Source organism: Acomys minous, assembly GCF_964271855.1.
Source record: "Acomys minous genome assembly, chromosome: 13".
In the NCBI taxonomy this organism is placed as follows: Eukaryota; Metazoa; Chordata; class Mammalia; order Rodentia; family Muridae; genus Acomys; species Acomys minous.
In genome coordinates, this window is record NC_140495.1 from 37,274,398 (window position 1) to 37,346,486 (window position 72,089).

A 72,089-nucleotide genomic window follows, 5' to 3' on the forward strand; every position below is an offset into this window, starting at 1 on the left:
TTGAAAATGAAATATATTGATCCCGGGAAGAAGGGTGGAGGAAGAGGAGACCCGAGGACAGGGTCCCGGGAGGAGGGAAAAGAAGGTTGCCATGGGTTAGATAGAAGGGAAACACATGGCCGGCATGGATAGAAGAGTCAGCCCAGATGAAAAACGTTAACATGGGATTATGGATGGGAGGTGGCTTGATAGAAAATATTAGAAGCAGGTGGCATGGGACTGAGGCAGGTACCCCATACCTGCCCCACCATGGGAAGTAGTTTAGGGGATTGATATCTGCTCTGCCCCAGGTTAACTAAAGCTGTTTTAAAATATATTTTTAAAAAAAGAAAATGAATTATATCATTCATATCAGCAATCACTCCTAGGTTTTGGAAGGAAACCTCACAGAGAGCAACCAAAATGTCAGCATCTTGTATTTGCAAACTACTGTGTGGTGATCAGTGTGCATTATCATAAATACTTTCTTGGATCCTAATACTAGTTTACAAAGTAGGCAATATAAATTTCTCTCTCTCTTTTTTTTTTCTCAGATAGGAGGCTGTAGAGGGATTTTAATTTAGTAACAGGGCTAGTCTGGCTAGGAAACAGACGAGTCTTTAATCCCAGGAGACAGAGGCAAGCAGATCTCTGAGTTCAAGGCCAGCCTGGGATAGAGCAAGTTTCAGGTAAAGAAAAGCTTAGGTCTAGGAGTGGTGCTACCTGCCTTTAATCCCAGCACTCAGGAGACACAGGGATGCAGATCACTGAGACCTAGTCAGTTCTGTTCAGGCCATCTGGCTGTGTCAGTGAGTTGAGAGGCATGCAGTGGAGGTGAGTCCCTGGCAGTTCAGTTAGTGGAATTCAGAGGCAATTTTACCGGGAGAGTTTTACAGAGACACATTGAAGAGGCAAGAAGCTAGACACAGTGAGCCAGAGAATGAGAAGGGCCCAGAAGATCAGAACAGTTTCCTAGAGGTAGTTTGAGGCCAAGCAGAGTGATTCAGTGAGAAGCCGAGAAGCCAGCTTGAATCAGTCAGCTAGGAGAGGAGTTTGAGGCAGAACAGCTGAGTTGAACCAGCCAGGCGGAGCTCAGAGAGAATTAGAAAGGGTGAGCTTAGTCAGCAGTACACTCTAGACCTAAATTAGATTGTTCAGAAGCTAAAAGCTTCCAGGACTAGGCCTATGTTAGCAGATGGAAGCAGTAAGCCTCCGAGATGACAGTTACATCAGGAGAAAAAAAAAAAGATACCTTTTACAGAAGATTGAAATCTAGACCAGTTTAAAGACTAACCCAGGAATATCCCTCCAAGAAAAACTCAAATGGACATCTGTTTCTCAGTCCATTTTTGTTTGTTTGTTTCTGGTACAAATAGTAGGCAAAACACGCAAACTTACTTTTGTTGGAGTGATGTATTTTATGGTGGTCCTTGTTGTTGATCTATGTGCAAATAAGTAAAACTTATTTTTTTATTTCATTTTATTTTATTTTATTTTATTAAGATTTATTTATCACTTATATAATATTCTGCCCAAATGTGTGCCTGCACACCAGAACTCATTATAGATGGTTATTAGCCATCATGTGGTTGCTGGGAAGTAAAACTTATATATTTCTTCATTCGTGCTGGGCATGATGGTGCATGTTTCAGCACTAGTGAGATAACGTGTGACAGCCTCATAGGCAACTGATCCACTTTCCTGTGGATCTCCAGGACGCCTCCTCCTGCTGCAGTTCAGTTGGCACGCGCTACTTTTTAAGGACATCACTTCTACATACTCCACCCTTTGACCCAGTTTCTACCAAAAGTTGGCACCACGAGCGTCACATTGCACACACTGCAGAAGCCTTGCACTTGTTTACAATCTGCCTCAGCAACTTTCAGAGTACTTAATTTACCCTGGAAAGAGCTGGGGTGCGAAGCATGCTTGCAAGGACACTATGAGGTTCATTGTCTTCCCCACTTATTGGTCAGGTTTCTTCTTTTCCACCCAGGGTAGGTAGATTCACACAGATCTTCAAAGGCCATAGAGATGTTACCTGTCACAGCACTCCACAAGGCACCTCTGAGGCTGCAGGTCTGAGGGCATTCCATGAAGAAGAGTCTGTTTAGCTGAGAACTTTCTGGTAACTGTGGGTCCACATTGTGCTTGGAAAAGATAGACCTCTGTCACTTGTGAGGTCCACAAGAAGACTACAAAAAGAACCCCAAATTCCACTTGTTGAAATATTTAAATGTCAGAGTAAATAGCCATAACATAAAATATGCCCTTTCCTCTTACTGAAACCAAACTGTTAAATAATAGTCAAATTAAAGTATATGTGTAAAATTATGATTTTTATGTTCTGGTATTTGGCAAGTTATACAACACATTCAAATGTTATTATTTCTTTACACTTTGGATGTTTTGTTAACGAGCCAGTAATGTTTGCAATATCAATGACCTGAAAGTATACAGTTTATGAGCATATTTAAAAACTGAGTTTCTTCATAAATTTGTTCTTATTTTCATCAGAAAATTATCACTTATTACGTTGCTACAGGTAAGATTCTCAGTGGTCTGGTGGTTCAGCTTGTGGTACCAGTACTTGCGAGGGTGACAAAGCAGGATTGCTCTGAGTTTGAGGCCATCTTAAGTTCCATGATGACTCAGATGCTTGCTACAAAGTGAGACCTTATCTAAAAACAAAACAAAATAAAACAAAAGTGAATGCAAATTCAAATAGAGTTTTCACATAATTTGTGACTATCAACACAAATAAATATACTCTAAATATGTCTTCAGAAAAATTAAATGTAAGTAAAATTATTTTACACTCATCTTCTAGAAAAGTAACTTTTCTTTAAAGTGAAGAATCACACTCAAATTAATGCACATGGAAACTATAAGCTAAATTATCTAGAGTTAAATTTCTAACTCACTGTTCAAAATATCTAAATCTGGCCAGGCGTGGTGGCACATACCTGTAATCCCAGCACTCGGGAGGTAGAGGCAGGCAGATCACTGAGTTCAAGGCCAGCCTGGTCTACAAAGCGAGTCCAGGACAGCCAAGATAGCACAGGGAAATGCTGTCTTGAAAACCTAAACAAAAAACCAAATATCTAAATCTTTAGATTATATTTTCCAGATCCCCTTTAGATCACTTTATCATATGTGTGCACTGGTGTTGTCTAATAATAGTGTAAACTGTATGCCCAATTTTTCATATTTATATTTAAACTTTACCTATATTTAGAAATGCAAAAGCATAGTGCAGTAACTGGAAAAATAGCAATTTCAATGTTTTATTTATTCCTGTATGGCTAAAATATTATTTCAACATATAATCAATATAAGACAATAAAGTCTCTGTATACACCCCTAAGACAGGGTTTTTTGTTGTTGTTGTTGTTGGTTTGTTTTGTTTTGTTTTGTTTTGTTTTGTTTGTAGCCTTGGCTATCCTGGACTCACTTTATAGACCAGGCTCACCTTTAACTCACAGAGATCCACCTGCCTGTGCCTCCCCGAGTGCTGGGAATTCAGGCTTTTGTCCCTCCCCCCACCCCCCTACACCAGGCAACAAGAGTCTTTTGTAATCTTTTTCATACAAAGTCCTCAAGAAAAATTTCTAGAGCCCTGGTAAGTGCAGTTTACACTAATTATGTTCTCAGCTGAGTGAGTTACATTTCAGATGTCCAACAACCAGTTTCTTAACATGGCAGGTATCCCTTGGCTGCCTGTGTGCAGTCATTGCCAATATTGCATTCGTCAGAGAAGCTTCCAGATCCGTGAACTGATGCGAGAAGAAGCAGGCAGATGAGTTCGCACCACTGGGAATGACTGTGAGGAGAACTCCACGCGTTATTTTCTTTGTCTTTCCTCTTACACAGGCCCCTTTACCACCCAAGTTCTCTGGGCAGTGTCTGCTGTCCATGCAGACAGCGTCAGGATCCCCAGGCTTTCATGGATGTGGGTGTTTTTGTTTAAAAAGACACAGGGCAGGACTTTTCAAAAAGTATTTCGTGGGGCCTAAGTGCAATTAGCCATGAAAGTTTATATTTACTTTAGGCCTCAGCGTGCATAACTGAGCACCAGCTAATGGATAGTGGAGATCAGAGTGTATACTAATTTATGGGTTGGCACGCTTGTTTGTGTAAGTGGGGCCCTGGGTTGCACTTTCATAGGTATGAGGGAAGATCTGGATCAGGCCAGCCCTAAGACCAGCCAGATGTTCTAGGAGCACATTAGGATAGGAAATGGCTAAGATAAGCCAGGCCTCTCAGGACTGTGCTAGAGGAAGAAAGAGGAGCTAGACTTTGAATCTCCACAGCAGTATTGGAAGAATGAAATGAATGGCAGAGCAAGGCAGAAGAGCCTGACCACTTTGGCGTGGCTGGCAAACTGATGACGTGGAATGTGCAAGAGCCATTAGCTACTGTTGACCTACTTTTTCACAGTAGTCAAATGTCTAAATAAAGATACAAATTATCCCAGTAGCCTCATCCATGTGTGAACTTACCCCATCAGTCTATTTCTTTATTCAACATTTGTCATCTGTATTGAACACTTACTTGTTGGAAGATGGGTCTTGGGACTATAGCACAAAGATGCCTAGGATGCCAGTGCTGCCCACCAATAATAGCTCTTGCCATTATAGAGGAATCAACCTCATGTGGCCTTCTTTCTTTCCTTTGCTAGTAATTTCCTCTGAAATGTGAACACCTGGTTGTACTGTCAACCTCATCAATCCTGGTGCAAACCAAGGCTGATGTGGGAGGTGTTCTCCAATATAACTTTTCTTTCTTTCTTTCTTTTCTTTTCTTTTCTTTTCTTTTATTTTTTTTTGCAGGGAGAGACTGAAAATTGCCATGTAGCGTTTCATGGGGGGTCTCCTTTTAAGGGCACTCATCGAAGGAATTAAAAGGTCTCTATGAAATGTCTGAGCAGAGCCAGACGTGGTGGCCCAAGCTTGTAATCCCAGCACTTGGAAGGCAAAGGCAGGTGGATCTCTGTGAGTTCGAGGCCAGCTTGGTCTACAAAGTGAGTCCAGGACAGCCATGGATGTTACACAGAGAAACCTTGTCTTGAAAAACAAAAACAAAAAAAAAAAAACAAAAAAGAAATGTCTGAGTAGAATACATGGCACAGGAAAGGGAGGAGAAGCACTTGTCAGATAACTGTGAACTATATGAAATCGAAAATGAAGAGAAAATAATACTAACCCTACGTCCAATGAAAGATGTTCTTTAAAGAAATGATAAAATTTCTTGATGAAAATGATAAAAGGCAACAAACAATTTAAGTTACCCATTATATTTGTAGTGGCCAAGTCTGTACAATTATTTTATATCACTGGAGGTGGGGCTTCAACACAAAAATACATTGTAGAATGTTTAGATGATTGTGACTTTTCCTCCTGAAAAGAGTTTTCAATGGCTTTTTTGGTGTGTGTTTGTGTACATTTGAAGCACATTTTAGAGCATTATATGTGGTTATTTAAGTCAATTACTAACGAAGAGATATGATTGTATTTTAAAATATTTTTAATTTCGATGTAACCTATGGTGAACTATTTCAGTAGTAAACATACCATTCTTAAATAAACTTCAATTTACATAAACTTAAATCTCCATCCCACACAACTGTGCAAAGTAGATAAAGAGGGCATTATCTTCATTTATCAGATTGAGAGGCTAAGCCTAGTGATTTGCCTGTGCCCACACATACTAGGGCCAGAGATAAAGAGGACCAAGGTGTCTCCCAACTGCTGGTAAAAGACAAGTTCCACCAGGACACAGTACTGTCCTACTTGCTGCTCATAAAATCTGTTATCTTTGCACATAATGCTTGAAATAGAATTCCAGTGTTTAAAATAAACATCCTTCTAGCTAGGACCCAATAACCTGAGCTCAAACTGTATGGTTTTCCCCTTTTTTATTATAAGTGAGAAAGGAGTAAGTATACTACTGGAAGCTTGCTGAGAGTATACAATTTTTGTGATCTAACATTAATTCATGTATTATTTTTTATTGGGAAATGGTTTAGATTATTCTTTACAAAAATAATTCTAACAGTATAGGGAACGTGGCTGAATCTAATTTGCTTCTCGACCAAATTTTGTGACTGTGTTGGTGAGTTGCCGGCTCTGCCAGACAAACGGGACTACAAAAGTATTCTTTCAGTAGATAATGAAAACAATATTTCTTCCACCTTCTTCAAATTCATAACTAGAAAAAAAGCTCACGAGCATGTATGTACGATGTCATTGTTAAATCACTGGAACTTAATTCTATGAATCTTATTGTAAGGACAACACAAGTTATAAAAATTTGCTTTTCTTTCTCCAAAGAATATCTACTGGTCCCCAATAGGCAATTGGATGATATCAATGATTTCATAGAAAAGAAAAAAAAAGTTGTACAAGGCAGTCATGTGGCAGAGGTGGTGTTTGGAAAGCAGTTTGTAGCATTTAGTATAGGATTGGCTTGAACTGGTTGCCTTGGCATAGAGAACAGAGATTCATCTTAGGAAGCCAAGCAGATGGGGATGGGTTTTTACAAAGTGGTGGAATATAGAGAGACGTAATATATACCAGAGGTTTAGTTACACTGAGTGAAGAGTCAGGACTGAAAGGGCATCGGGGAGCAGCCTTTCACTTACTCATGGATGCCAACTGTGAACATCTTCCAGCTCTACATCCACTAATGAAATATTTCTGGTCTTGTTGCAAAGAGAGTGTTTAGTCATAGAAACCGGAAAATGCTGTAATGAAGCCTCTGAGACCTCTTGTCCCAGGCCCAGATAACTATTTATCAGTACATCTATGGCAGCTTGTGTGTGTGTGTGTGTGTGTGTGTGTGTGTGTGTGTGTGTGTGTGTGTGTGTGTAGTTTTGGATATGGTTTGAGTACACTGAGTTCTCCTATGTCTCATGCTGAGTTCTTAAAATTTTTTTCCCTAAAATTCCTGTCAAACCATTTTCTTCAACATCTACTGACCCTGTTTGCAGCTTGATGATCTCCTTCTGATATAACTCCAAAGGCTGCTGGTTTCTCTGTTGAGACTGTTCACCCCTGAAGTGCATCTTTTCAGCCAAATCAATAATTGTTTTCTAAAATATATACTGAGCACTCTCACATTTATTATCTTTTATACCAAATGTATATAGAAAAGGCCCACTCTCCTTAGCATGATTTCCCGAGGTCTTTATTCTCTATTCTAACACCTGATACTCCTGCCTTGGTCTTAATACCTGGCAATCTTTCAGCGTTGTTCAGTGTTGTCAAGACAAGCACAAATTATATTTGTCACTTTTGAGCTCGTTTTACGGTTGTTGTTTAGAATACCTTGTGTTTATTAATTGATAACTTTATACACATTGGCAGTGTGCCATGTCTTGATCATATCTAACTTCTACTTTCTCTTCCCAGAGATCAGCTGATAATGTCTCCATCATGCGAGGTGTCACCCTGCATCGTGACGATTAGTTCCAATTCTTAAGTTGACTCACTCTTGCCTCTCTTGGGAAGAGAGTCTCAACGAAGGTCTGGTTGAAGTTGGCCTGTGAACATGTCTGTGTGGGTTTTCTCAGTGACGTTAATCGATGTGGGAAAAAGACTCTGCCCACTGTGGGCACTGCCGTTCTTTGAGTTTGGGCTCTGTCTGTGTAGTCTATAGAGAGAGTAAACACAAGTAGGCATGTGGAAATTTATTTCTCTCTGCTCTTGACTGTGGGTGCTTCAAGTTCCTGTCCCGGCTCCCCTGCAGGGATGAGCTGTAAACCTGAGCTGTAATTTGAGTAAACCCTTTCTCTCTCAGACTTGCTTGTGTTGGGGTACTAATCATAGCAACAGAAATGAGATCCGGATACATCCCATACTGATCACACGGATCATTGTTTGGGATCATACAGGGTTCTTCCATTCCCACAATGGCTACCTTGTGAGTTCTATCCTCTGCACACTTGGCCATTAATTATACTTACTTCATTACATTGAAATGTTACCTAGAGTTTCCTCTAAGGATCCTCAAGAGAAGGACGGCCTGGCATGCACTCCGAACAACATACACAGAAACTCAGTGGGTGTTTACTTAATAACCAACTAGTTAATGTTTATTCATGGCATACATGTTAGTCACTACATCTTCCAGTAAACCAGGAACAACTGCCACCAAAATTGGGAGATTTTTTGTTTGTTTGTTTCATTCCATCATTTCTCTGGCCTCATCTCATCCATACTGTCGTAGAAGCTAATGTTGTCAATACCATCATTTTTTGTTACATTTATTCAATGTTACAGGCCTAGGAACTAGGATTGACTATTTTTAGGAAGTCAAATAGCAAACTAAGGGCTACTTATCAATTTCTTGCTCTTTATGATAGTTATTCTTTTGATTATCTCAACAAGACTGTCAGTCCTTTGAGGACTGTGCCTTATTCAGAGCCAGTTTTGAATAAAAAATATTAACAGTTATAATATAAACAAAATGTAAGCAGCAAAATTTGTTGAGAATGCATATTACTTCTTTAATTATTATTTTATTTTATTTACATTGGTGTTCTGCCTCCATGTATATTATATCTGTGTGAGGATGTTAGATCCCCTGAAACTGGAATTACAGACAGTTGTGAACTGCTATCCCAGGGTGTTGGGATTTGAACCTGTTTCTTTTGGAAGAGCAGCCAGTGCTCTTAACCACTTAGCCATCTCTCTAGCCCCAACAATTACTGGTTTTTGTTTGCTTGTTTGTTTTTTAATTTGAAGTTACAGATGGTTGTGAGCCACTGTGTTTGTGTGTGTGTGTGTGCGTGTGCGTGTGTGTGTGTGTGTGTGTGTGTGTGCTGGGAATTGAACCTGGGTCTTCTGGGAGAGTAGCCAGTGCTCTTAACCGCTGAGCCAACTCTCCAGACCCTGCATACTACTTTTGTTTGTTTTGTTTTTTGAGACAGGAATTCTCTGTGTAGCATTGGCTGTCCTTGACTCACTTTGTAGACCAGGATGGCCTCAAACTCACAGAGATCTGCCTGGGTCTGCCTGTTGGGATTACAGGCTTAGGCTACAGTGCCTAGCTCTGTATACTACATTTTAGGGCTGACTTCACCTAAACATCTCAGTGTGTTTGTTAATCCTATAGGTAATAGTATCAAACTTACATTAAGATGTATAACAGTTGTTTCTTCAGAATAAATTACCAGAGTCAAAGTAACTCTAAAATGTCTTGTTTTTCACCTTTTATTTACTATTTTAAAATATTTACCAGCTAGAAGAGTTTTAAGAATTTTGTAGAAGTTGTAAAGGTAAAATAAAATGTCCAAAAATCCTATCTTCAGTTTCCTTATTATTAAGTATGCCAACTTTATCACAATTGCTGAAAAGACATAAAGCCTATGCTTTATGATTTACTTGATTTTAAGTAATGACCAGTCACAGTTTGCTTCTCTTTTGCTGTCCTAAAACACTGACTAAACACAAGTTGGAAAGGAAAATGGTTGATTTCGTCATCCTATCCAGGTCACAATCCGTCACTGAAAGAAGTTGGGGCAGGAACTCAAGGCAGGAACCTGGAGGCAGGAACTGGAGGAGAGATCACAGAGAAATATTGCCTCCTGGCTTGTTTTCCATAGCTTGCTCAATTGGCTTTCTTCTACAACCCAGGGCCACTTGCCCAGGGGTGACACCACCTACAGTGGGCTGGGTCCTCCCACATCAATCAGTAATCAAGAAAATGTCCCACAGACATACCTGTGGGCCAATCTGATGAAGACAATTCCTCAACTTAGGTTCCTTCTCCCCAGGGGATTCTAGTTTGTGTCAAGTTGACAAAAAAACAAAACAAAACAAAACAAAACAAAAACAAAACAAAACAAAACAAAAACCTACTCAGAACTGACCCCTTGTCCATTCAAAACACAAACTCATCACTATTAAGACACAACTTGTTCTTTCTTGTTGGTCCTGTTAAGCATAGCATTGCTTTAAAAGACCCATAATCTTTAAAAAAAAATTTTTCAAATCTCTGTAAAATATCCAAAGCTACTAACTGTGAGTTCCTGTAAAAATAACCAGTTAAAAACAGGTTAAATACCCTTTAACTCCAAAAAGGAAGACATAGTGGGCACAGGAGGATCCTGCTTAAGCAAAGCCAATCTCTGGAAGCGTAGCTACAAATCTTGTGGCAGGGTAGAGTTCCTAGGAGTAAGTTCACCAGCCATTGGTGATGGTGCTACTTCAGCTGTCAGGGAAACCACGGTCTATTGGAGACATGAGGGCTCTGGGACAGCCACCAAAGACAATGGCAGCTGTAGAGTAGAGCCAGTCTGAGCCTAGGAATCAAGCTGTGTGTTACAGATGGAGGATAAATACTAGTTCCATGAGTTACAGAATAATCTGAAATTGGAACTCGTCTGCTATTTCCCACATGATTAGAATTTTGAGGAGTAAGGACCAACAGGCAAGCTCATTTACCACATTAGGGCAATGATTCATAACAAGATTCTTATCTGATTTTTATATTCATCCTTTTTAATCTATCTATTGATGCTATTCATTGTAAAGTTACCTTTTTCTTAATTCAGTTCTACACTGTTTGGGAAGAAGTTATTATGTGTACTTATGGAGTGGGTGTCATGACTCGAAGGTAGACTGCCTACAAAAATCATTTTGAATTTTTGCTGCAAAGGTAATTTTTTTTTTCAGTGTTAAGGATACAAGTCAGAGCATCAGGCATTCTAAGTTTGTATTCTGTATTCTACCCTTAACTAAATCCTTAGCTCCACATAACAAGTGCACCTATACACAATCATTAACCTCTACATTAATCCTTAGTATCTACATTATACTGTTGGGCCAAATTCTAATCTAGTGTCACATGATCATCTAGTCTCCTTCTTATGCTTATCTATAAATTTAATTCTTTCTTTAAGAAAATTGCCTTCCAGATGCAGAGACTCACAACCAAATGACAGGCAGAGCTGGGGGAGTCTCATGAAAGAATGTCAGGAAGGACCGAGGGAGCTGGAGGGATCAAGGGCACCACAAGAAGACCCACAGAGTAAACTAACCTGGGCCCATGGGGGTTCCCTGAGACTGAACCACCAACCAAAGAGCTTACATGGATAGAACCTAGACTCCCGACGCATATGTAGCAGATGTGCAGCTTGGTCATAATGAGGGTTCTCTAACAACATGAGTAGGGGATGTCTCTGACTCTGTTGCCTGCCTTTGGATCCCTTTCCAGTAGCTGGGCTGCCTTGTCTGTCCCCAGTGGGAGAAGATGCACTTATTCCTGCTGTGACTTGAGGGGCCAGGGTGGATGGGTACCCCTTAGGGGCCTCCCCTTTTCTGAGAAGAAGGAGAGGATAGAATGACAGGAAGGGGCTTGAGGGAAGGACTGGGAGGAGAGGAGGGAGGGGGCTGAGAAAGTCATCAAATAAAGTAAAATTAAATTAAATTAAAAATTGGAAGAAAAAAAGAGGAACTTGCTTTCTACCATGTGACACCCATTTACTTTATCTTTGAGTTCTAGTGTAAATATATGGGTGTATTAGAACTACTGAGTCATTCCACTGTGGAAAACAGAAGGTACTCCCTATATGCAGTCAATTTGTGTTAGTATTTTGTAATCTTTTTGCTGTTTTTTTTTTTTTTTGAGAATTTCACAAGTATATTTTGATCATTTGATCTTTACCCTCTCCCAGCTTCTCCAGATCTTCCCCTATCTACCAAACTTAATGTTCATATCTCAACAAAACAAAACCACACACACACACACACACACACACACACACACACACACACACACTGTTGACCAATTACTCCTGAGAATGGAGTCTGCCCTGTGGTTGTGTCACTCCATTCAAGAAAACTGATTTTCCATTTCCCCAGAACTGTCATTGCAAATAGCTCCTTGGCGAGGGGTGGGACTTGGTGCCCACTTCCCCTCCTTCATTGTGGGGGATTTTATCTGGCTTGAACTTGTGTATGTCTTGTGGATGCAGTTATGGCCTCTGTGAGTTTGTATGTTCATCTGCCCTGTTGTGTCTGGAAAATACCATTTTCTTGAAGTTGCCCACCATCTCTGGCTCTTACAACCATTCTATTTTCCTGAGCCTTGAGGGGAGAGGGATGGTAGAGACATCCAACGTAGGGCAGAGTGCTCCAAGATCTCTCATTCTACACACATTGTCTATTCATAGGTCTCCACATTAATTACTATCTACTGGACAAAAAAGTGTTTCTGATGAGGGTTCAGCAGTGCACTTATCTATGGACATAGCAACACATCATTATTGGTGTGTTCATTTATTAGAAAAACTGCAGTAAGTATTCTCCTTAGAGCCCATGACCTATCTAGTCTTGGATTCCCAGCCTCATTAACATTGCCAAGTGTGAGTTCTATCTCATGGAGGGGTTTTACATCGAATAAAAAATTATTGGTTACTCCAACAACATTTGTGCCATTACTACGCCAGTGTGCATATCTTGTAAACAGGTTGCTATCATAGCTCACAGGGTTCATAGCTGAGTGAGACTGATGATTACTTTTCTACTCTTGGTGTCATGAATAGAATCTTCTAGCACTATGAATGCTAGCCAGTAGGGGTGGAGGTGAAGCTTGCAGCTGAATGACAGCTTGATTTTTCCATGTCCTATGAAATTAAGTATGTGCTGCCTTCATCAATAAGGTCTTATCATCGGCTTGTTCAGGCTAACAGGGCAATTCTATTTTGCCTTAGTCCTACTGATTATTCATACTGTGAGGGTTATCTGAGATAAGGAAGATGAGAATTGGTGTGAGATATCCAAGGAAGGCTGTATACTGACGATTATGCCTCTTAGTCAGATAAGAAATTAGATATGGGCCTAGTAGTGGTGGTACACGCCTTTAATCCCAGCACTTGGGAGGCAGAGGCAGGCAGATCTCTGAGTTCAAGGCCTGTATGGTTTACACAGAGAAACTTTGTCTTGAAAAAACAAATAAATACTAACTAACCAACCAACTAACTAACCAACTAAGCTAGATGTGAGGGAATGGAAGGAAATTCCCACTGGATCTAGACAGCTGCGTCTACTGACAGAATGCCCCATTCTGGCTAACTATCCTTGAGCCTGCAATTAGGTTCTTCTTCAAATGTTAACAATGAAGGCACTGGGGGGGACTTTCCAGTTTCACATACATGCACACTAATGAAGAATCTGCATCTCCCAAAGACCCTGACTGTACTACAATATTTACACTGTTGTTTCACCTCCCCACCTCATTGTGGCAGTTCAAGAGGCATATAAGAATGTGGTAATTCATAAGGATGTGATAATCCATCATGATTTGGGAGAAGAGGAAAGGGTCATCCTATTCTAGTATTTATGCTGCCCATTTCAGAATTGTTCTTAGAAAGCACTTCTTAAAATTTCATAATGCACTTGAGGGTAGCCTGCTGTCAGCTTTGTGTGGAGGGAGGGTACTATTCTCTTTGCCTTGCTCTGTTAAAATAATCTACTGCTGAAACTATCTGTATTTTCTCTGAATTCTTCCTTTTAAGAAGAACCAGGGGAAACCTTCACCTGACAGCAAATCTAAGTATTTTGGAACCTCAACTACAATCTTTTGAGGCAGTGCGTATTAATCTATTTACCTATTAAGCAGCATTTTGGCTGATGGCAGCATGCAGTGATTATAAGTAAAACTGCTACAGATCGTTGTGTAAATGACACATGCACACTTATTTAGCTAACTTCCCGTTGGTTTGGATATTTGAAGATATAGACTGTCACGCGCATTCTGGGTTTGATAGTCTTGGCAGAAATGATGTTTGTAATTTGATAGAATCATACCATTAATTCCATGGGAGTTAATCAATCATGAGAAAGTGTCGCGCCCTCCCGCCGGCAGGAACGACGCAGACACCAGGATTCTTCTCAATCGTGCTTTATTGGGAGCGCCCTTGAAGCTGAAGTGAAAGACCCCGAATGCCCACGAGCACGTCATTTAAATACTGTTTGTACGTGGCGTGTCAAAGTCTCATTGGTTGCATTTGGATGCCTCATTAGCATGCCTCATTAGCATGCCCGCAGTCGAGAGGGCCGTGTTGGAGTGCTTCATTTGCATATCCCTGTTCGGGAGGGGTGCATTGAGAGGGCTTATGTCTGCGCATGCGCGGGAGCGTTAATGGTCGCCGCCAAGTGGTAACGGTCCACCGCCATTATCAGGTGCGGCCGCGCCTTACAAGAAAGTTATTGTTCTCCAGATTGTTTTCCTTTTGTGTGGTTTGCTGCCCAGAGTCACCACGCTACTGTGTCATCCTTTGCTTTGAACACATAAATGTATCTTAATGTAACTTAAAATTTAAAAAAAAAGCTGTGTGCCTTTGTTGGTTCCAGAAAATTTACTTGTATCTGTCCAAAACCAAAACCAAAACAAACAGCCTTGAACCACAGACTCCCAGACAGACCTGGATTCCTTTTAAAGGTGCCAGTCTCGGACCCATGGGATTTGAGATGGAGTCATGTGCAGGTGTTGGGATGGATATATGTTTTTAAGTCAGGAGAGTGTCTAGGTTTCTAATATCTAACCAAAAACCAAATAAAAGCGACTTCCACCATCCTTTGATTTAAAAACGTCTTCTACCACACACATATTCTAGCCCATTCCTCCTAATCTGCCCCCGTTACATCTCTAGGCATGGGCACAAGTTAGCCAGTTTCACTTAACTTCGGTTTCCAGTGCTTTGCTCTTTATTTCCATCTGAGGTGTCATCAGAATGGCCTCCATTGTCTGTATTTCTATTGCTGGTGTAAGGATAAGATGTCATTCTGTCCCGAGTTCTCTCTTCTGCTCACAGCTGCTCTAACTGGTCCTGGGAAGTCTAGGTTTGTAGGTAATTCTTGAAGCTCTTCCAGTCTCTCTCCAAAGACACTTCCACATTCCCATGTAGCGGAGATAGCCGTAGCTCTACTTCTCATTGTTTTCTGTCTTAAGTCTGTTTCTTGTTGCCACAAAAGAATAACAAAGACTAAGTAATTTGTAGAGAACATAGACCTATTTCTTACAGTTCTAAAAACTAGGAAGCTTGTGATCAAGTGAGGGTTTTTGTTTGTTTGTTGGTTGCTGCATTATCCTACGGTACAAAGTAGACAGCTAAGGCCGCTAAGGCCAGACAGATGGATTGCTGGCTGTTTCTTCCAGAGGGTCCAGATTCAATTCCCAGCACCTACATGGCAGCTCACAACTGTCTATAACTGCAGATCTAGGTGATCCAGCACCCTCACACAGACATGTATGCAGGCAAAATATCAATACACATTAAATAAGAATAAATAAGTTTTTAAAAGGTAGACAACTAAGAAGTATTTATTCTGAGAGACCATACTCACAATCTAAAAATGCTTTGTAACTTACATTAATCTGTTTATAAAAGTGGAGCCCTCATGACCCACACAGTTCTCTGTAGGCCTCATCTCTCTCTATTGGAGATTAAGACCCAACACATGAACTTTGAGGGATCCATTCAAATCACAGCAGCAAGCTTCGGCTCGGTACAAACATTGGTACCTGTACACCACTTGGGAATTAAGGAGTGGACTGTAACCTTCATGCCAGGTAGTAGAGCTTTAGAGTGGACACACCCTAAGACTTTGCTTTTCTTGTGTGCTTGAACACAAGTTCATAAGTATAAATAAAAATGACTGTGCTCTCAGGTAAGGCAGACAAGGTGATAAAGGAGTGTTGCCGTTTCTAACATGACAACTGACCAGGCCTGTCTACGATTTCCTTATGTGACAAGCGCCCCCTAGTGAAAGAGGAACTTAAATTGGCTTCCACTGCAGAAGAGGGTCATCAATGAAACTTTTGAATAAAGCTGCTATAATATTTTCACATTATATAAGATAAGCAGAGACGGTGAGGTTTTATGAGGCAAAAGTAGGGATCTGTTCTCCTAAAAACATCCAAGACAATAGAGAAGTAGCAAGCAATACTGCAGGCAAAGGGAAAACCAACTCATACTTAGGTTACCAAAGGAAATGAGACTTAACTAGAATTCTTTACAGTTATTAGAATCATAACTAGAAACTGAGATGTAAGAAATCCTTCAACCTGAGAAACTTCAGTTTGGCAAGCAGATTTGGCAAATTAATAAATCATATACTTCTTGGTTGATTTCAGAATAAAGCACTTAACGAAGGCTATGGGTGGCCTGAGTTATACAACAAACTACCTACTTTTAATTAACTTCTCTCCTAGAAGCTCTTTTTACTTAAATAACTCTTATTATGCTCTGAAAGTGGTGTAAATTATAATTTTGTAACCATAAATATTTATGACTTGCTATTTGTAGCATTGAGTTAGGGCTCAGGTTAGTACCAGTGTTAACACTGGTGTGTTAGGCATTTGACTCAGCGACCTTTAAAATAAGCGTTCTAAATTAGCACGTGGAGAAAAGGTTTAAACACAAGGAGATAGCACATCTGAATAAAGAGTAGATGAAACTGTTATCGGTCCATTCACTAAAATTGTACTTTATGTCAGAAACTATCAAAATAATATAGTATAAATTTTTTTTTTCTTTTTGTTACTTTTCAGAGGGTGGTCTCTTCTTTCAAGTCAATTGCCCTTTGTCTCCTCAGCACCAGCCTTTTAGAGCGACCTGAACGTCTTCCTCATCTCTAAACTACCAGTATCCTAATTTGGCACAATTACATTGCTTTGATCGACCTATGTATGTTGAGTTCACTGTTCTAATATTTGTAAGGATATAACTATACGCTAATGTTATTTATGGGATGACCACAGTCTGCTCTCCTTTGCTGCTGCATAAAACAAATGGCATTCCTTTAGAGTGAAACCACCGGCATTTCCTTGTCTGAGTGACAAACACCTGCCAAAGATGAAGACAGCAAAAAGCACAAGTGAAATGGAAGTGAATGACAGGCACGGACCAGGAATGTCTCACCTACTTCATCTTTGCACACAGCCCCCCTCCCCCTTTCCCGTTCCTTTTCCCACGTTGCATCCGGTGGAGCAGAGGTAACCGTGGGCAGGCAGGCGGGCAGGGAAGGAGGACACAGGCGCAGGGAGGTGGAGTGGGTACGAGGTGTCCCCCTCCGGCGTTCCTGTGGGCCAGGTGACGGCCGGGGGCAGGCCTTAGCGCGCCTGCGCAGGCTGGCCACCACTCGCGACCGCAGCATCCCCGCGCCCCGGGCGAGAGGAGGCGCCGCCCCGCCCCGCGCGGCCACGTGATGCGGGCGAGGGGATTGGAGCTGCCGCAGCGCTCAGCCACAGAGAGGAGCAGCGCTGGGCGCTCGTGGCGGGTCCTCCTCCTCCTCCGCCCTCCGGCTTCTCTTCGCCGCTGCTCGCCGCTCCTCATCGCCCGCATCCCCAGCCGCGGCACCCGGAGGAGGAGGAGACGACGCTGCTAGCAGGGTCCTCGCCGCAGCCGCCCATCGTCCCTCGGGGCCTCTCATCTCGTAGCTTCTCGCACCTCTCCGCGCCACGATGGGGCTGCTGGAATCAGAGCCCGGCAGCGTCCTGAACGCGATGTCCACGGCGTTCAACGACACGGTGGAGTTCTACCGCTGGACCTGGACCATCGCAGGTACCGGCGAGGGGCCTCACCCATCTTGAATGGGTGCTCCCTGGGCTGCCCACGACGCAGACGCCAGTCCCCGGCCTCAGCGCCTGGCAAAGGCCCTGCGCCCCCTATCCGGCATCCTGAGGCTGTTGGGGGCGCCCCGGATCCCCGCAGATGCGGTGGCGCGGGCGCTGCGGTTGTGCACTGGTTAATCCGATGCGAACGTTAAGGCGTCCTCCTCCCTCACACCCCCCCCCCGCCCCCCCAGCTCTCCCATCTCATCAGCTTCGATGATGCAGGAGCTGACTTATCAGATGCTGCCAGTGCAGCTAAGGAACCACCCCGCCTGACGTCCTCAATTCTCGAGCTTACCTATTATTTCTCTTATGTACTGGTACTCCTTGTAGAGAGGGAGGGGGAGAGCTGGAGACAGAGGGCCACTCCAAATGAACTTGTCTCTCTGTTACTTCAGCTTCCTTGAAGACTTTGACAAAACACTCACATTGTAGTATATTTTCGACTGAAATGTAAAATAGCAGTATTTAGGTCCCCGAAGAACGTTAGTATTTTGCGGCTCCCCAGCAGCAATTCTATTAGGCAGCTGTCTGCGATGGCTTTGCGCAGTGCAGTGCCTTCAGGAAGGTAGTCTTTGGGAAGGGGGTCTCCGCAGCAGCACCTAGAGGTTGGCCAAGAAGCCTGCATAAGCACAGCATTGCTGAAACTAGCGAACTTTTCCTTTAGCTGTTGTGTGCGGAGCAGGGTTGTGACTTATGTAGTTTAACTAGCAGAAGTAATTGTAACGTAAGTGTTCACGTTTTGCCTTTTATTCATATGCTTTGTTGCTCTAAAAAGTTTTCGAAATCTTAAACATTACGTTTAAAAGGAGTCTAGGAATATATTTATTATTTAATTTTGTTGTTGTTATTGTCCGTTTGCAGTGCTGCCCTGTATTCTAGCAGAGGGGGTTAACAATCTAGGTTACCATAGTGGTCTTCTTTAGAAGTGTAAAGTTTCTTCTGTAGTCCTGCGTCTGTCGCTAGGGCAAACGAGACAGTGGGTTACAGCGCGGACACCGTACGGTTTGGGGGGTATGTTCTATGGACAGAATGCTTGCTGGGATTGTTTCTGTATGAGACTAATGATTTTTTTTTTGATCATATAGGCTTCATTGACTTATTTTTAAAAAGCGCGATATTTCTCAGGCGGTGACACACTTGACGCTAGGAGAGCCAATAGAAACATCGCAGCTGGGGATGGTTTAAAGGCAGTTGAATGGGAAGGTTCTTCCTTGAGTTTGACTTTAATGCCATCACGTTGATACCCGTAATACCTGGGGAAGAAGCCCCCTTCCCTTCATCTCTGTGGTGCCATTCTGAGCATTGATTGCATCAGAGCTTCTCCTTACACAGTTAAGCTTGCTGGCAGCTAGCAATGCGGTTGAGGTCCTCCAGCTGCCTTGCACCCAGAGCCACACCTAGGAGTTCTCAGTCCTGTCTCTCAGCTTCTTCCCGTCCAGGAAAAGTTCTCATCTTCCGAGCCTCAGAAAGAAAAGTTGAGAGCAGAGCTAGAACGTAGTTTCCTGGAGTGGCTCATCTGAAGAAGATCCCGAGTGGGGTTGGAAGTCTTGTGCTTTCACTCATGTGAAAGCTTGCTCCTACGCTTTGGGGACGGGGGGGGGGGGGCCGCGGGAGGAGGGGCGCTATAAAATAATACACGATCACGGGCCACGCTTGAGAAATGAGTAGACCCAGACACTCAAGTGACCTCTCACCAGTGGGCCAGCCGGAAGGTATTCATCCGTGCTCTTGACTATCCACTTACGAAACCTGAGACTGCCTTCTTGCCTCTGTGATGAGCTGCCTGGTGCCCGCAGAGCAGCTTCTTAAGCTACCCCAGGCTCAGTGGCAACAGTCTGTTTGGCCTTGCGCTGCGTAGGGGAGGACCACTGTTCTGGGGTTTGTTTCTTTGTTAATTTTTAACACATCTTGAGCTCCTGTGCTCATTCCCCTTCCTCTTGTGTGTGCTCCATGCTCCTTCTGGGAATCAGGTCACACGGCTCCCCTTCAAAGAACACGCACTTCTTCCACGGATCTTGAAGACCTGGCTAAGGGGCCTACAGAGTAGAAAGGGAGGCTCACGCAGTGATGTTGAAGAAAGTGAGTGAGTCAGAGTGTTTGGAAAGAGGGAAATAAAAAATGGGTGGGAGACAGAGGTGCTCTTGGGAAATGGTGCAGAGTGTGACGAAAGGATGAAATTATTCAGGAAGAGCAAGCTGAGTGAGCTAGGCGCCGTGCCCCGAGTGCCTCGCTGTAGGTATAAGCTGACTTCTCTTCCTTTTACTAGCTCCTCTGGTTTTTTTCTCCTTGACGTTCCTACCAGAGCACAAGCCAAGTAATTCTGGTTTACATTGCTTTGATAAGAAGGGCTGGAGGTTTGTACAGTATATTTGTATAGTTGACAGCCCAGCCTAGAGCTTTTTTTTTTTTTTGCCTTAGAATACTATAATTTTGAACTCTTCTATCAAATGGTGCTATTTAATAAAACATAGCCAAAGGGAGAGCTACAAATCAGACTTTCCAACAGCATATATATCTAGCAAATGACCAACATGTGCACTCACAGGAACAAGTCAATTTTCTTGTATCACTAACACTTTATATATAGAAATGTAAGATTTAAAAGACAATACTTTTAGGGGAAAAAAAGGAATTAAAAACAAAATTGGCTTTCCTAAACTAAGCATTTAGATGTTTGTAACAAGAAAGTCACTGTTGCTTATACTGGAAGAAAGCATAGACGGATGAGAGACTTCATTCCACGTGCCCATCTTGCATTTGTTTGTTTGTTTGGTTGGTTTTTGTTTTCTTTATGTTTTCTTCTCTGATTTTACTTTGCATGTGGGAAAATGACTAGCCTCAAAAAGCACATCTAGTTAAACTCGTATGTAAAAATTTCAACTGAAGCATTTAAGCAATCTCCCAGCTCTGTTAAGCGCTACATCATCCACGTTATCCATTACTGCCTGTTTTTCTTCTGGCTACTTGGTTTCTTCACAGACCATGGGTACGTGCTTGTGTGTCACCGAAGTTAGCACTTAAACAACAGACCGACCTGGCTGGGTTCTTGAATTTGCTTTGGAAGAGGAAGAAGGGAAAGGGGATGAGACGAGCAGTGTAGGAGGGAGGGTGTCTGCTGTAAGATGATGAAAGACTTCCCAAGCCAGGCTTGTATTGTATATGTGTATATGTGACTGTACTTAGGTCATATAATGTTCTTTAATCCAGCATGTACTTGTCATGTAAAATACAGGTCAGGGACAGAGACAGTAGGAAGTCGATAGGTCAAAGCTTATGAAGCCTACGGGAGTCATTGTCGTTTGGCCCACCTTGAAAGCCTGGTTTGAAGGCCCCAGAACAAGCAGAAAGAGTCCTCCTCTTCTGTTATCTCAGTGTCCCCACCCTATGTGTCAGTCCTGAGTATTGAAAGCAGCAGATTAGCTGGCTCCGTTTTCTGATCATTTTAGCAGTTACCCCACAGGGTCCTTACCCCAGCAGTGCTGTGAGCTGACGGGAACAGTCAGAGAACAGAACGTTTGAGTTGGTAGACGAGGGCAAAGGTGTCAAAGGCAAAGGGGGCAGGGGCTGAGCTGGGGACGGAACCAACGGGAACCAGGACCGTGAAAGGACCAGTGAGGGAGACATCTGGACCTGCTGTGGGCGGGGATGCTTGATTCAGCCTTAACCGCCTGGAGTTAGAAGAGGTTTACCCTGTACCTTCCCAGGCTGCACAGGAGAAACACGGGCTTGAAATGTTGTGCAACATGTTGATGTTCATTTTATTTGACATGGTTAATTGTGCAGTTCTCATCTGTGGTAGTTTCTAAAGTAGGTTTGATTTTGGATTAGATAGGAAATATGTCTATGTGAGAATGAGTTCTCTCCCTCTCTCCCTCTCTCCCTCTCTCCCTCCCTATCCATCTCTATCTCTCTCTCAGCAAGGGTTAAGGTTTCAGATAGGGTCTTGATTCATGAACCAGGCCAGCTCTGAGCTTGCCATGTAAGCCAAGGCCAGCCTCAAGATTTTTATGCTTGCATTTCCCAAGTACTGTGATTACAGGCACGCACACCAGCATGAAAACAAAAGTGTGGAATATGGCCAGCTTCTAGAATCTCTCTGGTCAGTGTTGTTACTGAAGTGTTTTGTCATACCCTCCCTGAAGATGCTGTGAGGTCCAGACTACTTTAGGGTTTTCGGTAGGTTGATCTATTTTCTTTAGCACAGTCTGACTTGAGATAGCACACACTTAAACTTAAATGGCTGGACTCGTGTGCCCTCTCCATCCACAGCATACTGCAAAAGACCTCTCCTGGGAAGATCCTAGGCAGGGCAATCAGCACAGTTCTGAGACTAGTGTCAGAACATTTTTCTATGATTACATTCTTTTGCTTAGGGAGATGGGTTTTAAGAATATAAAGGTCAGGGCAGGAGAGATGGCTCAGAGGATAAGAGCACTGTCTGTTCTTCCAAAGGTCCTGAGTTCAATTCCTTGCAACCACATGGTGGCTCACAACCATCTACAATGAGAGCTGGTGCTCTCTTCTGGCATGCAGGCATACATGTGGGCAGAGTGCTGTACAAATAAGAAGGAAAGAAGGAAATGAAAGAAGGAAGGAAGGAATAATATAAAAGTCTTGGACAATGGTTTTGTGATCTTGTACAAAGCACTTGGTTGTCTTTTTAAAAATTCAATGTTATATATTTCTTAAGTCATGCAATAATGTCACATGACAGTATTACATATGTCATATTACATACCTCACAGATAATATGAATGATTTAACCTAAGTAGGATTTTTCATCTGAGCCACTACTTCTGCGTGATGCATATGTTTCCATAAGAGAAGTTATTTAATGAAGTGTGCCTTTCCTCAATTTCTGTACCTGTGTTTTTCTTTTCAGATATTACAACATTTCATCTATAAAATAAACCAAGGTTTCTCCTGTTATCAGAGTCTGGTATTTAAAGAGCATGCAGGTCTTGACTCTTAGAGAAGGCAGGAAATACCTAGCTTCCAGAATCTCTTCTGGATTCACTTTCTTGTGTGCTCAAGCAGCATTTCTCTACCCGCAGGCCTGACTCTCTAGCCAGTTTGGCTAAGTCCCTGGTCCCTCAGTTAACAGAATGCCTGCCTACCTCTCTTTCTCCTTACGGCGTTCTCTTCTCATTTCCCTCTGTTTACCTCTCTAGTTACCATAAAGTTCCGCTTCCCAAACCATTGCCTACATGGTAGGCTGGACCAACTGCGGGTCCTCTCTGGCATGCAACCTTGTCTTTAGCAATTACCGGCCTGTTAGCTTGAGCCATTATGTTTTATGGCTCTAGTCCTGAATTATATAAACCATCATTATGAGCTGCCTCTTGATTTTATGGTTTTCCCCTCAACATGCCCAAGAGAATCTCTATCTGCCTCTTAAACAAGTGGCAAGAGATGATGCCCTTACCTAGCTTCGGGTTTTTGTTTTTTGAAAGAGGGTCTCAGTGATGTAGTTGAGTCCCTGAACTTGTGATTCTCCTGCTTCAGTTTCCTGAGTGCTGACACTACAGTCAGGTCCCACCACACCTGGCAATCTTGCATAGTTTTGATTAGTAATATCAAATGGTAATAAAATTTTAGATGACACCAAATTGCAGACAGGTGCCCCCGCTCCTTTGTGTGTGTGTTGGGGGGGGGCGGGGAATTGAACTTAGGCCTTTGCATTTGCTAAGCAAGCATTCTACCATTAACTTTCATCCCAAGCCCTGCAGAAAGCCTTTTAAAATTATATTAGTCATAATTTCAGTTGCTGCCCACTAAATTTAGTGAATCAACTGTCAGATCATTTAGTAGCACCCAACAGAGATTCATAGTCAGATAATCAACTCTTCTCTTCCCATCATGCATGCAGAACCATTGTGATGTAGGAATCGAGGGGAGCATGAATTGGTGAGCGCAAAGACTTAGGGTCTGAGAGTCAGGTGACCCAGCTTCTGTCATGAGGCTACTGTTATTGAGTGTGAGAGTTTGGACAAGTCCCTTTCCCCCACAGTCCTCAATATTTTTCACCTGTAAATCCAGAGGATTGAATTCGGTAATAATCTTTTAGGATCTTCCTGGATCCATAGTTCTATTGTATAGACCAGGCTGGCCTCGAACTCACAGAGATCCGCCCGCATCTGCCTCCCGAGTGCTGGGATTAAAGACATGCTACCACGTCCACCTGTGAGGCTTAAGATGAATTTGGATCAACAGTTCAACTTTAGATGTTAAGGAAATTTCTTCATAGAAATCATGGATCATTCTATATATAAAACATTGTGACAAAGGCCAGAGAAATAACACCAACAACAATAAATAATACAAGGTTTACTTCCAATACCTTGAAAGTGGCACTGCAGGCTATTTAGGATAATTAAGTAATACAAGCTAATTGTGAGTTGAGCAAATCATGGTCATGTTAATTACTAGTGTATTTTTTATCACAAGAATATATATCCTAGGTCTCACAGATAGATATGATTCTATACATATATAAGGTAAAATAGTTAAATAAGGTCTTCAAAAGCCTCAGAGACCAACAGAATGTCTCTTTCTTTAAGGATTTAATTTCTTTTAACTTGTGTACATATATCTCTGTGTGAGTGAGAGAGAGAGAGAGGGGGGAGGGGGAGAATCCTTGGAAGCCAGAAGGTGACACCAGAGCCCTGAACCTGGAGTGACAGATGGTTGTGAGCTTCCTATCCATCTAGGTGCTGGAAATCAACTATACAGGAGCAGCAGGTGTTCCTAGCCACTGCCATTTCTTCCTCCTCAGGTGTCTCATTGCTACCTGAATCATATGAAAATTGAACTATAGAGTACATGAAATCTACTGTCACATCCTCCATGTCATCTGCTTTTTTTAAATCAAATTTTCACATAACAATAACTTAAATATAAATTTAAACTAAATATTATTAGCTTTACTTTTTCTTTAGGAAAAAAACTCTTAATTTTCCATGTCAACACTAAGCTTTCCAAAGATAGATATTTTATATTTGATAATTTCCAAAAAAAAAACTAGAAACAGAGCTTAAAATATTTATAAAATTGCTAACATATATATGTCTCACAGGAAGGGAAGACCATACAAAAGGAACTAAATGATTTTGATATGTCTGTGCCTCAATGAATCACTATATTTGTTCAAAAATTCTTCAGTCATTTTCCCACAGAAGATGGCCATTGCTAATATCTTAGCAGACATCATTGTAGATACCTTAGTATGGTATTTTGTTTGTGATCATGTTTTATTTATATCTTGAGATTTATCAGGTGAAATCTATCAGCTCATGAAAGAGTCAGTTTCTGTGTGATAAAAATCGAACACACATTTGTGATTCTGAACCGGATCGTTTGAAGGAGCCAGCATTTCTGTTTTCATTTTCATTTATCAAATGTAAACTCAGGTATACATTTATGTATCCAGGCTTTTCACATCTTGGTCATTCATTGTTGATCCTTGCATCGCACCAGCTTTATAAGAGGTAGGAACAACTGAAATATGTTCACTGATGAATGAGCTGTGAACGCAGTATGGAATACGGAGATAAAAGAATATTTTTCTATTTGGAAGGAAAAAGTTTACATTATTTGTGGCTGAGTCCAAGAGTTATTGAACTCCAACACAACAAGACCAAGATGTGTCATCTCATTCACATGGGCTTTCTAAAGTAATTCATAGAAACAGAAATCAAAACAGTGTTTGCCAGGGGCTGGAAGGAGAAAGAACTGACTGGGGAATTGGTGACTAAGAAGTAAGAAGTTTCCATTTTGTAATGTGAAACTAGTTGTGAAGATTGGCTCTACGACACTACGAGTATGCTTGCTAACACTAGCACGTGTACTTAACACAATTACAAAGGTAAATTTCATTTTTCACAGTCAGGAAAATGCATTGGGACATCTTAACAATGAAACAGAACAGACAAGACGTCATGAAAGTGGATAGGGATCTGTGGGAGTGAGAGACTAGAAAGGCAATGGGGAGCGCTGTAAGGTATATCACATGCACGGATGAAAGAATCAAAATGAAAAGCCTTATTATGTATAATTAACATAGGCTAATAAACATAAGCAAGGATTCCACATCTGTAAAATTAATATAACGGCATTCCTAAACTTGACCTTTCTTCAGTACTGGTTGGTGAAACAAATGATTCTTTTATTTATCAGCTTAATGTGCAATAGCTTTGTAAACAGAATGCGGGGTGTTGACTGAGCTGAAGAAGTGCCTGTTTGCCTAGCAAGTAGCCAGCAAGGAAGCAGGAAGTTTTGGCTTTGCGTTTTGCCTCAGTTTTGCAGAAATCCTGTACGATAGGCCTGAAAGATTTTACAAGTCCCTGGGGCTCACAGAGATGAGAGAATGAGTTGTTCCATTATTCCTCGCCTGGTGCTCATGCCATCATCACACCAGTCAAGAAACAGGTCTTCTTGAGAAACATCACTGTGATTGTCATAAAGCTCTGAGATCAGCAGCAACTCTCCGGGTTGTGTTGACTTCTAGCCACCAGACTCATAGAAGGAGAGTTCATGGAACAGGGAGAGGTGGGAACCACTTGCCTGCCTTCTGGTCTTGATTTCTAAGATGCACAGCATCATTTCCGCCTTTCAGATCTCTCTGTTTTTGTTTTTGTTTTCGTTTTTGGAGACTAGGTCTCTCTGCGTGGCCTTGGCTGTCCTGGACTCACTCTGTAGACCAGGCTGGCCTCGAACTCACAGCGATCCACCAGCCTCTGCCTCCCAAGCACTGGGATTAAAGGCGTGTACCACCACGCTCGGCCCAGATCTCTCTGTAGATACAAATATTTTCCCCACTGCATGTTTCCCTTTCTCTTGAATTGGCTCTAATGGACATGCTAGTTTTTAAACTATGAGTCAGACATCCCCAGCGAAAGATAAAGCTCACTGCCGTAGAGTAGCTACTCTGGCTCCTCAGGACGCTGTGAGGCTGCAACAGTGTTTCTCAATCCCTGTGTATCCATTCTTCATAGCATCCCTTCAAGTTAGATACTGTTTAACTATCTAAAGATGAAGAGTGGCTTAGAACCACAGGACTAGAGTCACAGAGCTGGGACAGAGGGAACGTCTACTCTCTTATGGTGGTTTCATTTCTGCGATGCAGCATTGCCCACCTGTTCATTTATCACGACTATTGAATGGTTGGTTATTGGCTGCTTATTGAGTGTCAGGCACCGTAGCCAGTGCTTTGACCTCACCATCATCACATGTATTTAATTACTTCACGTTCTTTGAGCCGGATGCCATTATTACCCTCGTCATCTCAGGGAGCAAATTGACTTTGCCGGGAGCTTAATGCATCCAATACTTAACCCACCCAGTTAAAACTCAGTCTAAGCAGCCTTTAGTTTGTATCGCACGCTGATTCTCGTTTTATGCTTTGCAGCTTCCAAAGCTATCTTTTTTTCTGCATTCTGCAGGAAACTGCATGTTTCCTCCCTTAACTTTTACTATGATAGCTGTTTAGACTCACAACCCAAATACTTGTCTCTCCCCTTTTTAACTTTTTTTTTTTCTGCGTATTTTCCTCTCTCTTGGGTGACTGGAACACAACTGGGTTAGTAAGCCAGTCGGAAGTACTCTGAGGCCACCTGCTCCCTCCTGTCATCAGACATTATCCCTGCCCCTCTCCTGGTGGCAGAGGATCCCTCTCTCCCAGCCTGCCCATCACACTGACCTCCTGCTGTTTTCTGTGTCCCAGCCTAGGTCTGTGTCTACCACTTTGCTTTGAGTGTTTTGTGAAAACTGACATTCCCTCATTGTTCATCCAAAGGGTGTATTTCCTGTCCCCACTCCTGAGGGTATGAAAGTTAAAACAGAAGTCCCCCTCTATGGAAGAGAAGAGGTTCTGAGGATCCTCAACCCCCCCTCCCACCTCCAACCCCCTCAGCCCTGCCCTCCCCACCCCCCCAATGCGGAACCTGTTCTTGATTTCTTGAGTGCCTCTCAAGTACTTGTCCAATTCTATTCCAGTTTTGGAGCCCCTTCCTGGGTTCACCTCAGTGAGACAGGGTCTCTTATCTGGCTGACTTTTACATCGAGCCTCCTGTGTTAGGCCAGAGACTAGAAGAGGCCTTAAGGGAATACTTTGTCTACTCTCCATCACAGAGAGGAGATTATTCATTAAGAGGTTGAAGAAGACACAAGGCCTTCTTAAGGCTGGTTGACTTGCAGTCAGCCTTTTGGGGCTTTTGGGGAAGACTTCAACATGCCTATAATTGTATAATGAATATAGCCTTTGTTTTTGTGTAAGGAGAAATTGATAGTCAGCATTATCACTTAGAATATTATTGGAAACATTAAAAAAAAAAAAACCAAACACAAGCAAAGTAAGACAAAGCAAAAAGTCCAAACAAACAAAAACAACTAAGCAGCTCAGCCAGGGGTGGTGGCAAGCATCTTTAATTCCAGTGCTCAGCAGGCAGAGGCAGGCTGAGCTCTGGGAGGCTGAAGCCAGCCTGGTCCATACAGTGAGCTCATTTGCAGCTGTCGGTTTTAGTTCCTGAAGAAGGATGTAGTGTTTTTGAGAGTACCATTGAGGACATAGTTCTGTCATCTTGAAAAACCGGCCAAGGCTACTCTGGTTAGTGGCTACTAGACTTGTGTTTTTCTTTTGACTAATGACATCTTACTCTGGTTAGTGGCTACTAGACTTGTGTTTTTCTTTTGGTTAATGACATCTTAGATGGATGTAGATGCTGTTAGACGAAAAGAGAAATTGGCCAATTCCTCCAGGTAGACTCAAGGACCAAATCTGTCAAATCTGGGCATGTTTTGGTGGAATGAGGTTTCTGAGTTACTGCTCTGGGTTAAGGTATGAGATTCTCTTTTCTACCAGTCCCAGGTGATGACATTTCACTGGTAAACGGGCCACACTTTAATAATAGAAAAGGAATAGAGTTTTTGCTACTTTGCAGTCTCACACTGTTTAATACTGTAAAAAAAAAAGTAGAAGTATTAAATGAGCTTAAATTATTAATTTGGGAAACATATAATGGGCCAGGCATGGAGGTGCATGCCTGTAACCAAGGACCCCCTCCCCCAACACCTCTGAATCTCTCTTTGTTGCTTATGCTATCCAGGTTGGCAGGGAACGTGTAATTTTCTTACCTTAGCATCTTGATTAGCTGGGACTATGGGTGTGTACCATACCCCAGGATCCAGTTCTTCTGGATGTAAGTCTTACCTTTTGGCCAAATAACCATGAGCCTTCCCAAGGCATCACCCATGACCCTTTCCTCCCTGCAGCCCCGGTTCCATCAGCCCTGGGAACACAGATATTGTAAATAGGTTTACTTTTACTAATTTTTTTTTCCTGGGATGTGATAGTATAATTTTACTAGAAAGAAAATTCATGCTGGCTCATGGAAATCCTGTAGCTACAAGAAAACAAACAAACACAATCCAACAACTTTAGGTCAGCCTGTCAGAGAAAAAGCAGACCGTTAGGATTTCCCAGGGATTCATTGTGAGTACTTGTTTATAAGTGGAGATTACCCAGGCTACTTTAAAAAAACCACTGGATGACCAGGATTTTATTCTTAACATTTGTTGCCTTTTAAGAAAATTTTTTTGACAGTGACCTTTCAGTGTAATTTTAAAATTAAGCCGAGTGAGGACTGGCAGGATGGCTCGGCAGGCAAAGGGGCTTGCTGTGCAGGCCTGACAATCTGAGTTCAGCCCCCAGGTCCCATGCATAAAGGTAGAAGAAGAAAACTGACTTCAGAGAGGTTCATCCTCTGACCTCCACACACACGGCACGGCTTATGTGCGTGCACTGAAAAGGAAGGAGGGACTTTGTAGAATCCTTGTGGGCTGGGAACCCTTTAGTGCATTGCATCTTCCCACTGAGGTAGTAAGTTCCTCGAAGAAAGAAGGAAGAGGCAGAGGGAGGGAGGACACACTTGACTTTCACTGTCTGCGTATTTTCTATCCACCCACCTACCCACCCCCATGGCTGACTTGCCGCCATTTTGCCCTCCCTCCTTGTGCAACTCTGGGCATAGACCTTTTTGGTTCTTCTCCTCACTCTCTGTGCACTTGACTTGCCTGTGACCTTAGGCTCTGGTGTGATTTTCATGGTCAGTGGCTCCTCCTCCTATCTCCTGCCCTGGTAGTTCCCAGTTCTGCCACCGCAGAGCCTCCAGCAGCCCCACCTCATGACCACACACAGGGCTGGACCTCATACAGGGATGTTCAGCATTTCCCGCTCACTTCCTTTTGGGCCTCCCCTTCTTGCTGGTGCAGTCTACATTGTCCTGACCTTCACAGTTGCCACTTGGCCATACATATGGCAAAAAAAAATTTCCTGAGATTTGCTTCCCCCTTTCCCTCCCGAATCTATCGTTGTCTCCAAATACAAAGTACACTTGTGACTTTCCTGTTGTCCTGACCAGAGCAACACCTGGAGCCTCGGATTCCATCACTTCATGTGTGGGAGAGCTCTGTCAGAATCCATGGAAGCAGATTGTCACAGGTGGTCCCCAGATGCAGAGTTGTCAGTTCAGAGCATGGGGTGGGCCTGGGAATCATCAACACACTGAAGAGCACTTGCTCCTTGGGGCTCCAGGGCAGGTGGACCTGACATGGTTTCCACCCATCCTGACAACTCTCCTTCCCCAGCAGTCTATCCGTCATGGCTACGAAGGGAGCTCTGGGTTAGTCCCTCTGAAACAGGACCTCTCTGCCTACCTGTCTGCCTGGCATACTTTCGTTCATTGAGTAGAAGTTCAGCAGTTTGAGCCACGTGTTGCCCACTTTCCTGTCTCATTGCTCCACTTGGACTCTCATCCCTTTCTGGGACAGTGCTGTGTGATCATAACATACAGGTTTAGTTCGAACAAAAATGTGTCGGTGCTGTGTTCAAGAAAGCCCATTTGTTGGCTATGATGGGTCTATAACTCTAGCACTGGGGAGGTAGAGACAGGTAGATCTCTTTGAGTTCAGCACCATTCTGTTGTACACAGAGAGGCCCATACTAGCCAGGGATAGCCCAGGAGGCACAGTCTCAATTAAGTAAATACCCATTTCAGATGGACATACCTCCTCTTTTTTTATGTAGTTAACAACATTTTTAAAGTTTTGACAACATGGTTGAGTAACTATGAATTTTTAGTATAGGTAAAATTATGTGGTCATTGTCCAAACTGACCTGTAAACAGATCGGCTCAGCTGGCCATGAGCCTCACGAAACAGTAAACATGTTACGAATAGAAACCAAATGGAAGCCACTATCATTTTCACGAAGCAGGCATGATGATACATGCCTGTGATTTAAAATTCAAAAAAGTGAAGTGGGAGGCTCCTGAGTTTCAGGTCAGTGAGACCTTGTCTCAAAGGGGAGGGGTGGGGGAGCACCTCATACACTCTTTTGGAATAACACATAAGAATATGGAGATTCCCAGGCCTCCCAGAAAAATGCAGTGTCCCTGGAAGTGGCCTGCATCACGGACCAAAGTGTCAGTGTGCACGTCAACTACTCCCGGAGCTGGAGACTCATTCATCTAGTTCATCCTCTCTCCTCCCCTGCTAATAGATGAAGGAAACGAAGGGGAATTGCGCCATAGACTCTCATGCACCGTGACAGGGCCGGTGCTGGAGCTGTCACCATTGGCTGTGTCCTGCATGCTTGCTGCTATTTCCTGTTGTCCTCTGGCATTGTGGTTGTGTCCCAGCATTCCTCAGCGCTTGCCACTGTAGAACGTCTCACTGTGTCTTCCTCTGCCTGGCCTTGATAGTCCTCTCTAAGTGTCTGTGCTGAGTGAGATAATGAAACAGCGTACCAGAGCAGCAAGCTGGAGCTAGCGGGACATCCATAGTTCTAACTACTGCTTGGGAGGCCAAGGCAGGAGCGCCACTTGAACCCAAATGTTCAATTACAGAGTGAGATGTGCTTCCCGCCCCCTGCCTCCGCCCCCCCGCCCCCCCCCCCGCACCTCTGTCTCAAAAAGATTGAGGAAATACATTATTTACTTTTCATTTCTGGTTAATTTTGGAACCTGGTTTTCTTTTCCTATTCCCTTTCTTTTGTAAGTATCTGGGTGTATAAGCTAATGTGTGTATATGTATTCGTGTATGTGTGTGTTCGTGTGTGTGTGTGTGTGTGTGTGTGTGTGTGTGTGTGTGTGTGTGTGTGTGTGGGGCAGAAGTCAATGTTGGGTGTCTTCTTTAACTGCCCAGCACCTCATTTTCTAAGACAGGGTCCCTCACTAAACGTGGAGCTCACGGATGGAGTTAGCCTGGCTGTCCAGCAAGCTCCAGGGTCCTCCTATCTCTGCTTTCCCAGCACTTGGATTATAAGCAAATATTGCTACTCAACGTTTTACATGAATTCAAGGGATCAAATTCATACTTGTATGGCAAGTGCTTTATTGATTGAGCCTTGTTTGTCTCCAGGCCCTGAACCTGTTTTTCTATTTTTATTTTTTGTACTTTCTTTGAAGTCAGTAGGAATCCTCTGTGTGGTGAGATAAAAGGCTAGATTTAAGCCGGGGGGGGGGGGGGGGGGGAGTCTTAGACATTCATGGCTCTTTCCAGAAGGATTCATCTTCCTTTCTTTGCGGAGCTGAGTACCCCATTGGTGGTGCTTTGGCTGTTGATCTGCATCAGGGAGCTTAGGGTTTGCCTGAGTCCTTGCGGAGCTCAGGACCCTACTCTGCTATGACTTAGACAAGACTTTAGGCATCAGGAGCTTGTCTACGTCAGGGGAGACCTAAGTTGATGGGCTGGCTGTGTTTTCTATGGAGGCTTCTGATAGAAGTTGTGTTTACAGAGAGATAATTACCACTGAAGGGCAACCTGTCTTCTAAGCCACGAGCAGTCGTGGCAGTCACGTGGCCTTTGACAAATGTCACCACAAGCCAGTGTGGTTTAAGAGATTTATGTTTTAAGCCTGAATGTGTTTGCTTTGATCAATATAATCAGTTCCCATGAACAGTAGACATCCTTTGTAAAGTAGGAAATAAAATCCATTTGCACTTTTCCTTGTTCCCATGTATGTTTCTCTTAAATGAATGATCTCTCCTTCCCTTTAAAAAAATAAACGTTTTAATTTTGAGATTATATATAATTATACCCTTTCTCTCTTCCCCTTCCTGCCTTCAAACTCTCACATGTATTCTCCTCTCTCTAGCTTTCAAGTTCATGATTATCTCTTTTTCTTTAACTGTTGTTGTTGTTGTTGGTGGTGGTGTATATTCCTTGTATGTATATTTTTGGGGGCTGGCCATTTGGTACTGGATAGCCAATTAGCGTGCTCTCCCCTGGGGAAGGTTATTTTCCCCACTCTCAGCATCCCTTAGTTGTCTGTAGTTCTTTGTGTGGTGTTCAGGCCTCATGGGTTTCTCCCCCATCCATATTACCATGTCTCTTGGCATCACCCTTGTTCAGGTCATCCTTAGGCGGCCATATTGGTGAGACTTCACGGGTGAAGCTTCTGATATTTCTCTGCCTCTGAGCCACACCCCAGCCTCTTAGCATATTTTAAAACAGTATTCAAGTATTTAGTTACCCAATCCAGAACATTTTGCATAGATAATTTTAGTAGACAAGTCACTTTTAATAGAGGTTACTGTAATTAATAATACATTAAATTCACTTAGGCTGGATTCTAGAAACTGGCTAAAAGACTAGTTTTTCCTTTATTTTTAGAAATAAACTATTTATGCTGAAAATAGAATGTTAAATGTGTTTTGTTTTGTTTTTGAAGCATAGATACTTGATTATAAAAAATGAAATGGTGATTAATATTAGATAAAATATTTTTCTTGATCCATTACTTTATATAATTTCTTATTTAATCAATGTTCACATTTTGAAAATATTAAATTATAAAGTTAATTGATAGTTGCATATTTAAATATTGTGGGCAAGCAATTTACTTTAAATGAAATTACTTGTTCCACTATATATATTTCCACATTTATGAATTAAGTGAAGTTAAGCATAAAATTTCATAGGTAGTAAAATTGACACACACTATCTATCCATGGGAGAGTAGCAAAGAATCTTGGATATGGCTACTATTTAAGAGAAATTAAGATTGTAAAGAGATTACCTTAATTCCTCAAGTATGGCTGCATGGTTACTCCCATTTCTACAGCTCTTCTATCTCATGGCTTCTGTTGTTGCCCCAACCTCACCAGATCTGTGCTTGCTTTAGGAGTGGATGTAAAGAACAGCGCCACGCTGCCCGATCAATTTCACATGCTTAATGCAGAAAATTGGTGTTTCCTTGAAATGATTATTTTTTCAGCAATGAAGTCTTTATTTCGCTTTCAACTCAAACTTACCTTTTATATTTTTAGTGTATTTCTTGTCTTTGTTTCTTTGTCTATAAAACATGCCATGTAACCTAAGTAATGATTTTTCCAGTGATGATTGCAGGAGCCAGTTGTGTCTGTATTTGCCTTATATACTATGTATTTTCATGGAATATATGTATTTCATAGTGATCTGTGCCTACTCTAATAATAAAATTAGGACATTTTAATTCCCAAGAACATTTTGTTTTGTAAAACATTTATTGCTCGGTGAATTTCACGTTGTTTATCCTTTCCACAGATAAACGAGTAGAAGACTGGCCGCTGATGCAGTCCCCATGGCCGACGCTAAGCATAAGCACTCTCTATCTCCTGTTTGTGTGGCTGGGTCCAAAGTGGATGAAAGACCGGGAGCCGTTTCAAATGCGCTTAGTGCTCATAGTCTATAATTTTGGCATGGTTTTGCTTAACCTTTTCATCTTCAGAGAGGTAGGTTTATTAATGTGACTCTGAATGATTTAAAAGTGAATCCCTATGAAACTACTGTTGCAGCCTTGCACCTCAGCATGGCTATTAGCTACTCTGAGTATCTTTTTAACCTTAACGTTTCCAAGGTAACAGAAGTAGGAAGTAGGATGTAGGATAGCTGTTTATATGGGACTTTGAAGCAAGCATAGAGTGGATTCTGAGCATACTCTTAGTAACTGTTCTGGCATGGAGACATACCTGACAAGTAAGGAAGGCTATTGTTAGAGGTGAGACGGGTGAGTTTTGGGGGGTGTTTGGTACATATCTGGCACTTAGTAAGCCATAGGAGGCATCCAAAGTCCTTCATCAGTTTCAGGCCTTGTGTGAGTTTCATGTTAAGTCATCTTATGTAATTTGCTGTATTACGTGTTGGAGCCAAAAGGAGTTGGCTGACATGCAGGTGTGGGTACTAATCACCACACTTTTCTGGACATCAGCAAATTCTTCAGGATATTTTGAAAGAAAATCCTGAGGGCTGGAATTATTAGCACAGTCATTTTAAGTTGCTAACATCTAAGGAATTTGTTTCTAAGAGATTTACTAAAATTCTGTATAAGCAGATAACTTACCACAGGTCCTAAGAGAATTAATTAGCTCTCCCAACAATGTAACCTATTGAATCATTACCTAGTTTGCTGGGTACACGCCACTTTGCATAGAGATAAAAATCAGTTAAGGCAGGACAGCTTTGGCTCAGAATCCAAAGAGCTTATTTCATCTTACACTCTCAGGTAGGAATCCAGGCAAAGGAAAGTCAGAGCAGGAAGGAACTCAAGGCAGGAACCTGGAGGCAGGATCTGAAACAGTAGCCTCTGCGGAGCAATGCTGCTTATTGGCTTGCTCAGCCAGCTTGAAAAGAACAACAACAACAACAACAACAACAACAACAACAACAACAACAACAAAAACCAAACCTCTCAATACAAACTGCCCAGGAGCGACACCACCCACAGTGAGCTCCGGGCCAGGCCCTCAAAGGTCAACCATCAATCAAGAAAGTGCTCTGCGTGCTTGCCCACAGGGCAGTCTGATGGAGGCATTTCTGAACTGACATTCCCTCTTCCCAAATAACTCCAGCTTGCATCAAGTAGGCATAAAACTAGCAAGCATGGCAGCTTTTATAATTTCTATTTTACCGGGTTAGCATCGTGTAGGATTGGCATCCATATTGGTCTAGAAACACATTAAGTGTATTTTCCCAATTTCTATAGGAGTGATGCACTACCCTAAATATGTAAGCTCTTGCCTATGCAAGTTTAATTACAGGAACTAATAAACTATCCTCTAAATAATGAAAAATATTATGTATTTGAAGGAGTTGATGTGTTGGTGAGAAGGTTATGCTTGGTTTTTTATTTGGTCTTCAGTGTATTTTAAAGCATCGCATGTCGATTCAGGCCTGAGGATGAATTTGTCCAGTGTATGTGAGGCCCTGAGCTGGATCCCCAGGACCACAAAAGAACAAGAAAATAAATAGCTTTAAAGAGTTTAATGCACTTGAAATGTTTTTTTTTTAAGAAAATAACTGCTTCAAAATACTTTGTGTGTCAGATTTACTGTTTTCAGTGCTGTGTCTACTAAACGTTTACGTCAAATGTTAATCCTTCTGTCCCCAGCTACTCATGGGATCATACAATGCAGGATACAGCTATATTTGCCAGACAGTGGATTATTCTAATAACGTTAATGAAGTCAGGGTAAGTATACAAGTGAATATGGTTGATTGCTAAAGTTTAGCTTTATGGGCTCCCAGTCCATAATATATATATATGTATGTATGGTATTATATGGGAGTGAAATGTGTTGAGTCGGGAAGAGAAGGCTCTGCTTTCTTTTAAAACATATAATTAAAATGAATGATTTTATGCCCTCAGTAGTCTCTTTTATTTGATATTGTAGGAATGTGCATAGTTGAATTGCTAGCATGAAGTACTTTAAAAATAGTTTGTTACAGTGAAGTGATGGCATACGCCGCCTTTAATCCCAGTACTTGGGAGGCAGAGGCAGGCATATATCCGAGTTCAAGCCCAGCCTGGTCTACTTAGTGAGTTCCAGGACAGCCTGGGCTACACAGAAAATCCCTTTCTTGAAAATAATAATAATAATAATAATAATAATAATAATTATTATTATTATTATTATTGTTGTTGTTGTTATTATTATTTATGTAAAAAGTTATTTTATATTTTTGTCAGGAATTCCAGACACGATAATACACACCTTTAGTTTTAGCACTGGGTAAGGAGAGGCAGGCAGATCCCTGTGAGTTCAAGGCCAACCCAGTTCTATAACAAGTTGCAGGCCAGTCAGAGCTACATAGTGAGACTGTATCTCTAATTTTATTTTTAAACTTTTTGTGTCAAAAATAGAAACTCAGAAAGAAAGCTAACTTACTTGAGGAAAATGTTTTAATTATATAATATTTAGAAAGCCAAAAGGTAATCTGTATGGGTATGAAATTGGTCTTTATTAACAGTGTGTGTGTGTGTGTGTGTGTGTGTGTGTGTGTGTGTGTGTATCCACATTTTCCCCAGTCACCTACGTTAGTAAAATTACCACTTAAATTAAGTGGAAGAAATACAGGTTGTTAAGTATTTAGTGAACTCTTCAATCATAATTGAAGTATACACAACATAGCCAGTTTACATATGCATGCTTTATATATCATATATGTCTGTTTCATATATGTGTGTAATAATGGTATATTTATGTAATAATATCCATTGGAAAATAACTCTTAGCATGAACTTCAGGAAATATAAATATGGTCATTCACCAAGATCCATAATGAAACTGTTCTTACGTACTTCATATCTGTGTCATTAACCTACTAAAAGGCTTATAGACTGATGAAAAGTCGTGAGTTTGTTTGCCACACTGTTTTCCTTCACTCAGTGCATGTATTTTGAGTCTGCATTCTATGGATAGAGTGGCAGGGCCTGGACCACACAAGCAAGAAGATGGATTAAGTCTCTTCCTGCAAAAAAACAAAACAAAACAAAACAAAAAAAACCCTCACGTTCTGGTGAGGGCTGGGAGGCAGTAGTCAGCATGCCAAGAAACAGAATAAAAGCCTTGAAAAACCAAAAAAAAAAAAAAACCAAAAAAACAAAAAAAACAAAAAACCAAAAAAACAAAAAAACAAAAAACAAAAAACCACCCAGGGTGTGGCTGGGAACAAGGGACATGAGAAAAGATTTTTCTTCTGATAACTGTATTGCCAAAGACTCTCCTTAGTGGAGAGTTGACTTTCCCTTACAGATGGGAAAAGGAGAAAGGCTGGGCTTGCCTTCTCTCAGGAGCACACTTAGCAAGCCCCTTGGCTAAGGCAGTGTTTATATAATTAGGGTGAAGCTTCAACAGTATCAGCCTGCTGATGGTGAATCCACCCGACTGGCACACACAGTCTTCACCCGCTCCAGTGAGTGGATATCCCGCGCAGCCAAACTCAATAGCACCCTTTTAGTAAAAAACCAGCTATTGTGAAAACTCACCTAGGACCAAAAAAAAAAAAAAAAAAAAAAAAAAAAAAATCTAATAATTGAGCAAATTGCATTTGAAGTCTTCCCTCCACCCACATCTCCCATTTAAGAGTGAACATGGTAAAATGATCATTTTACTCAAAGACACTCTCTGTGTGCACACTGCATGTCCCACAAAGTGTCCCTCCTCATTTTGATGTGTCCCATTCACAGATAGCTAGTGCTGCTTACAGATGAAGCAGAAACATCATTCTGTGTGCCGGGGCTATCTTAGAGGCCCAAGTGGAGGAAAAAGAAGACTTTGTTTCTTTCCTCATCCAGATCTCTATGCTAAAATGGATAGTTCTGTCATCTTCCAGCAACAGAGCAATGGGCATTAAATACAGCATATAAACCATGTCAAGCAGAGTTTTGGCTAATTTTATGGTATACAACAGTATCGCTCAGACTGAGTAAATGCTTGTCAGCTGATAAACACAAGACACTTTATTTTGTCTCTGCCCTTTCTTATTTTCTTCCTCTATGGTAAAACGCAACGCTAGGGAATGCTTATTTTAAATGACACCTGGTTCTAGAATTGACAATAACCAGTTAAGAACTTCAGATTGCCATGAAGCCCTGGTTGTGATGCCAGCACTTAACAATTAATTTTGTTTTTCAAAAGCAAAAACCCAAAACACACAAACACAAGTCACTATATGCATTAGAATCAGGTATAAAATGAAGAAGGAGCCTTAGCTTTCTGCCATTGGAAGCTTTATAAATACACGTCAGTTGTGCACTGATTTATATATATATATTAAATTTTATCTGTGACAATTATAGAAAATGCTTACTATACAAAAGTTACATTTTCTTCATGGTTACACTCAGATCCTTGTAGAATGATTCAAAACATAGACAGAGGTCACCTCTTCCTGGATCCTTAATCCTCGAGCATGTCACATAATCTTTTGTACCATCTGGTGTCTTAATTAGAGCCCGAGAAAAGGCTTACTTGTGTAAACAGGATTATAATTGTGACCTAGGAAATATTTATTGGTTTTTTTTTTTAACTGATCATTTTAAAGACTTTCACTACCCCTGGATGCAGAGATTAGATACTCCCGTTGTATAAAGGAAAGGGAGGGGGGAGAAATGTTAAGACACTAGCTGTTACGTAAACTTAGGCTCTGTAAGAACCACTGAAACATCCAAAGATAACGTTGGTGTCTCTAAGACCTGTAAAGCATAGTGTGTGCCTGTGGCCAGGTCTGCGCTCAGCGCTTGGACACTGCTTGGCTCTGAGAAAGCATTGGGTGTGTTTCCTGTTGGGTACATAGTTAGGCAGGAGAATGGTTGCACACCTTGTACGTGTCGTGCGCTGTGTCCTGCAGTAGAAGCCCACTCAGCCGTGGGATTTAGTTTTACAATGTGCCTCTTCTTCCCTTTCGCAGATAGCTGCTGCTCTGTGGTGGTACTTTGTATCGAAAGGAGTTGAGTATTTGGACACAGTGTTTTTTATCCTGAGGAAGAAGAACAACCAGGTTTCTTTCCTCCATGTGTACCATCACTGTACCATGTTCACACTGTGGTGGATTGGAATCAAGTGGGTGGCAGGGGGCCAAGGTGAGGACCCCCACCTGCCTGTCTGAATCCCATGTCCACTGGGGAAAGTAGGTTCACCTGGTGTGCCAGTTAGCTTGCATTCATGGCTAGTCATTTCTGTCCGTCTTCCTTCCACTTCTTAATAACTTAGCCTTTCTGTCTGTGGTGAACTGACCTTTTTATCTGTGAAGACTTCCCCCCAAAGGTGAACATCAACCACTAAGCCCATATGGCAGAAAACAATACTTACTTGAGTGGGGAAAGGTACTGACAGGCAGTCCTGGTCTGAGACAGAAACTGAGACACAATGTCTCATTTTCAGTCCAGGCCTTCAGCTGACCCCTGCTCTGATGCAGACCCTGTATGACCTCATTGCTTCTTTTTAAAGTGAACTTTGATGTGGCCTCATTAGTACAAAGAGGATCAGAAGTCCCAGCTGGGCAGAGATTTGCCCTGGTCTAGTAAGGGTGCTGCACACCTGAGCTGCAATTGGCCCTTTCCTCTGGACACAGGGTAGTGTTATGTCTCTATTGGCAACCTACGCATCTCACACAGCAGCTCTGCTGGTAAAGTTAAAGTGAAACTGTGCATTTCAAAGAAAATCAGTAAATCTAAACTGACCCCTCAGCTCACATCTAAAGGAAATGCATTATTGTATACACACGTTAACATTCTAAAGAGAAAGAATGCTGTTGACTTTGAGTGGGACATCACAAAATCTGTATAAACTGAATGAATCAATCACTCAGTGTATGTAATGGTGTCATGTTTAAAACTATATAGACACCTAAGAAACAAGTATTACTTCGCCTCCTGGTGTACACTTTGGTGTCTCTAGAGACAATAATGTAATGTACATTACAAGTCTCCATAAACACTTATATGTACGACAGCCTCTTTCCAAGGAATTACTATTAGGTAAGATTAAACTAGAGGAAAGTAGGAAGCAACAGCCATTTTACATTGGTTCCTGAAGCTTGTTGGAGGCCCCAAGTGAAGAATTTGCCTCTTCAAAAGCCCTTTGCATTTTAGGACTAAACATTTTAATTTTTTTAAAGAAACTCTCAAGCCTAAATTGTAAAAAAAAAAAAAAAAAAAAAAAAGTCAAGCTTATTTTGAGAGGCTTTTCCCCTAGTTTTGCTTTGACTTCTATTTGAGATTAAAATAGAAATTTATGTAAAAAGTACTCTAATATGCTCTAATCATAGTGTACATATACTATTTAAAAATATGTATTTATTACATATACAGTGCATGTACATCTGCAGGCCAGAGGAGGGCATCAGATCACATTATAGATGGTTGTGAGCCACCATGTGGTTGCTGGGAATTGAACTCAGGACCTCTCAAAGAGCAGTCAGTGCTCTTAACCACTGAGCCATCTCTCCAGCACCAAGTGTACATATACTTTTTATTGGTGAGATCAATTTTTATCTCAGTGTCATCATTGCCCGATAACACTTCCCTTGCAATTGCCTCTTATTTCTCGACAGCGTTTTTCGGAGCGCAGTTAAATTCTTTCATCCATGTGATCATGTACTCTTACTACGGGCTGACTGCATTCGGCCCCTGGATCCAGAAATACCTGTGGTGGAAGCGATACCTGACCATGCTCCAACTGGTGAGTTAAAGGTTTTGAAAAGTTATCTCCATTTGTCACCAAAAATCAAAACACTTCAAATATTTGAAGATTGTGATTTGAAAAGTTGCTTTAGGTTGTTTTCCATCTCAAAATCTACTTTGTAAGCAAGGCGCAGCATCAAGACTGACTTGGTTCTACCTGATCACTCATGGGTGGACTGGCCGTAGCCACTTGGTTTATAATAACCTTAAAGAGTGATTTTTGAACCCGTCCCTCTGAGAAACAGTCTGGAAAACTGCCGGTGGGAAGGATGGTTAAAATGTAACTATGCTACAAAGTGCATAGATTCATGTAGAAATCCTTTCCATGGGTGACTGTCTTTTTCTAACTTACTATTTTATTCTATCTTCTTGTTCTTGCTTAAATTTCTAGTTTTCCCATGTTTTGGTTCTTGTTAACAGAACCCGGGACATGTAGCAAAGAAAGCAGGAAAGCAGGGAAGGGTAGGGGTGGGGGAAGGGTAGAAGTGGAGGAAAAGTAGGGGTGGGGGAAGGGGAGGGGAGGGGAAAGGGATCGAAGACAAGATGGAGAACTCTGTCTATTTCTGTAAAACTTGGTGCTTGAAGAGTGGAGCCGAGGATTTGAACTCCCAGTGTTCTGGGCAGATGGTTCCTGTGAGCTCCTTTATGTGAGGTTTCTCATTGCACCCCAGTGCATGGATCAAAGCACTCTTCAGAGCTTGGGTGTGGCCTCCAACCAAACTGAAAATGCAAATTCAAGGTGATACCTAATCTCCAAGCCTCAGAAAGTATTCTAATATGGTTTAATCATAGTTTGCACATAATTTTATCAGTGGGATCGCATTTAGAAATATCTCTGTCTTGAGTTGCTACATAGCCGCCTAACCAAACTGGAACCACAACCTTTGGGGAATGCTGGGTGTGAAGGATTCATTGGTAAAGAAATCTCTAAAGAACCTCCAGCGTTTGTGGACGCTCTTGATGTAGTTTGTAGAACTCATTCCTCTCGGCAAGAGCTAAGTGGTCCCAAGAAAATGAGGAGGTGACCCTAACCATGTAAGTTATTTAGTCTCTTTTGTCCCGGTTTGCCCCGGGCTGTCTTTGAGCTACATCATGCTCAATCACACCCTATACACACCCTTTCTAGGTGGTACAGGTTCTAAGAACCATTGTGAAATCAGAAGTTCTAAAAATTTGGATTTTTGCCATGGGAATTGTAAAAGTTAATATAAGCTGAACTGTGTGGAGCAAATTATCTTAATACTTAATAAAATAAATATCTGCTCTCTTTCTCAAAGAAATATGGTTGCCCATCACAGACAAGATGTTGAATTTGAATTTCTAAGTCAGACTTTCTCCAAACGCTTAAATTATATACAAGTCTTACAAAAAGTTAACCCTTGTTAATGCCACAGAGTTTGTAATTCTGTGCCTCAGACCATTTCTTGACCATTACAGTGTAATTTAAGTTTATTCCTTGGACATTTCCATGTTTTGAATTTTCTCTTCCAGAGAACTCACTAAATTGAAGTTTTTTGTTTTTGTTTTTTAAATTACTGACTTGAATTTTTAAAGAACAGTGTTCATTCAGTGAGGACTTGCTGCCCTCGTACCAGCAGGAGAAAGCTAGTGAGCTGTCTTGAGGAGCTTATGTTCACGTTTAAGGTGAATGTGCCTTATATGACGTGAGCAGGAAGAGAGAACCATTTAGGGCAGGGGGAGAAGGAGGCTGAGCTAGTCACAGTGACAAACAGGCACGAGGAGAGTATGTCAAAGGAGTCCTTTGTTTTGCTGAAAGATTTAATGGAAAGGACTATAATGATTGTATCTGCTTGTTGACAGCTTACGTTAAAAAAAAAAAGTCTAAACTGTAGGAGGAATAAAAGACCCTACGTTACTGCTTTACTCTTGCTGGCTGTTGAGTCTGTCTCCTTGGGTGCCCTTCAGTGAGTATTCAAATGTCCAAATTCTGTGCCAGGGACTCAGGAATGGCCAATAAGCAAGGCAGAGCCCTGCCTCCAGGACAGTAGAGAGGTCAACGGATAGAGGAGACAGCTTCAAAACAAAACACTAACGCTTTGTGATGGGTGACAGATCTAGGGAAATCACTAGAACACCCTCGCCAAGCAGGTAACATTTGAACATTGAACATTGAACTCCCAATCTCAGCGAGAGGGAGGCGTCCTGCTAACCTTGCAAACCGTATAAATACAATTTGGGCGGGTGCACGCCCTGTAGACGATGTGAGGCCTGGTGTTAGAAGTCCCTTTGCTCCTCTGATTAAATGTTCCCTACCCTGCTGCTTCCGTTTTTCAGGTTCAGTTCCATGTGACCATTGGACACACAGCGCTGTCCCTCTACACTGACTGCCCCTTCCCCAAGTGGATGCACTGGGCTCTCATAGCCTACGCCATCAGCTTCATCTTCCTCTTCCTCAACTTCTACACCCGGACATACAATGAGCCCAAGCAGTCCAAGACTGGAAAGAAAGCCATGAATGGTATCGCAGCAACAAATGGTGTGAACAAGTCAGAAAAGCAGCTAGTGTTAGAAAATGGGAAACCCCAGAAAAACGGAAAGCCAAAAGGAGAGTAAATGGAACTGGGCCTTAACCGGTTGACAGTGAGGAAACTCCTGTGTCATATAAAATTTCAGGGGGCAACACAAGCAGAGAGTCTGGGATGGGGAGAAAGGCAGATGTGGTCTATGCATCTTCAGACTGAGTAAACCTTTCAATATATGGTACCCAGATGTTTTATTTATGAAGTTTTTATTTTAAACTTTTTTTTTATTAGCCTTGACGTTGTCCAGACCAAAGCAATCCCAATGTGACCTTGGAGCTCCTCCTCCTGCTAACTTAACACTCACCTGCTCATTGGGTGAAAATGTCACCTCTCTTACACTCACTCCTTTTTCAGTCTGAATTTTAGATGATCACAGAAACAGTCTTAGGAAAAGAAAAAAATATTTTTTTTCGGCAAAATCACTAGTTTCCTACTCGTTGCAAATCAGTTTACCTGACGCTTTCTTGTCCAGGGACAGAACCGTGGATATATTTGACTTTCAACTCACTTATTGATCCCTGTGGTCAAATCTCTCCACCTCTACTCAGAATATTCCTTTTTGGCTGTAATTAAATTTGAAAACTCTGCTAAATCTCTGTAGAATCTTAGAGGCTTGATGATGATGGTGTTGGTGAAAAATAAGAAAGAATAACAGTAAAATCCTGTCTTGTTATCCAAAGGCCACCATGACTTAACGGCACAAATCACTGTGGGAAACATTTTTTTTTAAATGAGGAAGGTAGCTTTTGAATACTCCTATTATTAGCAGAAATGTATTATGAGAATAAAGATTATCATATGATTGAAACATGAAACAACTCATGTCTTGTAACATCTAATGTAGTCGCATTTACATGCAGTTAGAACTCTAAGGGAATATTGATTTTATCAGGCTTTCCTTGGTTTGATTTGTGGCTGTTGCTGATTTTTCCGATGTGGACATACACCTACCTCTTCTGTTGGAAAGAACATTTAAAATGAAATAAATTTACTTAAAAAAAAATCAAGGAGTCCTTTAATGTAAATTTTAACTTTCAAATTTACTGCTTTTGTTTATTTTATTTAGTTTACAAATAGCACACACCAAACATTTCTGTGATGTTATTCACCTCTTTCAATGTGTCTAATTTTAAGTGATGCTTACTTCCCTTGTGACTATGTTGCAAAAATCTTACTAAGTAGAAATGAAGTGTAAATGCATTTTGGTGCAATACCTTGACTCCTTGGTGCTAATGATGGCTAAATTCAGTGCTTGCTGTTACAAGGTCTTACTTATTAATGCAAGATGAGAAAAACTGAGACCAAGCCAGCTCTCTCAAGTCAAATTTGGTGTTTACGAAAGATGTATTTCATGTAATAGAAGTGAACGACTGGAAACCTGAAGAAGAGACTTTGTTCCACATTTTTTTTTACATAGATTAATTTGTTATGGGATGTCACAGAGGGATCATATGGAAAGAGAAAATGTGACAAAAATAGCATGAATATTTCTAAATCTTCCAACTTGTCAAAGCTGCATGTGTACGATGTCTGCTGTTTGTACAGACTTGAACAATATTTTGTAAATTTTAAAATATTTATTGTGCATTGAGATTACATTTTCCCCCCAAAGGCATGCAGTCATGAACATTACAGAAAATTAGCAGCACATACAGTAGTGCGGTCTAAGAGGATCAACACTTTGTTTTTTGCCAGTGTGTAATGACTAGAGATGTGTAAATCTTTGTGAACATTCTGTACTGGCTTCCGAGACCCCTTCATTCTCCGCTATCAGATTTCAGCACAATAAATATTCTACTGCTGTGGGAAAAGTGATTGTTTTTGTTAGTCAGTTTGTTTGCTTCTGTTCTAATTTATTTTCTGTTGCCAATTTGTTACACAGAAAAGCAATGAAACTAGATCTTAGGTCTCTTGAGTTTCTGGTTCAATGTTTATTTATTTTTTTTTAATGTATTCATTTGTTTATTTTTGAGACAGGGTCCTGTTACTAGTTTAGCCTGGCCATGAACTCACTGCCCACTGTCCTCTGCCTCCAGAGTGCTGGGATTACAGGAGCACGGTAGAACTGAAAGCTTGTTTTTATGGTAGCATTTAAAAATTATTGTTAATTAATTCAGTTTGCCTTTACACATGAAACATATTTTAAATAATTCTGAGGAGGCTTCAGAGTTTTATTTAAATCACTCAAATCCTCACTGTAAGTTTATGGAAGATGGCTTCAAATGCTGAAATGACGGCCTTTGGTAGTTTCTGTATCATCACAGAGCAGTCAGGTGCCTTGCTGCCGACACCCACTGAGCAAGGGTTGCCCCACCCCTTGTTCAAACTTCTCTCACGAAATTATCTTTTTAAGTAGAAAATAGAGAGTTTATTAAATATTTACACATTGAAATGTTTGACTATAAGCACTTACAACAGCCAGTTTTCCAGAGTAGTAAATGACTGTAGCCCCCCTCCCCCGACCCACCCAGTGCTCTTGTATCTGTTTCCTTAACAGACACTGGCTGCAGCATCACTAATCTGTTCACTCTTCCGTTCCACACTGTAGGCATCTGAATGGGGTTTAGAACAGATGATGCTGTTCGCATATTGAAACATGGACCATCCTAGTGTCACGGTTCTCATTAGTGGAATCTGTCATCTGTGGCTGTGGGCTGCCGGTTCAGGAGAGACAGGGAAACGTGTCTTCAGAAGGAGTCTAAAAGCCTGTTGCCAGTAGATATTCACGAGGGGGCTTTTAAGGCTTTCGATGATTTTCCAGTTCTGCCTCCCGAAGAGCAGGAAGAAAGAAGCCAGACATTATAACCAAATCACACACAGCTGTCCCTTGGGTGGCACTTGGTGGCAATGTTGCTTACTTGTGTCCCTGGGTTCACCAGCTTGAAATGAAAGCCACAGTGGTTAGCAGGACCATTGGCTTGCTTCTGTGGGCTTTAGCGGGCTACTTGCCAGGCTGATATCTGTCTGCCTTAGGTTCTCCCGTTTCTGAGGTGATTGTGTTAATGATCCCTAGACAGGAGAGATGATGCAGACGGTGACAGGCAAGGATGGCCTGTTATTTGTGAGACTGTATTTCTGTTTGACAGGGTAAAGGGACTCCCCCCCCCCCCAACAAATGCACCAGAATTTAGTGTCCTGGGGCTTAGCAATGTTGTTGGTTTCGTTTGGGTTCCTGTTTATTACACATATCTTGAACACAGCTAAGCTGCAGGCTTTCTAAAATACAAGATAAGATGAGCAACTTTAAAAAAGAAAATCTTACTTTATAGAGTTATTCCGTATGTGCCATGCCAGTACCCTATGCATCAGAGAGAGAGAGAGAGACATACACATACACATACACACACACACACACACACACACACACAGAGACATACACACACACACACACACACACACAGAGAGAGAGAGAGAGAGAGAGAGAGAGAGAGAGAGAGAGAGAGAGAGAGAGAACAAACAAACCTGGAAGTAGCAATTATCTTGTTGTGCCATCTAACTGATACCACACCAATTTGAGCACTATATATTGACTTCCGGGGACAGACAGACTAGTTCACACTCTCCATCTCATCCGGATGGGGCTCCTCACACACTGCTGTGCTCTCTAAGCTCCTTCCTCCTTAGGGTTTAACCTCAACACTGCATGCTCTCCCCCCCCCCCCACACACACACATCCTCCCCCTCTGCTGTCCTCCCTTCCTACTCACCATCCTCCCTTCCTGCTGTAGGGAAGCCAGCCCTTTGTTCCTTTCCTCGGTGCTGACTCTTCTCCTCCTTCCTGAAGGAGCGAGCGAAATCTCTTTGTCACCTGGGACACATTAGTCTTAGCTGAGGCTTCCCCTCCCTGTGAAGAAAGGATGCTATGAAGAAAGGATGCTATGAACCAGTCTTGCAAGAATAATGATTACCCGGCTATTTGGAAATGAGGGAGTGGGTAGATGATGCGTCTGACAGGATAGGAAAGCATTATGCTAACAAGCCGTGCCCCACCTTGTGGCTTACGTTATAATGTACTTAATCTGGGCACCCTGGACAACACATTCCACAGGCATATAGTTAAGAGTTTTATCTGTGCATACATAGCTCCATTTCATGTATATATGTGTATTTTTTTTTCTTCTCTCCCAGTGATGGGTATCAATCCGAGGCCTCATTCATAATAGGCAAGAGCTCTGCCCCTGGGCTCCGACCCTGGGTTTCACATGTAGACACGGATGGGAACAGTGAATCTGTTGCAATCGGTCTTCTCTGCTGTCTTCCATCACTGCAGAGACTGGAAACCTGACTTTACATTCCTTAGATTCCTTTTTTGAGCTGTGTCTCTCTGACAACTCTAACTTTTGTCAACACAAGGGAGTACTTGAAAGATTAAGAAGGCAAAGGTCACAGATACATCTCCTTGTAGTAGTCCAGTTAAAACAATGGGCTCTTCCGGTCTGTATGCTCCGCTTGCCTGTGTCAATCTGGTGGATGCAGACAGTTGTGGTAAATGCCACCATAGCAACACTACACATGACCAAGAAATAGCTCTGAAGATTATATGGAATTAGCTATCTGTCCTAGTTGGGTTTCTAGGGAGCAGGAACTTCATGTTCAGTGAGAAATGTGAGCCTATTTTTCTGAGGCGCATAGCTAAGTTATGAGCCATAGTCCTGTGGAATGGGATTGTAATTAAAGGCGAGGATTTAGCAAACTGGAAGGCTTCTGCGTTGTACCATTATGAGGCAAATGAGGAATGTAAAGATGAGTGACAAGGCTGCTCCTGGCTGTAAATACAGAGCGTACAGAAAGAAAATGAGCTCATGTTCTAAAGTCTTGGTTCAGAGTTGGACAGGGAGCATCTGTGACTACCACGAGAGGCTTTCTTATGCTTCCTGTAGCAGACCCGAAGCAAGATAACACAGTTTATTCCTGTGGATTTTAGAGGTAAAACTTAAGTCCACAACCTCAGCAGTTATCTTTGGGAACCTTCTAACATTGTTTATAAAAGAATAGAGATTCAAAGAACTGCACTGTGAGTTTTTGACAGTTGTAGAACCCAAGTGATAAATTAAATTCTGGCCTGAATCCATCCCCAGTGGGGCTCATTGATTCACACACACACACACACACACACACACACACACAAACACACACACACTCACCTCTTCCCAGTTACCACATGTACAGCTGCATTAAACACACCATCTTTCTTAGGTCCTACACTACTTCCCCTACTCATGAAATGAGGAAAGGAATGGCATGAAAGACCAAGCCAAAGAGCTAGGACATCTTCTCCCAATTGAAACAATAGTAATGAGCACCACATTACCCAGTGATGTCAGCTGTTCACGTTGCCCTCCAAAGTCAGACTCAAGGGCTAGAGACTCAATGGATAAAGAAACTTGTCGTGTTCCCATTTAACTCTTTCTGTTTGACCTGAACAGATCAATCAATAGTAGAGTCTTGGAGGTTGACACTTTATTTTTTTAAGTGATTTTTTTATTTAATTAATTTATTCAGATTACAACTCAATTGTTATCCCATCACTTGTATCCTCCTGTGCTTCCCTCCCTCCCTCTTTCACCCTATTCCCCTCCCCTAGGTCTATGACCGAGGGGGACCTCCTCCTCGACTATATGGTCATAGGCTATCAAGTCTCATCTTGGTAGCCTGCATATTCTTTCTTTGAGTGCCATCAGGCCTCCCCACCAAGGGGAGGTGGTCAGATATGGGGCACCAGTGTTCATGTCAGAGTCAGTCCCCATTCTGCACATAACTGTGGAGAATGTCCTGTCCATTGGCTAGATCAGAGTAGGGTTTTGATGTTTACTACTTGTATTGTCCTTGGTTAGTGCAATAGTTTGAGCAGACCCCCATGGGCCCTGATCCACCCATCACGATGTTCTTCTTGTAGGTTTCTAGGACCCTCTGGATCCTTCTATTTCCCCATCTCCTATATTTCTCTTACCTAGAGTCCCAGGGGGATGCCCTCACATCTATCCCAATCTCACTGATGAAGATGTGGAGAAAGAAGAACACTCCTGTTGGGAATGCAAACTTGTACAACCACTTTGGAAATCTATCTAGTGCTTTCTCAGAAAACTGGGAATAGGGCTTCCTCAGGACCCAGCTATTCCACTCCTTTGAATATACCCAGAAAATGCTCCAACACACAAAAAGGACATATGCTCAACCATGTTCATAGCAGCCTTATTCATAATAGCCAGAATCTGGAAAAAGCCTAAATGTCCCTCAGTTGAAGAATGGATAAAGAAACTGTGGTACATTTACACTATGGAATACTACTCAGCTATTAAAAACAAGGAAATCCCAAAAGTTGTGGACAAATGGATGGGACTAGAAATGATAATACTGAGTGAGTTAACCCAGAAGCAGAAAGACTCACATGGTATATACTCACTTATAATTGGGCACTAGCCCAAAAGGCATGTCTCATGAAAGTCTTCACTTACCAGGACACTTTATTTTTTAACTATCATGTAGCTCCAAGGTAAGCAGCTATTGAAGGTGTAGTCAGTTAATAAGCAAATCAACAGACCTTTGGGCACTGATAGCCATCAATACATTAGACACTTTCCTTCATTCTCAATATAGGCAAGTCATTTTTTTTTTTTTTTGGCTGTAACATAAGCTGTGTAGCTTGCCATCTCACCTAAGAACAATGCCAGCCATCCTTTTTCAGAAAGTCTACCAGAGCAGCCTCATTTGTCTCATCGTGACACATAACACTATGGCTCACTGTGTGGGTAGCATCACAGTGATGTGCCGTGAGGAGGAGACAGCAAACGCCAGGCTTCTTTGGCAAAGGAACATGTATGCCAGAAGTAGGAGGGAAAATAAATGGTGAATTCAAGGGTCATACTTGAGTAACACTTACAGCAGACCTATAGCAGGCTGAGACACTCCCTCCAGAGTAAGAAAATTGCTGCTGTCTGCCAGCCATCATCATTAAAGAAACACCAGATGGCTGACATCTTGTTGGCTTTTGTAGCAACACACATATTTGAAGGTGGTGCGATTCCCTCCCCCCACCCCCAATTTATCAGGTAGACTATTAGCCTGTCAGTTCTGAATGGGGTCAGAGTCAAGGAAAGGCTTCACAAGTACCATGAGTTGCAGTGCGAGCTGCTCTGCTATTTAAGATTGAGGAGCGGACAGATTAAATGGTGACTGAAGCCGATTGGGTTAAAACAGTTCTGGGGGAGGGGGGTGACATCAGGAACCCTCAATTTACAGCCAAGGTGCAGTCCTTTAGGATTTTAGGTAAAAGCCAGGACCTAGTCCCCACATGATTAAGACACAGATCCAAGATTCTGCCCGGCCTTTGCAATGCATTTGTGAATCTGCAGAGAACATGAAATGATTCCGCAAACTGAGCTGCTCACGTTGGGTGTTATCTGACCCAATCTCATAAGCTAGAGGTTACTGCAGGGTTCCCTCAAGTGGGAGGTGGTGAATGTGCAGTTACCTGGCCAGAGCTGCCCTCTGATTATCACTGTACCTGCCCTTGCTGCATGCCACATCTCCCTGACATCAAATGGTCCACCTCACAACACTTCCTTTCAGAACTTTATTCAAATGCTGGCTAGCAGGTTGCGCACTTCTGATGCATGTCCTGAGATACTGAACCACACAGAGCGCAGCATCTCAGCTCCTGCAGCATCAGGGTGTGGCCCGGCAAGTTCAACTGTTGGTTGAAGTGTAAGCCCTGAAGTCACATGTTAATGGTATTTGGAGGTGAGACCTTCGGGCAGAGGGGTTTGTCCCCCATGAATGAATGTAGTGGGGCACATGTGAAGATGCTTTGTTAGATATGGGAGCTCTCTGGCTAGATTACTCTGTTACATGATGTCTTGCATCACGGCGCAACCCTGAGGAAGACCCTCTCCAGATGCCAAGCAATCTCCCAGGACCATGATCTCATTAACCATCTACTTTTGGAAATACCCATGGTGCTCAATTTTGTAATAACCACAGAAAATGGAGAAAGACACTGAGCTCTCTGGCCAACTGGCCTCCAGCTGATCTTAGTCAATGGGTCATGAACAGATGACCTAAGGTTCCAGAGCGAGAAAGGTAGTCCTGTGCTCTCTCCCAGCTTTGGGTCGCTTCTCTAACCCAACCCCCTCCCTCAAAAAGCACAGCCTCCTGGTCCTTCCAATTCCCAGCGAGCGCAAGACTTCCCCTTCCTGTTGCCGCACGTCTGGGAGAACAGCGCCTGACTCTTGCCCGTTTCCCTGAACCTCTGTGTTCCTTTCTCCCGGTGCCCCACTTCTGCATACGAAAGCTTCAATGTACAAGCCATGTGGAGGTTTAGGTCTGATCTGTGCTGGCCCTCTTCTTGAGAAGATGAAGAGGGAAATAATTAAACTTGGCTTACAAATACTTTTATGGAAGATGCAAACACCAGTTGGAAATAGACTGTGGCAGCTTGGAAGTGACCCTAAAGAGGCCCTAAAGGTGAATCAGAGAGTATGAGGATATGGATTCAAACACCCCAAATCCGAGTAAAAAGCAAGGTATGGATATGCATGGCTGTAAAGCCAGCAATGGGGTATAGGGACAAGTACGTTCTAAAAGCTTGTTCGTCAGCCAGCCTAGCTCAAATGGCTAGACGCCTGTTCAGTGGCAGACTCAGTTTCAAGACAGTAAGATAGTAATAGAGGAAGGCGCTTAATGGCTTGCTCTTGTCTATACATGTGTGTGCAGGGATGTGAGTACCTGCATATTCATGTGTATGCAACACATACATGTAGCATGCACACACACACACACACACACACACACACACACACACACACACACACACACACAAGAAATGGCCCCAAAAGAAATGTAGAAAATTCCCTGTGAGATGATAGCAGTCCATAATCTGCTTGGTGAGTTTTCCTGGAGGAAAAAAAAAATGACCAGAAATATGAATTTGACAATGGTTTGGACAGATTGCGAATGGCTTAGAAAGACTAACATTGAAGACTGATGACAAGGAGTCCTGAGAATTCTGAACGTGGCACACCATGTGTTCCACGTGGGTGTTCGCTGTACAGGCTCAAAGGGATGAGGCGCGGGGATGCTGGTCCTCATCAGAAACCAGAAGAGGCCAGGAAAGGATTCCCTCTTAGAGCTTCAGGGGGTGTGGGGGGGGGGAGGGAAGGAGGGAGGGGGAGGAAAGGAAGGAGGGAGAATGTGAGAAAGAATAACTTAAAACTAGTGGTCTATTTGATGTATTTGAGTGGTTCTCAACCTTCCTAGTGCTGAGACCCTTTAACACCCTTCCTCATGTTGTGATGACCTCAACCATGAAATTATTTTCCTTACTACTTACTTCATAACCGTATTTTTGCTACTGTTAGGACTAATGTAAATGTCTGTGTTTTCTGATGGTCTTAGGCTACTGTGAAAGGGTCATTTGACCACAAAGGGGTCTTGACCCATAAGCTGAGGACCACTGAACTTACACATTAGTGTTTGGTTTATGGAAGTAGTTGTGATGCCCAAGGTGTTCATTAGGTGCTTGATTCTGACTTGGTTCTCAGTTTTCCTCTTGGAGACATCTGCTAACAAACAAGTGCTGTCAGAGAGTGGTGACATGAGTAACAGGAGATTGTGAGTGAGGGACATTTGTCTCAGGCAATACAGAAGCTATAAAATCTAATAAAAAGACACAACAAAATTTGTCTTTAAGTCAAATACCAACCACAACTGTATGCATTCCATTTGAAAACTGGCAAAGAACATATTTACATTAACTGAAAATGGAGTTGCAAATGCAGCAAAATACTGATTATTTTCCAAGACATCTTGAAACAAGTTTTAAAATTTTCTTTAAATTTAACTTTTTATTTTTCACCAACATAATATTTTAAGTAACTAATTGGGAATTTTGTACAATGCATGCCAATTCCACTGGCTTCCCATTTCTCCCAAGTCTACCCTCCCACACTTGCACTCCCCTGACCAAAAACCAAACAACTCCCCCACCCCAAGTCCAGTTTGTGTTGCTCATATATTAATTGGAGCTTGGTCAAACTCCCAGTGGCCATCGCCTCAAAGAAAACTGAAGAGGAAGAGGAAGCAAGCTATCCCGGTGAGACCTGATAGGCTGTGATCATATGGTGAGGGAGGAGGTCCCCTTCTGTCACAGTCCCTAGGGGAGGGAATAGGGTGAAAGAGGGAGGGAGGGGGGGAATGGGAAGATACAAGTGAAGGGATAACAACCAGGATGTAATCTGAATAAATTATTATACCTAAATTAATTAAAGAAAAGAAAACTAGGTCCTTCTCCATGGCCACCACCTTTCCCACCCTCACCCAAGCCGGAAGCCATCAACTGTGAAGAACTGCTAGTAGTCTCTTAACCACAGTTTTTAGGGGGCTGTCTTCAATAGCTTCCTGTCTGGACTGTGGTGGGGGTGGGGGCCCAGAAGCCTTCAATGTCCTTTATTCTCCAAGTCTGCAGTCATTGATATCAGTTATAAAGAAAGTTCCTTGCCCACAACAGTGAGTAGCAGCATGGACCCATGTTCTTCCATGTGATTTCTGGCGGCAGCACAATCACAAACTTCAATATGGTTTCCAGAGGCAACTTGGATCATGGACATCAGCCTGGTCCCCAGCAGCGGTGTAGACCATAGACTTCAATATGGCCTGCAGTGGCGGCATGGATCACGGACATCACTGCAGCTCCCGCACCAGCACAGACCATCCCTTTTATCAAATGGAAACAACAGCTACATACTTTCCACTGTTCATAAGACTCTGTGTAGGCAAAACGCATAGAATCATTGGCCTTCATTTGATCTTGCTCTCATTTTAGTTTCGCTCGGAATGCTATCGTATTTGAGCTGTATTGCTAACTTGATTTTCGCCTTAAAGACACACATTCATCTCATTTAAACGAATGATTTAATTCGCTAAAAAATGCTGACCCTGTATGCTAGTTCTTCTTGGCAACTTCTGGTGCAAATATTGGCTTTGATACCGTAAAGGATGATGACATGTTGCAAATACTATATTCTCAAAATCTGGCCTCAACTCAGCCATCTTACTTCTGATAATAAGCAGCATTGCCACACTAAGGCTCAACATTCTTGAGTCTTTCCTGGAATTTGCAGTAATGCAGTCTCTTGGCCTTTATGAAATTCACAGTCTTGATGACAATTTGCATGATGTTATCCTATTTTTATACTTCTGCATATACATTTTCCTGATACACTATACAATGATACTTCATTAAATAGGAATTTTGGTCAGCATTTACATCAACTTCTATCAAATTTATAATAAGTTCCTCTTTCTTCCTTATCATCAATGGGCACCGCCAGTAAGTAACCATACTACCTATGTTGACAATAGACAAAGAAAATTGCTTGAATATGCTCTTTACTAATCGATTCATATAAACATCTTTAGCTGTGTCTTTCAATGGCACCATGTAGGCCATTTATTCAGTGTAATTCTATTCATCATTATTACCTTTAGTGGCCAGTTGTGGGAGGGTGGGGGATAGCACAGTCATCAAAGTGCTTGCATGAAGGCTCAAGTTCAATCCAGCAGCCGGGTAAAAACCTTGGTACCGTAGTATGTTTCTATAACTCTAGTGATGGTGTTGGGGGCGGGGGATACCGTCCAACGCCTGGGTCTTCCTAGCCAGCAGCCTAGTCTAGTTAGAGAGCTCCATAGCCATGTGAAAAATCCTGTCTCAAAATAAAACAAAACAAAAAATAAGACCAATGGCTCCCGAGAAGCAACACCTGAAGGTGACCTCTGGCTGCCACAGCACATGTGCATGCATACTCACACAGAAAACCTGCACACGGGATCTCCCCCACATCACCTCCCCCAACATGCAAAATGACAAGGTCAGTCCCATCTCTAGCATCAGCGCGCATTGCCAAGGTATACAATTCAAATTAGAGACTCTACTCTGTAAACTTCTTTGGATAAATGTCTCCAGTTTCTTTCGTTTCTCTGGCTAGTTAGGGAGACAAATTCATTTTAGAAGACTCTTCCCTTTTCCCAGAGCATAGTGTGTCTGTCATGCTCTCCGTACATTGTTTGGTAAACTCACCATCAGAAATTTTTTTTGGTTTCTCTTGCCATTACATATTATAATACAACAAAAGAATTTTTATGAGCTTTAAAAAACAATTTTAAGGAGCAGATAGACTTTTTTTTTCTGTTGTTTGATTCTCCTGGCACAGTCCCTGCTACAAACCAAATTTGGTATCATGTGTCTGTATACCTTTTTAAATTACAGCCTTTGAAAACTTGCACAAATTACCTACAAATTAAGTAAGATGCTTTACAGTTTCCCTCAACAAAGGAAACTTGTCATAGGCTCACTGAATAATCTTCCTTCACGTGGAACTTTTCTTTCTTGGTTGTCTGTTTTCTTTTGGGACATTGTAGAAGCCGTGATGGCAAGAAAAAAAAATAACAGATAAGCGATTATTTTAATGTTGAAAACATTTTTAACTCTGTGTCTGTGTATCTGTCTCTGAGTGTGGGTACATGTGCACGGGCGGAGAACCTTCAGAAGACAGGGGTGCATGTCAGATCACCTGAAAGCTGGAGTAACAGGAGGCTGGGAGTTGCCTGGACGGGTGCAAGGAGCTAAAGTTGGATTCTCTGTGAGAGCACTCTCCGCTCTTAATTGCTGAACCATCTCTCCCGCCCCAGGACTGTTTTTTCCTTCTACTATTAAATGAATTGGCAGGAATGTAGAAAGCAAGGTTTGTTTGTTTGTTTGTTTTTCCAGAGGCAGCTGCTGATACAGCATGAAGCAGAAAGTGGATGGTAAAGCCTGCAGGCACTTTTCCTATGAAAAGTGCGCTGAGATGGGAAAGTGCCATGAATAACCAAGTGAGAATACTTAAGGTCCTCCAAAGGCCTTCATTAAGTGCCAGCTGCTAGCAATGGTGGGTTAAAATACAGCTGTGGATCTTTGTTTTACCTATGGAGTCACTGCAAACGCACGTGACCTCTATTGGTCCTGGGTCCGCAGTGCACTTGGAAGAAAACGTGTTAGAAGCTGCACACCGCAGTAAAACTGAAGCCATACGTGTGAACATGCAGGGAGAGCAGGCGTGTTTCCTCTGTGTCACATTGCACTGTGAGCTGTTCTCTGCAAAGTTCATGCTTAAGAACCATATGATGGAGTCACAATTTATAGCACAAAACTCTCACTTTAACTTTTCTGCTGGGTGGGCCCCACTCGTAGGTATCCTGGACCACATGTGGGCTGTGAGCTGAGAGTTGAACACATGTGATTTGTGTGAAAGTCAGCTGGACTATGCAAATTTGAACATGACGTGTCGATTTTGCTCTGGTTTTTGTTTGGAAGACAAGCCCTGGGTGAAGACTGTGAACGGTAGGTAACTGTGCGGGATGTTGTTTACTTCCTCTGGCATCCCTTCTCCCTCTTCCCTTACCCCACTCCCAGCGGTACTTGAGGCCAGAGTGCTGTGCCTTCAGTATTCCTCATCTTCGGTCAAGAGACGAAAGAATGCAGGTTTTGGAGGGAAAGGGTAACGTAACAGCTCAGGCCGACTTCACCGGATAGAGGCTGAATCCCACAATTCCTCACACATCATTTGCTCTTTTAATGTGTGGCAGCTTTGACAGCACCAGGGTCAGCAATTGCCTGCAGTACTTCCTGACCTCTGGGCCAATGGGTAACAGCACCGTCTACAAGAAGACAGAATGAAGGATCCCTGACTTCTGGTCCTCTGGCCTAAGGCCTTTATGTAGGCACATGGTTTCCCTCTGTTAAACCCCTTCTGGTTAGAAACTCTAGTTTTTGTTCTCTGCACTAAATGTTTAACATTACAGTGAATTAAAAAAAAAAAAACTCTTTAAGCACTTAAATTAGGTGCCATATAATGTAAATTTATGCCACTCTCAGATTGCAACCACCGTGAAAAGTTGAGTGGTTCTAGTATTTAAAAGTGAACCTTCTCACCTTTTGATTTTATTTTTTGTGCTTGTGTATGCTATATGGATGTATATATTTGTCTATGCATGTGCATGTGTGCATGCACGTATGTGTACATATGTGGGTCAGATAGTTGGTGTGTGTTCTGTTCTTTCTGTCTCAGAGCTGTGTAACTCATACCTGATGTTCGTGTTTGAGTAAAACAACACAAGACAAAGACTGCGTAGCCATTCAGGGTGTGCTGGCTGTTAAGATGCACTTCATGTGAGGGACAAGGTTGCCACATCAAGGATTTCTCAATGCCATATATATCTATACATCTATACCTATATCTATCTATCTATCTATCTATCTATCTATCTATATGTTATTTTCTATCACTACGTGTGACAAAATACCACAACCATGACAACTTATCAAAGAAAGTCTAATTGACCTATAGCTCCAGAGGGATAGAGTCCACTACGGAAGAGTGAGGCCATGGCGTCAGTAGTAGCTGAGAACTCAGAACTCAAGCTGCAAACATGAAGCTGAGAGAGTAAACTTAAAATGATGCAAGTCTTTAAAGCCTCAGGGTCCACCTCCAGTGACACGCCTCCAGCAAGGTCACACCTCCTAAGCCCTCCCAAACAGTGCTATGAACTGCAGATCAAGTATTCAAAAAATGGGGACTATGAGAAGACGTCGCATCCGAACAACTGCATATACTAACCATTATCCTCTTCAAAATTGTTTTAAAAGGAGAAAGGTGAAGGTTAATTGAAGGTTTTATGGCTGAGGGCAGTAGCTAGGAAGTAAGTGACTGTTAAACTGTCACTGTACAAGCTTTCCTAGGTCCATTGGTTTCCGTTTGTTTGTTTGTTTTTAGCCAACTTCTCCCTTCTGACAGCCCATCAGTCTTGGATTTGAGGACTGTGGAAAAAAAGCTCAGTGCTTCTTCCACAACAGCTATCTTCATGTGATTTTTGTGTTTCAACAATGTAAAGATCTGTGTTCATCTTATCAAATGTTACTGCAATTTATCTGTTGTGATTCCTTTATATTCTTTCTATCATCTTGGGTTTTGGCATTTTCCTCATCTTTATAACATATTTCATAGAGCTATAAGAGGATAGAAAATCAAGAGGTGAGCTTGCCTGTTATCCAAAACCAGAAAATTCACTGATGTCTCTTAAAACATTTTTGAGGCACTTATGTTTTTGAGCTGAGAGACTCAAACCTGAGCTTTGTCACTTTGGTGCAACCTGAAACAAGTTACTAAACTTTTCTGGGTCTGTTTCTTTATATGTAAAATGTAGCTAATAATATCTAACTCAGTACAAGAGAATTAAATAGAAATGTTTAGATAGTATTCAGTTTGTATCTAACTCAGATTTGTACAGAATATGGGAATTTTGAATTTTCTCAGTATCCTCTTAAAAGTTCTACTCATCTTCCATTTTGTAAAATAGTTTTATTATTATGTTTTTATTTACTTTTTATAACTGTTCCAGAGAGCATTGGGGGGTTGTATGGGGTTATTGTTTTCTCCACAGTAATAAAAGAAAGTTAATTGTTGCTCTAAGCTGTTTTCTAGGTGTAAATTATTCACAACCTGACCTTCAAGTTCATTTCCACAAAAGATTATATTACCTAGTTGCAGCAAGAAACTAATCACTCATTGCATATTTAAGCTGATATTAGAATTATGTCTTATTTTCTATTCATGGCTTAAAGCATACTTTTGAAGTAACTTTGCTGTACTGAAAAAAAATGATAGAACTTTTCTAGTGAATTGATCTGATGAGATGATTATTAATAATGTAAAAGGGAGCTGGGCGGTGGTAGCACACGCCTTTAATCCCAGCACTTGGGAGGCAGAGGCAGGCAGATCGCTGTGAGTTTGAGCCAGCCTGGACTACAAAGTGAGTCCAGGACAGTCAAGGCTACACAGAGAAACCCTGTCTCGAAAAACAAAACAAAAAAAGAAAAGAAATAAAAAAAAATAATGTAAAAGGGAACATATCCATTATGTCTATTAATTACTCCTTAGAAGATTGGCTCCCTTGTTGTTTCTACAACGTAGCATGCTATGGCATCATCAAGAAGTTACAATGATGCTAGCTATGATTGGATGCCTCCTTGGAAAACACACACCACACCCCACATACACACACACACATACATAACACACACGCGCACGCGCGCGCGCGCACACACACACACAAACACCCCCCACACACACACATACACACACTGCAAATAACAAAAGTTGCTTTGCAGGAAGAAACTTTTAAGCTAGGGAGTAATTGAGGTGTACTTGTACCCCTGAAGTTCTGATACTGTTGGCTGCAGATAGATAGACTATAATTTGAATTTTGACGAAGAAAATTGCTGTGCAAAGGACTCAGTACTTATGCACTGACGTTTATTTAGTAGCGAAAATAAATAACGTACTGTATTAGCTCTTACTGATTCATAGAAGGAATTAATGTGCAGTTCTGTGGAGCTGGGGGGTAGAATAGCAAGAAAGATAATCAGATTAATGGCTCATGGCCAGACACTGTGACAATAATAGAAATTAATGACTGTAAATCCTAAGGGGCCTGCCATAGATCCCTGGCTTAAAGAACATTGCTAATACCATGCCCTTCGCTCTATGCATCTCCAAAAAACTCTTAGTTTCAGTATTAGGACCTCAAAAACATTTATTAGCTGGATGGTGTTATGTGTCTCAGCTACTTGAGAACCTAAGGCAGAAGAGTCGCCTGAGCACAGGACTTTCAGACCAGCCTTGAGACTCTGCCTCATTTTTTTTTTTTTAATCAACTGGAGGAACACAGATAGCTTAGTGCTTAAGACTCAAGGTGGGTTCCCCGCTTACGACTGCCTGTAACTCTGAAAGAATCCGCACTCACAGGCGCATAGTCACTCACAGACATGACACACATTAAAAAGAAAACAAATCAGTAGAGTGGTGGTGGGACATGTCTTTAATCCAAACACTTGGGAGGCAGAGGCAGGTGGATCTCTGAGTTCCAGGCCAGCCTGATCTATAGAGTGAGTTCCAGAACAGCCAGGGCTACACAGAGAAGTCCTGTTTTGAAAAACAAACAAATAAACAAATAAAATAAAACAAATCTTTAAAAGGGTTAACAATCATCTAAACAAAATGATACCATTGGTATTATTACTGACACACTCAGTGTCTTTGAAGTCACATGTAAAAAATTTTATTATAAATAGCCTTAAAAACAGACTTCATTTTTTTAGAGCAATTTCAGGTTCATGGAAGAAAATTGATCAGAAATTCTAATGGATCCACATACGATCTACCTTGCTTCATGACTTTCATTGATTTTAAGAGATTTATACTTAAAAGTTCTAGTTTGCGTTATAGTTCACGCTTGGTGTTATAGAAGCCCTGTGATCATGTGGTCATCACATCCTATAGAATGATTCAATGCCCTAAGAGCCTTGTGACACACTATTAACCCTTCTCTTCCAATGCCTGGCAACTATTTTTTAAAGTTTTTTTTTTTTTTTTGAGACAGGGTTTCTTTGTGTAACAGCCCTGGCTGTCCTAGACTTGCTTTGTAGACTAGGCTGGCTTTGAACTTACAGAGATCCACCTGCTTCTGCCTCCTGAGTGCTGGAATTAAAGGCCTGTGCCACCATGCCTGGCACCCAGCAACTGTTAATCTTTTTGTTGCCTTCATGTTTACATAAGAATGCTCGATTGGTTGGAATCATACTGTGGCCTTTTCAGAGACAGTTATTTCAAGATCTCTTCCACTTCTTCCCACGGCTTGATGGCTAATTTCTCTTACCACTAACTTGTATTCCTTTGTTTGGATGGATGTCTATTCACTTACCAGAGGACTTCTACCTTGACTCCATATTTGGGCAATTATAACTATTTGTTAATATCTGCTTTTGCTTTTTATATGGATGTGATTTTTCATGTTCTTGTAGTAAATATCAAGAAATACGATTGGTGGCCTGAGTGTTTAGTTTTGTGAGAACTACCAAATTTACTCCATAGTGGCAGGATCATTTTGCATTCCCACCACTAACAGAGAGCTCCTGTGGTCTCCTCCCTCATCTGTGGTGCTTTTTTGTCATGTTCTAGATTTTACCATCTTCATAGGTTTTATGGCACCATTTCATTGTTGCTGTAAGTTGCTTTTCGCTGAGGATGTGTGCTATGAAATATCTTAAGATGCCCTTTTTTTTCCCCTAACAGGTATTTATTGACTAGTGAAGAGAGTATTTGGTTTTCATTTTCATTTTCATTTTATTTTTTAGCCTATTTTCAGTTGAGTTGTTTAATTCCATGCCTACTTTTTCAGGACATACTTGGACCTTAAACATGCTAGTCAAGACTGTCACTGATTTAAATGGCACTGGGTCATTATTATTCTTGTTGTTGATTTTTAAGAGTTTTCTCTGGATTTAGGATAATAGGCTTATATCATATCTATTTCTTGAAAGTGTTTTCTCCGACTCTGTGGCTTCCCATTTGTTATGTTGTACTTTTGAATGAAGTAATACATAATTCTTTAGGATCTACAAACTAGACAAATTGTATTTTTAAATTATTGTGTCCTTACATGTTAGAGATAAGTTATGACCTTATACATGTAACTACACTAGTAATACTGCATTCTTTATAGAAGACATGGCACCAGTTTCCTCGAATGATCCGTTACAGTTGTTTGGAATTAACCACTCCACTTTTGATGTTTTTCATTTAGTCTCTTTTATTCTAAACATTGTTGAGTAAATCATTATTTTCTTTGCAATTAGTGAATTTTAACTCAAGAGGGTAAGATAAGGAGGTTTCTCAGGGGGAGAAACCCAGGTTTCTTAGCTTACTATGTACTTCACTTTTGCATTTATAATCAAGTCAGTTTGCCTACTTCTCTGTGACAATTGAATGGTCAGAGGCAAGGTAACGATTGTTTTATGCATAGGCAGCTAACTAGTTTTTACTAGAGCCCACAGCAAAGTTAGTCAGCTATTACTCTCATTAGTTATTACTATAAGTAGATTTCTGAATTATTAAATGCTGGGACCATTGAACCAAGGAAAGCCCCTACTTCCTCCAGGTGTCTGTGACAAATCTGTGGATACTCATCACTCTCCACTGTCCCTCTTCTGTCCGGCTGCCCATTGTCTAGCATCCTGACTGAGGCTGACCTGGAAGCGGAAGGGGAAGAGGCAGGCTCCAGAGTGATTCATGACAGTCTCCTTCATGAGAATCAAGATTCCATGATTAAGAATGTCGGCATGCTTGTAAGGGTGGATCCGGTTTCTGTGTCATCATCTTCAGGACAAAGTTGCCTGTCTTCTTTGAACTGAACTGTGATTAGACCATGACAAAAATATTTATCGTAAAACTCGCTAAGAGTTGGGATTGGCTTTTACAACAGGCTGTTCAAGGCATAAAAGACAAGTTACACTGAAGATAAGCATGAGAAAGAAGGGTACACTGGACCTAAAAATGACAACCAGGTGCAACATAACAACTAGTCCTGCACTAGGCCTTGAGCAACAGAGAGAATGATATTTTCTGTGATTTAAGCAAAAACAAGACACCCTTGTAGAAGATGCCATCCTGGGACTCACCTCAGACACAAAGCAAAGCAAAGTTGTCACCTGTTGATGCGCCATCTTGGCAAAGGTGGCAATTTCTTGCATACGAAGATACAGATTCTCCTGAGGGAATCAACATATGTGAAATACAAAACTAACTATGGTCAAGCTCATAAAACAGTATTCAGAATTAGACTGACTTACAAAACACAGATTGAAAAATATGGGGCTGGAGAGATTGCTCAGCAGTTAAGAGCACTGACTGCTCTTCCAGAGGTCCTGAGTTCAATTCCCAGCAACCACATGGTGCCTCACAACCATCTATAATGTGATCTGATGCATACTGTATACATAATAAATAAATCTTTTTTTAAAAAAGAAAAGAAAAATATGGATGGCTACCTGTGCGGCTTCGTATGGCCTTGGTGGAATCAACCCCACTCTCCCAGCCACATGCTTGGGTTTGCTTTTGTAGAGGCGAGCTGCATTCTGTGATTTTTCTCCCATTGGTTAGAGGACTATGTGCAAGCTATGATTGGTGAGGAGAAAATGACCCAAAGTGCAATGTGTCCTACCTGGATGGTCAGTTGGATCATGTCACCTTTCCTTCCTACCTGCTCAGTGATGCTGTCCCTCTTGTCATCAAGTGTTCATTCTGTTGGCTGGGAAAAGGAGCATGGGATGGCGGTGGTATAGAACCCCCTTGGACATTTTCCAAGCTAGCTGCTGAGTGATGAGCCATGCATTCATAGGACTCTCGTAACACATGTCAGTGTTGAATTAAAACATTCTCCTCCTCTGTGTGATTCAGCTAAGAAATGTGGGTTCCAGTCCCAGCTGTTGGGGTGTATGTGCCCTGGTTCTGACACCTCTGGACGGTGGCAACTGGGCGATATCACTCACCCGGGCTTCAGTTCTGAAAGATAGGATGAAGGTTCAAAGAGAAATTTCATGAAAAGTAGTCATACTATGGCCAAGGAAATATTAAGTATTCAATAATTACTAAATCTGTGTGTGTGTGTGCATGCACATGTGTGCTGCACATTTATGTTCATGTAGATGTGCATGTACATGTATGCAGGTGCATGTGGAGGTCAACATTGGGTGTCTTCCTCAGTCCCTCTCAACTTTTGCTTTTTGAGACAGGGCCTTTCACTGAACCTAGGCTTCATCACATGGGCTAGGCTGGCTGGCTGATGAATTCCAAGAATATGTCTGTCTTTTGTCCTACCCCCTTCCACCCAGAACTGGGGTTATAAAGACATGCCACTATGCCTGGCTTTTTAATTTTCTCTAGAGACTCAAACTCAGGTCCTCATGCTCACATGGCAGATACTTTATGCACTGAGGCATCTCCCCGTGTCCCAAATATTAACTATTACTTATCAGAGGCTTCCAGCAACATCTTTGCCGCAACAATAATACACAGTTGACTGTCACATACATTAGTATCTGTAATTAGTATCTGTAAATTATATAGTTTTCATCCACATCCACCAATAGTCATAGGAAGCAATATTAGCCTTCTTTACTTCCACAGAACCACCCAGCCAGATCAGTTTAGCACAAGAATCACTTTTATTATGTACTGGACTTGGAGCTCATTTTAGGCAATGGCCTAGAGGAAATTAATAAGCATAGCATATACAATTAGAAGAAAGGTCTTGCGCTCTGCTTCACAAGTTATAAAAAAAAATGACCTAATGAGATTTCACGTCCTTGTGCGTACAGGATATTAACTATATTCTAGTATGCAGACAAATGGATCGTTTAGCATTTTTCTCATAGAGCTATAAATAGTTAGTATAATTTAACATATTGCTTTAATCTGAGTCTGAGCCACTTGGACATACCGGGCTGTGGAATTCTGCCAACACCTGAAATTAGGCATCTTTCAAAGATTTATTTTGAACAGCTTCTTCGATGTTTAAAGTGGCACCTTATGCCACATTTGTCATTTCATATTCAGATCTTAAGTCAGAGCTTTCTTCGTTGTAGCTGAAGTTCGTAGAGACACTTAGATGGCAGGAGTATAGTTTGGGAAACAAGACAGTCTTAGTCAAGAAGTAGCCTGCTTAGTTCGGACCCTTGATAATAAAAAGCCTGTCCTATAATTTTTGTGGTAATTATACTTTCTACTCTGAGGTTACTGTTTAATTTATTCAGTCAACAAACATTTAATGAATTTCTTGTATGTACCAATTATTGTACTAGCCTCAAGAAAATAATGATATACATCTCAAATCCTTGAAAAAGCCATCAACTATAAAGTTGGGCAGACACTAATAATTATATTACAAAAGATGATGTAATTGAAACCTAGACAAACATGAGAATTAGAATCACTTCATAAAACCCTTTCATCTCCTTATAAACAGCTTTTATAAATATACACACATTCTAAGTCTATAACATATTAACATGTGTTAATATTAATGTATTGTATAGTCATAGCAGAGTTTTCTGTTGGAGACCACAGACTTGTACATGATGTTTATATAAGCTAGTCTGTCTGGAAAGGGAATAAAATGTTAGTGGCATGTGTTTCTTCCTCCATGTAAACATATTAAAGAGTCATTGACCAAAAAATGTGCTTATGGAAATATTTAATCTATAATCACATTATTTTATGTATATATGTAAAGAGTCTGAAGTAGACGCCATGCTTCCTCTCTTAGTTAGAACCATGTCCACTAATGATTAGAAACCAATAGCCTATGCCAATGAAGTAGATAAAATGGCAAGTAGGGGAATGTTAGCTCTAGTTATTATAAGAGCATGGTGTAACTTTAAGGACCATTAAACACAAAAACTGAATATTTACTGTCAGTTATAAAGCATTCACTATTAGTTACAAAGTTTGCACTAAGTAGCTAATAACTTTACAGCTAGTGTTAAATATTTAATAGTAAGCCTTTGTATATTTGAGATGGCAGATAGGATGCTTGGGAGTGCCCTGAATTTTAATCCGCCTTTTAAATGTGCAATTGTGGAAAAAAAAAATAAAGGTCAAATGCCAAACATACCATGAGATGGGAGCTTGTGACTAATTATGTAAAGTTTTGATCTATGAAAAGTCAGAGCTAATTTAGACCAACCTGAGCCAAAGCATGCAGGCAGTTACTACTTTCTGCAAGAGTAACTAACTAGGTGCTTGCTAACCACAAAGAATGATGTCGGAGTTGCCCTGCTAGGCAAGTTTGGATTGGTCACTCCTGGTTTAGACCAACTCTATGGAAATACTCCCAAGGCATTTTGTGAAATTATACAAGCCATCTAAAACCAATACAGGTGGACTCCAGTTGTTGTTAGACTACATTCCAGAACTTTGTTACTTGTTCGCCTGGCCTGTCACATGTGCCTTAAAACCCTGTTTTACCCCCCACAACATGTTGAATTTAGGGGTCAATGGACACCAAGGAGAGAAATAAAAAGCTGGACTTGAAACTTAGCCATCAGACAGTGCTTTTCTGGGAGAAGCCTATCAGAGGCCCGCACTGAAGGCAAATATTGTGGCTGACACACACCTGGTAACAGGAACCTGCTCAGCTCCAAGCCATTACTTGTAACAAACTCCAGAAGCTTGGAGCAGGGCGACCACACCTTAGGATCAGTGTCATCGTAAAAGCTCGAGGTGGGAGAAAGCCCCACCTAGAACCGCCCACTTGGTGGTGAGTTCTTTGAGGGCCAAGACAATGTCCATTCATCTCTAAATAAAAGTTTAAGCGCTCAGAGTTCTGCAAAAAGCAGGCATTTTTTAAAATGGTTGCTGCAAATTGCCCGGTAGTAAAGTCATTAATGAGCAATTCATCCCGTGAGTAAATTGGTAGCTTGGACAACATCCAGGAACCAAAAAGGAAAAGGAGCAATACATTCTAGAAATGCTTCAAAGTGCTTCTGATATCAGAAATAAAATGGACATTTTCTGAACTGTGACAAAAGTTGGTTAACATGAGCTGCCATTATTACTTCTGTTGATTGGTTGTCTGTTATCACGACACTGCCTGTTTATTGCCAGGAATGTTGAATGATCTCTATAATTTATGAGCATTTTATTTTCTGAGGATCTCCAATTAATAAAGACTTCACGTGTACCTCTTTGGTGTATGATGTAATCCTAGGAAGTGAGCATCCTTAGGCACTGATACCCAGAATTACTGACTTTTACCGAAGTGTTTGGTTACAGGTTACAAAAAGCACAGTTCATAGTAATTTATTTAAAAATGAGTGCATTTGTTTTCTACTGGGCAAAATCAGAAGTCTGGAAGCGGAGAGTGCAAACCTGGTATAGTCCTTATTTTTGGCAGGTTGAAAATGTCATCCATGTAATTTTTCAAACAATTTTCATGATTTCCTTCCCCGTTTTTCTTCCTTTCGTTTATTTGTCATGTAATTTTCACGTCAGATTTTATTTTTATATTATTCCATTAAAGTATTCATCTTTGTTACTGATTGCCATTTTTGGTGTCTCTAAATGTCGTGCCCGCCCGAGGCACCCTTCCCTATCCGTGTCAGACCACTGGAGCAGTGATTATTAAATACATGGACACTGATCATTTTCCGATCAAAGCCGATCAGTGCTCCGAAGCGCCACAAGGCAGAAAGACAGACAAAGCAAAACAAAAGCCAAACGTTGCGTGCTTTCAGCCATTGGAAATGAAAGCAGAAGCGCACGGCCATCTCTTAGCTTGAGAGCTGTGACTTTCGAAGCCCCTAGGCTTCAAAACAGAGATCACACGCTACAGGCTCAGTTGTTGGTGCTGGCTTCACTCACTAGATTCTGTTGAGGCAGGAAGTTAATCATAAACACCTTCACTTCTAAAATAAAGTTAATACAGTCTTCCCTGGGTATTCCTTTATGTGCTGAAAGGGCTGAGTGTGAAAGACTTTACGAACCCTGACGGCATGAAGAGCTTCGTAAGCTGTAGAGTCTCCATTCAGAAGATTTGGGGACAGAAGGAAAGGGAACCGGCAGAGGACCAGCCATTGGATGTTAGTCGCGGTCCGGACCAGCCTTCCCACCCTGCCACCTCTGAAGGGGACAGGAAGCCTAAGTGTTTTATTCAGACAGAGAACAGCGGAGATCCTGTAGGATTGTTCTGAGCCTGGGCCAAGGCAGGGCTAGTCTTCTCACTGGAGTTTGGATCTCTAGAACCTCACACAGTTGGGGAACAGTCAGGACAGGTTCTTTGTTTTGTTTTTGTTTTTGCTTGTTTGTTTGGTTTTTCCAGACAGGGTTTCTCTGTGTTAGCCTTGGCTGTCCTGGACTAAGACAGGTTCTTAAAGTGTGTGTCTAGGGCTCAGGGGTCAGAGGGAGGAGGAGAATTCATATCGTTTGTGAGAAAGGAAAAATAATAGGTCCATGGGGAGAGAGGTGAGCGATAACAAATTGAGATGGTGAGTCTCAGGTGTGGGTAATTTGTACCGAGACTGGCAAAACTCGCATTTCCAGGCTGCCATGCTTAGGTGTGGCCACACAGATGGCTCTTAAGGAGTCAGAGAGACCAGAGTTATTCACTCCAGTGGTTTTCGCCTGCAGTATCTAGACCAGCTCAGCAAGGGACAAGTAGGAAAACTATGATGTAAGAATTAGTCACTAATATTCACAAATAATCTCTGGAAGATACTTATGCTAAAATTATTCACATTGAAATTATAGGATTGCAACTTACTTTAGACACTAAAGCCTTAATTTTAGAAATTAGGACCATGTCATCCTGCTTTAAAAAAAAAAAAGTACCTTATTTTAAATTTCCCATTCTCAGGAAACTGAGATTTTGTTAAGCTCCACCCAGTTCCTCCTTGTTGTACTTGACTCATCCCTAATAATTAGTTTTTATGTAGAACAACTTACCCTGTGATGGCATAATAAAGGAGTTTTCTTGACGTTATTCTTAACTGAGAAAAAAAAAATTACTAAACCTGAGTCCTAAGAGTCAGAGACCCACAGTTTAGTGATGCAGTCATGCCTCACAGCTCACAAAAAAAAAGTGGCAGAGATCTTAAAGATGTGCAGCATCCACATCCGTATGGTAAGGAAGGTCTGGAAGAACAGGACTCTCTGTGTTTTCTCCAGGTCAGTCTGAAAAATCTCACTGCTCCTTACAGGTATTTAAAGGCTTGCTGAAGTTGCAGGAGTGTTTTGTCAGCTTTCCTAAAGCCTGGTGACTCCTTGAGGAAACACTGGGGATATTCCTTGAACTCTATTTCTGACTCGTAGCTACACCTCTTCATTTCCAGGGAGGGAAGGGCTGTGACCTACTTATTACCTATGCTAAATGGCTCCTAAATCCACCAAAGTCCAACACATGTTTGTGCATCATGTTCAGTGTAATATAGGAATTTGAATAGCTGATATGCTCACTGAAAGCATGCACACACATGCACGCGTGTAGATGGACCTGAGCACAGGTGAGCACACACACAGACACACACACAGACACACACACACACACACACACACACACACACACACACACACACAGGACCTTAGCAGTCCTTTCTGTACTATAGCGTCTGTGATTCAACTAAATTGCAAATTAAAGCGCTACTGCATTTGGAAGAAAGGGAAGTGCTCTGAATGCGTATGGAGTTCTGTGTTGTTATCATCCCCAGATAATTCATATAATAGCTGTTTACATGGCAGTTACGCTATTTTAGGTATCGCTTATAATCTAGAGATGAGTCAAAATACACAGAAGGATTTGTGTAGGCTCTCTATAAATATGTTATTTTATATATGCACTGGGGCACTTGAAATGTTGGTGTCAGCGGTGGGCATGGGAGCATCCTTAAATCAGTCCCCACCCCGGACACCAATGCATAGCAATGTATGCTTTCAAGAACACAGGGTCACGGAGGTGTTATGGTGCTATATATAAAATGTGGATAAAGTGAAAACAGAAAGTGTACCACTTGAGGGGAGGAAGAGAACCCGCAGGCGGCAGGAGAAAGGACAGAGCTGGAGATTGGGGGACACGAATATGAGCAAAATGCAATGATAAATATCTATAAAGACCACAATGCAGTGCATTATTTCCAACACCAGCCAAAAACAAGTTAAGAAGAAAACAGCATCGCTAAAGCAGGGACAAATAGACAGACAAGTAAAATTTGGAAAAGGGTGCCACCAAGTATAATGAACAACATTCAGTTTGTGGCAATCTAAAGTAAAATGTCATCCTAGCCATCTGAGCTAGGCTCAGTTTATAGGCTATTGTGGACATGAGTAACCTGGGGGTGCCAGATGAGGAAGACAGGAGACCAAACATGCTGCAACCGGGAGTTATCCTGTGCCTAGTTATCCACTCCAAAGTCAGCCTTGAATTCTGACTAAAGGCATCGCTTACCTCCTTGGCTTACATGGTGCAGGAATGTGACATCCCTTAGGACAGTAGCTCTTAATGGGTAGGTCGCCACTCTTTTGGGGGTTGAATGACCCTTTTACGTAGCAGACATCCTGCATATCAGATATTTGTATTGCAATTCATAACAGTAGCAAAATGACAGTTATGAAGTAGCAATGAAAGTAAGTCTATGGTGGTGGTGGGGGGGGGGGTCACCACAATGTCATGTGACCACATGAAAGGGTCACAACATTAGAAAGCTTGGGAACCACCGTCGTAGAGGGTGTGTGGGCTCCCTCCTGTGATTTCATCCTTTCTTTCCCGCATCTGCATTTCCCAGGCCTGGTTTCCTCATTTCAAGCTCCCACCCTCTCAGTTTATCTAATGAAAAAAATTATCCAGCTAATGGCAGCAAAAACCTGCCTGGGGATCCTGAGGAGCTGAGCTATTAAGGGGGAACCAGATGAGGGGGGGTTGGCTCTCAAACTCGAGCGTATCTCGAAACCAGCAGAGTGAAATGTTCGGCACAGATAGATGATGGGTCCCCTTCCCTGAGACTGGAGTCAGTTTTACTAAGCAGGGCCTGCACACATGCATTTTGGCGACATGGGCATTGTCAGTTAGCAAAAGATACTGTGTAGGAGTGAGTCAGAGAGTGACTTGTGACTTGGGGACTTGTGTGTGATTTCTCTTATCATCATCCTGTGATAAACGCTCAAGTCAGCCCGAGAGAACAAGATCTAGTGGCAAGTGTTGAATTGTCACAGAGGCTACGAAGGTGACAGAGAAAACAATGGCTAGGTGAGATGGAGCCTTCTCGGGTGTCTTGTGTGGGAGAGTTGGAGGGCTGGCGATTTAATTATTATGGCGTTGTAATATGGAGTACAAGTTCCTCCTCGTAACTTCTTTGCTTTGCTTTCATGCTTATGTGGTGTGTGTGTGTGTGTGTGTGTGTGTGTGTGTGTGTGTGTGTGTGTGTGTGTGTGTGTGTATGTGTGTCTGTGTAAGCCCAAAGACAACATCAGGAGTCTCTTCTGATGTCTTTGCCTTATTTACTGAGGAGGGATCTCTCTGTTGAACCTGGAGCTCACTTCTGTGGACAGGCTAATCAGCCAGCGTGCTGCAGGGATCTTCTGTCGTGTCTTCTGCACTGGCATATTATGGAACCTCTGATGCCCTACTGCTCACTGCTTGCTTGGCCATTACTGTAACTGCAGTCATAGCCTCAGCTTCTTTTCCGTTAACGTCCCTAAAAATGCGTTTTGCCCTGTGTTCATCGACTACATTGTCTTGTGAACTGTAGTGTTCAGACTACCTCATAAGCATTCACCTCATAAAGCAGGAACCGTCCTAGCGACAATTTTTATGCTGACTCCAAATTCCCTTGGGTATATTTAGATTTCCAAGGTTGGCTCTTTTTCTACTGTTGTTTAATTTATGGGTTTTAAAATTGGGGTAATTAAGAGAAAGCCAGCCTGAGGAGTTCCTATAAATAGAAATTTTTTGTAAAATTGCCATGTTTCAAAATCACTAATTTCTTTACAGAACTTAAACTTAACAATTCTACAACCAGCCCTTTA

At 41.8% G+C, this 72,089-nt stretch overlaps 1 protein-coding gene and 1 long non-coding RNA gene across 2 annotated transcripts; one reads left to right on the forward strand and one right to left on the reverse strand.

Moving 5' to 3' along the window:
- The first annotated feature begins 17,202 nt into the window (after nucleotides 1-17,202).
- Nucleotides 17,203-45,462, forward strand: ELOVL4 (ELOVL fatty acid elongase 4). Its single transcript, XM_084754420.1, has 6 exons — nucleotides 17,203-17,551; nucleotides 34,186-34,373; nucleotides 36,029-36,109; nucleotides 39,331-39,502; nucleotides 40,975-41,102; nucleotides 43,400-45,462. The coding sequence occupies exons 1-6, from the start codon at nucleotides 17,452-17,454 to the stop codon at nucleotides 43,676-43,678; spliced, it is 948 nt and encodes a 315-aa protein (XP_084610546.1). The 5' UTR covers nucleotides 17,203-17,451; the 3' UTR covers nucleotides 43,679-45,462.
- On the reverse strand, nucleotides 43,851-47,506 carry LOC311581882. The gene is made up of 2 exons (XR_014773915.1): nucleotides 47,355-47,506; nucleotides 43,851-46,410 (listed from the first exon to the last, which is right to left on the reverse strand). It is a non-coding gene; the product is annotated as an uncharacterized lncRNA (long non-coding RNA).
- Nucleotides 47,507-72,089: the final 24,583 nt, after the last annotated feature.

Excerpts from the sequence above, each read along its gene's own strand:
- ELOVL4 (XM_084754420.1), top strand. The coding sequence starts at position 17,452 with ATGGGGCTGCTGGAATCAGAGCCCGGCAGCGTCCTGAACGCGATGTCC. Across the intron at positions 39,503-40,974 it reads GTGGGTGGCAGGGGGCCAAG|CGTTTTTCGGAGCGCAGTTA; the intron begins GTGAGGACCCCC and ends ATTTCTCGACAG. Across the intron at positions 41,103-43,399 it reads ACCTGACCATGCTCCAACTG|GTTCAGTTCCATGTGACCAT; the intron begins GTGAGTTAAAGG and ends TCCGTTTTTCAG.